The sequence below is a fragment of the Temnothorax curvispinosus genome, unplaced genomic scaffold (assembly GCF_003070985.1).
Source record: "Temnothorax curvispinosus isolate PA1 unplaced genomic scaffold, ASM307098v1 QBEX01013816.1, whole genome shotgun sequence".
In the NCBI taxonomy this organism is placed as follows: domain Eukaryota; kingdom Metazoa; phylum Arthropoda; class Insecta; order Hymenoptera; family Formicidae; genus Temnothorax; species Temnothorax curvispinosus.
The window spans coordinates 291,366-363,454 of record NW_020223596.1 but is presented as its reverse complement, the minus strand read 5'-3'; the positions used below and the strand labels follow the sequence as shown (position 1 = coordinate 363,454).

At 41.4% G+C, this 72,089-nt stretch overlaps 3 protein-coding genes across 7 annotated transcripts in view; 2 read left to right on the top strand and 1 right to left on the bottom strand.

Annotated features, from left to right (window-relative positions):
• The window catches only part of LOC112463973 (telomere-associated protein RIF1-like), a 13,043-nt gene extending 1,029 nt beyond the window's left edge, over positions 1–12,014 (top strand). The window contains exons 1-17 of one of the 3 annotated variants that reach the window (XM_025030705.1): positions 1–142; positions 864–1,067; positions 1,150–1,444; positions 1,523–1,869; positions 1,953–2,538; positions 2,630–2,838; positions 2,924–3,061; positions 3,125–3,284; positions 3,372–3,576; positions 3,668–3,891; positions 3,973–4,302; positions 4,386–5,373; positions 5,446–6,929; positions 7,196–8,763; positions 8,872–9,121; positions 9,200–9,980; positions 10,804–12,014. The exon at positions 1–142 is cut by the window's left edge and continues 1,029 nt beyond it. In XM_025030705.1, the coding sequence (XP_024886473.1) occupies positions 48–142; positions 864–1,067; positions 1,150–1,444; positions 1,523–1,869; positions 1,953–2,538; positions 2,630–2,838; positions 2,924–3,061; positions 3,125–3,284; positions 3,372–3,576; positions 3,668–3,891; positions 3,973–4,302; positions 4,386–5,373; positions 5,446–6,929; positions 7,196–8,763; positions 8,872–9,121; positions 9,200–9,946 (7,830 nt within the window). In that variant the 5' untranslated portion in view covers positions 1–47 and the 3' untranslated portion in view covers positions 9,947–9,980; positions 10,804–12,014. Of the gene's footprint in view, positions 143–863; positions 1,068–1,149; positions 1,445–1,522; positions 1,870–1,952; positions 2,539–2,629; positions 2,839–2,923; positions 3,062–3,124; positions 3,285–3,371; positions 3,577–3,667; positions 3,892–3,972; positions 4,303–4,385; positions 6,930–7,195; positions 8,764–8,871; positions 9,122–9,199; positions 9,981–10,803 lie in introns of all 3 variants that reach the window. The other 2 variants (XM_025030704.1, XM_025030703.1) reach the window with 2 other exon arrangements.
• Positions 12,015–15,426: 3,412 nt separating this feature from the next.
• LOC112463974 (neuropeptide-like 1) lies at positions 15,427–37,258 on the top strand. 3 transcript variants are annotated; one of them, XR_003041860.1, is made up of 5 exons: positions 15,427–15,556; positions 30,206–30,660; positions 31,226–32,094; positions 32,559–33,076; positions 34,317–34,401. XR_003041860.1 is itself a non-coding variant. In XM_025030706.1 (5 exons), the coding sequence occupies exons 1-5, from the start codon at positions 15,479–15,481 to the stop codon at positions 34,516–34,518; spliced, it is 1,752 nt and encodes a 583-aa protein (XP_024886474.1). In that variant the 5' UTR covers positions 15,427–15,478; the 3' UTR covers positions 34,519–37,258. The 3 variants fall into 3 exon arrangements, 2 of the variants coding, with proteins under 2 accessions (XP_024886474.1, XP_024886475.1); XM_025030706.1 differs by having other exon boundaries at positions 32,559–32,706; positions 34,317–37,258; XM_025030707.1 differs by lacking the exon at positions 32,559–33,076 and having other exon boundaries at positions 34,317–34,465.
• Positions 37,259–37,694: 436 nt separating this feature from the next.
• Positions 37,695–61,011, bottom strand: LOC112463988 (protein gooseberry-neuro-like). Its single transcript, XM_025030725.1, has 6 exons — positions 60,960–61,011; positions 58,123–58,436; positions 53,533–53,644; positions 39,244–39,440; positions 38,255–38,687; positions 37,695–37,968 (listed from the first exon to the last, which is right to left on the bottom strand). Exons 1-6 carry the CDS (start codon positions 61,009–61,011, stop codon positions 37,742–37,744), a joined length of 1,335 nt encoding a protein of 444 aa, XP_024886493.1. The 3' UTR covers positions 37,695–37,741.
• Between the last annotated feature and the right edge of the window lie 11,078 nt (positions 61,012–72,089).

The following is a 72,089-nucleotide window of genomic DNA, read 5'->3' as shown; positions in this document are numbered from 1 at the left end:
AGGAAAGGAGAGCACTAGAGCAGCGGACGGGAGGTAGACGCGACGAGATGGCCGCGATCACGAGCGCGACCTTCCAGAAGATGCTCAAGGCGTTGAACGGCAATGTCAAGGAGAAGCGCGAGGCTTTAACCTATATCGCCAGGTAAAGTAATCGCGGGGACCCTTCCCCTCGAGCGACGTGGGGCTGCTGCGATCAGGATTGATCAGGATCGGGATTGACCAGGAGCGGTCCCTCGTGACGCGACAGACGCTCGACGTCTGTTAATTGTAGAGATTAATTGTGGACATTAGGTATTAGGTCCTTTGCTACGTTGTTCCTTTTGCGTCTTGTTTAGTCTCGTGATGCTTGGGGATTTGAGAAAGGAGAGAAAAATTGAGAGGATACTGAGAAAAATACTGAGGGGATCTATTAATTTCCTTCTCGAGTTGTGAGCTTGATTGTCTCAGCTTGAATTACATAGAATGATTGTAGAATAAACATAAACTTAAAATGGTAAAATTTAGGCTTTTAACACCACTGGCGTTGTCAAAAATTTACTTGGAAAGTTTACCCGATTTGTGTTCATTTTATCAATGTAAATTAACTTTAATCAATCTTAATTGTTATCTATAATATCTTTTTCTATGATTCTTAGAATTAGAAAGACATAAACCAAGATTAAAGTTAATCTGCATTGATAGAAAGACATTTAGTGATAGAATCACGAATAAGATGTTGCATTTTTTAGAAATACTAATATACATTGTTCGATATGTATACATCTGTACTGTTGAATAAAGACCATTGAATGCATTTGCATGTATGTGTGGTGAAAGATTTTCCCTAACATTTTACAATAAAGACTCCAACGTTTGCCTTGTAGTCAAGCTAAGAAGTTAGAGACGAGCGGTACCATTAACGAAGAACGATACAAGGATTTATGTAGGCTGGTGATAGAAGCGTTCTGGAAGCACGAGGGAACGTTGCAAAATGAAGCAGTAGGAGCGTTCAATGCCATTGTGCGAGAATTCCAATTACATCCCTTACATCTTTTTGAATCGATGATAGTGACAGACAAGAAGACGAGGTTTGTCCGGTTAAATTTGTCGTAAAAAAAATTTGTGTGCTCTGTATGCGTAACAAGGTACTATCCTCTTCCTTGATTTTAGATTAAAGATATTTAAACTGTTGGAGGTACTGGATGACCATGCTATCTCTGCAGCTGCCAATGACGGACAGGTTCTAAATTTCTTCAAGCACTGCTTGGTTAACGTGCAGCCTAGTTTAATGGAATGGTTAACGCCAACGGCGTGTGTGGATAATTTGCAAATGTTGACGAAGATTGAACAGCAACCTTTGTCAGAGGAAGAAAAGCTAGAGGAGGATATAAACAGTCATGCGCTTGCTCTTTTGAGAAGATTGTACAGACTGGCTTCCAAAACGTTTGATCAAAGTGTTCAAAAGGTATAAACATGCACAATTGTGTCATAAACCATTTTTTGAAGTTACGCTCAGGACTGGGAATCATTGTTTTTTTTTTAGTATAATGAGTTACTGATGGATAAGATCATAACGTTGGCCTATATGGGACACAAGCGCCAGCGTGGTCCTGCTTTGAAACTTATGCAACAAGCTATTACGACTAATTTAGCAGCTCATATTCGTAAAGACTATCCTGACGTATGGGCACAATATAAAACCAATTTACAATCTACGTATTATAAGCGCATGTTACTATTGGTAGCGGCATGCGAGCTGGATTGGACTACACAATGGAATATTACTATCCAGTTCCTCGGCACAGATCTTCATCGCGGTGCTAGTCTTATAAATAATTTGCTGAGTGTTGAGGAGAAAGCCTTCAAGTCTGTCGATCCTATTATACGCAGGTGAAACTCGCAGCTCTGCAATTAAATCCTAATTTCGATTTTCTACGATTAACTAATCGATTTTTTTTTTTATTGTGTTGCAGACAAGCTTTCCTTTCGTGGAAATTGTTGATTGACAATTTTGCTTTAGATCATCAAGAACTTGCTACTGCTAGGAGAATAAAATTACTCTGTATTCCATTAAACGCAAAGAACAGTAAAACTGAATTAATTGCATTGACGAAGCTAGAAGTTTGGTGGCACTTAATTATTAAGTTGTATAAAGATATCGTGAAATTTGTTACTCCCGTTATCACGCAATTTTTGAACTATTGTTTTGGACCACTTGGGGACACGCCATTGCTTTCTTCAAAATTTGACGTTGTTGCCTCTCCAGGCAAAAGATTTTTCAAGACAAAAGTGATTGCTGTGGATGCCTTGTGTCAATTACTTGTCACAAAGGAAGATCTCTTTGTAGTTTGTCCTCCAATGTTAGAAGAAAGACTTCCTCATGCTATATCTTATGAGGTGTTTCAAGAATGTTCCAAAAACATTATTCATAGTATAGCAGAGGCCCTGCTCATTCTTGGTCAACTTACAGATAAAGAAATGAAAAATCGTTTTCAGCTTGGTAAAACATTATGGACAAGCTTGATGATATACATACGGAACGTTAAACTCGAAACAAAGGTTATTAATACGTACTTAACTTTCTTGTTTTTGTAATATAAAATAAATGTATATACCAAAGGAATTTTGACAATTGCTTTGAATTTTATAGGACCATCTGTATAGGGATGTGATACTAGTTGTAACTGAATTGGCAAACCATATAGATAAGCTCATGGTGAGGGATATGATATTTAAAGTAATTTTGCCAGATGTTAATTCCGCTATTGAGAAAACTGAATTTCATGACAATTCATTGCCAGAAATGGTATTAAAACTTTTAACGTCTCCAATACTCGACGAAATGCTGAAGTACATCTTGTACGTGTATTTTAAACTAATTGCCGATACGTTTATGTGTTGCTTTCTGCATTATGTGAGCATTTATTATATCTTCATATTATAGGGATTATGACAGTAATACAATTAAGTGCCTTCTGGAGCGATGTGTTAGTCCAGAATTCACATATTCCTCAGGTGTGCTTGGATTTCTGGAAACAATAATGGAAAATCTGAAATCAGTGTATAATGCACGTAAAAATAAGTAAGTTCAACAAATTTTAATAATAATGCACAATTCAATTGATTAATAAATAATGTTTTACAGTGATAGCAATGAATTAGCTTACATAGAGATATGGTCTATGATAGCGGAAATATTGACAAAATACATAAGAAACACTGAAATCAGTGGAAACGATAACTTTAAAGTTATGGTATTAATTTTGTCATTTCCATTTTGCACACATATAGAAGATCTTGAGCTGGTTTGTATAATTTTTCAAATATTTTCTTTTACGACTATATATTTACTCGCTCTGCAACAGTTTTTTTATATATTAATAATTTTACAGATAAAAAGTCAAGCAATAGTGTGGGAAACTGTATATAAAGAAGTCGAATTACATTCGGTGATGACTACAACGAAATCAAATGAAATCTTAATGGATACTGCAAGCATGATGCGGAATTGTTTAAGTACAAATAGAAGTTGCTGCACCTTTATTGTAAACTGCTTAGACGCCTTATTGAGCACCCTTGATTATGAGTCTTTGTTGAGTATGTAGAATTAATTGTTATAATTTTATGTAAAAATATATATTAATGCCCAGAATATGGTAATACATATCTTGCATAATTCATGTTTCAGCTCAAGATGAAATTCCATCCATTCTGCAACTAATAATAGACGTAATAATAATTTCTTTTAATGACGTACAAAATCTTAACACTGAAATAGCTCTGAAAAAATTGTCAGCTATCCTCATCACCACATATGGACATAATCTGCAAAGAGTAGTGTCATATTTGCGTAACTGTAAATCAGTCGTCAAACTTATGCTTTCGTCGCAAACAAAGGCGCTTTTTAAAGAAGTATGATATCAATATTCTTTATAGAGCATTCGATTTTTATGTTAGCTTTTCATGTTTTTTTTATGGCAATTTTGCTTGCAGGTTGCAAACACATGGGAATGCATAATCAGTATTTTTAAAGGACTTAATAAACAATTGGATCACGAACTCTTATCGTTGTACAAAGAAGCAATTACACTAGCCATGAATCATGCTAATCCAGAAATAAGATCTTTGACACAATCTATTTTTGAGATTAGAGACAACTTGAATAGTACCGCTAAGTGCATTTTAGATGAAATAAAAAAGCCTAGCGTTACGGCGTTAGTAAGTTTCTTGAATAGAAAGTCAACTACTACAAAATCAGTATCTAGTAAATCGTCTGAGAAAAACGATAAAAATACGCTTACACTACCTGAACCTGATTCACAAGTAAATAATGTTCATTATTTTATGTTTTATATATTTTTATATTTATCTGGCTGATGTTTTCTACATTTTCAAATTTGTTACAGGATTATGTGTACATAAAAACAGATCTGAAATTTGATGTTAATCGTTTGACTGAGCATCAGAAAGAAAATTTGAAAAGGAAAAGAGAAGACATACCGGCATTATATAATGATCTTTCTCAATCGTCCTCGCAAAACACTCAAAACCTGCAACAATGGTTTGATATTAATATTATCAAACATATTAACGAGATTGATAAAGTCAGCAATAAGAAGAGCGACTCTACAATGCAGAAATCTATTGATAATGATGCCAACAAGGAAAACAAGGTTACGATTAAACGAACAGAAGTTTTTAACGCGACAGACAAGATATCCGTAGTTGATGATATCCATAGTAATGAATTGGATGGAAATACTGGAGAAAATACTGTTAATACTAAGCAAAACGAAAGTTCAACGAAAATATCTAAGAAAGACGAGTCTAATGAAGGGCAGGACGCGTCAAAACAAACAAATTTGTCTCCACAAGCATCTTTCAGTGGGAAAAATACTACATCAAAAGCAGACGAGGAAGCAGATGCTGCAGAGACAATAGGATCTGTTGCGAAAAAGTTAGATTTTGAATCGCGGGATGAATTTCCCGAAGATAAAATGTACGAACAACAATCATCTCCGTCGATGTTGGACGGTATTAAACGACGACATCGTAATAGCATGACAAAATTGACGTCGTCGTTGAAAGATGACGAAACTGTTGAGGTTCAAAAAGATTCAAGTACAACAAGTGTACAAACCACATTGAGAGTGAAGACTAGTCAGGGAAAACTTGACACAAATAGTAAACAGAAGTCAGATGATGATACTGATATTAAAGAAAATTCTAACGAAAATAAGAAAGGCATTAAACGTAAGTACGTGTTGGACACCGAATCGGACGGAAGCATTCAACGTCGAAAACGGAAGTTGGTTACATCTACTAAAAGCCATAATGATGACGGTGGTGAAACATCGCGGAGTAGTAACAACGTTTTCCCAGACATAGACATGGGTAATGTGAGTCAACGTGTGAAAAATGAAATATCTCGTTTGAAAATTAATATGGTATTTGACTGTCCTGTAGTGAATCGCCGTCGAGTTAAACATCCGGATGAAGGTGAAAGAGAAACAGTGGTGCACGGATTAAGGAAATACGGGACACCTGATAATAGGAGCCTTAAATTGAAATCCGTGGATGCAAAATCTCAGGAAGAACCAAAGCGATCTCCAAGAACGCAGGAAAAAAATGTGAAAGATGTAGACGATACACAGCAAGTAACACTTAGGAGACGAGGTAGACCAAGTAAACAAGAGTCCAATAAAAATAATTTGGTCGTTAATAAAGATGTTAATAAAGACGATAATAAAGATAGAGATAAAGATGTTAAAAAATCCAATGAGGCTATTGATAAGGCTGAATTGAAAAATGCTGACACAGGTGTGACACATGTAATTTCGATGTCCAATCAAGCAGCACAGGAAATTGGGTTTAAAGCCCAAGATGAAGAGCCCGATAAAGATAATTTGAAATCTAACTCAGATGTAGAACCTGCGAAACTTACTGAGTCATTAAGCGAACAGAGTCAGGATGAGGTCGAGGATGTCGTTGAAAGTTCGCAAATTCCTAATGTTGGTTCAAAATTAGATAAAATATGCAACGAGAAACAGTGCTTCATTATGATTAATAAAATGACTAATGTTCAGGCTGTTAAAACTTCTGATACGACTGTTGACAAAAAACATGTACCTGATGTACCTGAATCTATCCCCATGGATTGTGGTGATAATAATGTACCTGATCCATGTGAAGAATTAGACGAAGCTAATCCTGACAGTAGTACAGAGACAAAGAACGAAGAAAACATAGATAGTATAGATAAAGACTCGGTTCAGAAAACTGATAATTCTAACGTGAGGAGTTTAATGTCGGAAGAACAGAGGACAATCGACAATTCATCAACGATTAAATCTACGAGTGTAATTACCTTTTCTTCGCCAAGAAGCAGTAGCAAGATATTTTCTAAGCCGAAACCGTTCGGCACAGGACGTGCCGCTCATATGCTAGGTTTAGTCACGAATCAAGCGCGACTGAGCGTGGACAATCCGCCTATTGTACTGGAGGAAGAATCGTTCAAGATATTTGACGACTTAAAGAAATCGAAAAAGGACGCGGAAAATGAAATGTCAACGAGTAAAAAGACATTAATGGTTAAAGAAATGGATAAAATAGGTGGGCCTTCTGGCAGTCGGCAAGAAAAGATTTTCAGCAACATGAGATCGACCGATTATTCCGCATCTTCATCGTCAAACACGTTTACTACTTTGAAAAACGATGGCGAGAAGCTTTCGTTTAAATTGAACAAGGGTGCATCGGACTGTTTATTAACGGAGAGTTCAGTTGACAAGGAAAATGAAAGGAGTGTATCACCGCCGCGTGAAAAGGACGATCTACCAATATTGGAATGGTCAAGCGCTAATCCACCTTCATTAACCGCGTCACCGAGTGCTAGTATTCTTAAACGTCATCGGTCGAGCTTCTCAGAACCAGATCTAGATTTAACTCCTAAGGTATTTTCTGTACAATTTATATTATCATAAATTTTTTTTTTTTAGTTTATGTTTATTAACTTTAGCAATATATTTATCATAAATTTATACGTAGTGTTAAAGAAAAACAGGCTAAATTAAAGATTATTTTTGATAGTGCAATTTGATAATTGTCATTTTAAAAAATTCTATATTATATCTTTATTTAGCATGTTATTTTATTTTAATGTATTTTTTTTACTTAAATCACAGATTTATAAAATATGTTGGGATGTTGTTTGTTACAGCGAAAGCGAGTGAGTTTTGCAGATCCACCGGTGTCAAAAGAGATGAGCTATGAAATCTCCACTGAATCCCCGCAAAAAGTGATTAAATATTCGGGGTCACGCAGTCTCACACCTAGGAAGGATTCGCCGAGGTTCAAGCAAACCAAACTTAAACTTATACCATTTGATACGGAGAAATTAATAAATGAGGACAGTACTCAAAATGAAAGCGGCACTGAAGTTGCCACGGAGATCGAGAAAAAGAATGAATCATTGACAAAAATATTTGAGGCATACGCAGAAGATATTGATGAGCAAATGCCTAGCGATTCTCTAGAAAATAGTAATAATGAAAACATTGAAACGAATTCCTGTACGAGGATGGATGTTATCGACGAGTTAGAATTAGCGCAGGAAATTGAGATAGCTACGGAACCAGTTGTCTCAGAAGACCAACAGATTTTATCCCGTGAAGATTCTAACGACCATTCTTTGCCAGACGTCGAAACGGAAGACGTTTCCGAAACGCAGCAAGACATCTTCGACGGAATGGATGGAAAGACTAATGTCACGGTTATTCAGACGAGACAAAACGATAACACGATCCAGAATAATTCGATAGATTCTATTAAACTGAACGTGACCGATGATTCTGTGATAGCGGGTTTACCTACCAAAGACGACAATTTGAGTATGGAGGACACTGTAGACATCCAGAATGTTACCGGATTAAGTTCCATGAATGCGGACGAGATATTCTGTGAAAGGCCAGTACGCAGCAGTACGCGTACGACAGAAAACATCGCTGAACAAGACACCTTGCCGGTAACGGACTCCGTATTTGCCAGTTTATCCACGACACAAAACACTCAAAATCAGGAAGCTCGAAATAACGCGGAACTCGATCCTGCATTTCTGGATTCCACGGAACCTATCTATCCAACACTGTCATCGTGCGTGGAACCTATTAATAGTATCGTTGAACGATTGACTTATCCCCTTTGGAAGCATAGTCTAAGTATGTACTTCGCGAATAGAAATATGCAGACAATCGGCGATCTTGCCCAGCTGTCGGAACGCGAAATTGACAGAATGCCTGTGAAAGGTAAACCAAAGACTGAATTTGTGAAAAAGGTATTGGAGTCTTTTGAAGGCACACACATGCCACAAACGGAGCTCTCCGACAAGAAGTCAAATGAAGTGGAACAATTGCCTACTAAGACGGCGGACGAAACGCCGACTGTATCAATCGCCACTATATCCGACATCGAAACGGGATCTGCGAGGATCGACAGTGAATCCTTAACTTGTAGCACGCCAGTTATCCGGTTCACCGGAAATACCTCTGATCTACCGAGAAGAAACTCACCTATAGAAGACTCGGATAAAACGCAATCGATCACCAGTGACATGGACATTTCACTGGAACCCACGATTTCAGGTAATCCTGATTTGTCAGTCTCAGACACTACTAAAAGAGATGGACAGACAAGCGCGAAGATACCGATTGCGGCTGAAATGTCAAAACCTGGAACGTCTACAGATAATTCTGAACCTGTGCCAATCCCTTCATCGTCCTCTGAAAGCATGTACGTAATCTTTCACATTCTTATTTTATAAATAAGATATTTGCATTTTATTACAGTAAATAATTTTAAATATCAAATATAAACAAAATAACTGTTTTCATCTTTAAGTGGCAGCCTGGACGCAGCAAAAAATCCTGCCAGATCTTCAAGTGCGTATGACGAACTTCTAATCACACACTCCTCCATTGGTACGAATACCAACGAAATCAGTTCCACGATCCCGACTGTTGAAACGTCAACGAAATCTGTTGCGTCTCAAATGTCGCTTGCAGAATTACTGGATGAAATTGACGTAAATCAGGTTATGGAAAGCGCAGTTAGAAGATGCAATCCCGAGGCAATCCTTCTGCAATATAAGGTAAAAATTTTGTTTATTACATACCGATTATATATACTGATTGTTTATTAGATAAATGAGCGAAAGATTAACTTTCAGGTAAAGATGGCACATTTGAAGGAGGGAGAATTGCTGAAGGAAACGATCAAAATGCTCGGCTTGCAGGACAAACAACAAGTCAACGATGCATCGTTGAAAGCAGCCTGCCGCGCGTGCGGTCTCAACAAAGTCCTCCTTAGATTGCCTGACATTTTTAGCCACGATAAACAATTCTTTGATAAGGTGCTCAAGTTATATTGCAAGAAGCTTAACATAGCCGACGGTTTGAACAGCTTAGACTTTAGTCAATTGAAAAGTGCGATCTGTAAAAAATGCACATCGTCAGAAATCATTGAAATACTGTCGGAGAAGCTGAAACAGGAAGAACAAGAAGGTATCAAGCAATCTATGCCGGAACTGTCAACAAGCTTGAACGCTATGTTACAAAGGTTGCCGATGGACGTGATCATTAGTCATACTGTTGCGAACGAAGAGCTTATTCCGGCGTCGGTAGTCCTGAACATTGCTTTGCAGAATAACAGTTCGGGAGATATAGCGCAAGCTTTAAAACAGTCCCCCGTTATGGCTAGGCGTGTGTTAAAGAAACTATGGACGCCCCAATTCATGGTCGCGCATATCGAAAAAAATGATGTACCCAAAGAGAGCTTGCTCAATATTTTTAAGGGCGTATCCTCTAAACTGGACGCACGAGAACTGCTAAACGCGTACCACGAGGCTATGATGAGCAAGCTTAACGACGTGAAGGACTCTGAGGACTTTAAGAAACTTTTTCAAAAACGAGAATAAATAAATCGGAATTGACAGATATTTTAGTTTCAGTGTCAGTATCAAATAATATGACTGATGTTTGTAGTATTGATGCGTCTTATCTAGTAACTGCTTTTTATATGTCTCTGCCTATTTCATTTCTTTAACACTCGTCATTTGAGTTTAACTATTTTCATTTGCATTGCGTAAACCATCTAATAGCTTTTTCATTATTTCTTTTTTGTATTTTGTTACCATTGGTAGTTTAATTGAATTTACCTGCAAGTATTCTCTCTCTCTCTCTCTCTCTCTCTCTCTCTCTCCCCCCCCCTCCCCCTCTCTCTCTCTCTCTCTCTCTCTCTCTCTCTCTCTCTCTCTCTACACGCACACACCACACACACACACACACACACACACACACACACACATCGATTTTATTATTCATGTTCAACACGACATATCTGTGTCGTAATTGTAACATATGTGCATTAGAGGTTCCATTAATTCCTTGCACTACCAAGTTCTTTCTTATTACATGTAATTCTCATGAGGGAGGAGAAGGGAAAACACTTTATGCCCATTAAGCAAAACTGATTTTCTTCTATAGAATAGTAAAAATGATACAAAAATTATGTAAATTTCATAAGCCAGGGGAACTTTACTTTCCTTGAATACAAAATGCTTACTTAATATTAATTCATTATTAATATATTATTAATATTCAATAAAATTATATTTTGTACACTCTTAAAAATATTGAACAATCTTATGATTGTTTACTTATTTCTTTTATTTAGTGCAAATTATTATCTTGTGCCTTTTTGGATATATACCTCTTATATATCTTTATATTGTTTATATTGACCGTTGTTTGATTTTATTTTTTACTCTTTCAGATTGCATCTCTCATGCATAAGTGACACCCTTTAAAAAAGAAACGGCTGATTCAAGTGGCATGTCTTTGAAATATATTGAATTAGATACATCATTTCAAAGATATATCTTTTCAGAATTTTAAATCATGCATTAGTAATGTTATATATACGAAACAAGCTGGCGGTGAGCACAAGATCTCTCCCCATTAGTAATGCGAGTTATTTTTTTAATAGATTGCGCCATACCGCAGTACAACTTGTATATATATTTGCAAATTAAAGAAAGATTTTTCTTCGTGTTATTTTTTAGTTAGATAAGGAAAGCAAAAGGTAGATCTGTTTAAAGTATACAGAAGTGGATGTAAAAAGAAACAGGATTTCGGAACTTCTGCATTTTTTAAGTTTTTGTTCCATAGTTCTACAGTCACATCAGTATAATAATAGCGTTACATTTTTTCAACTAGTGAAAATTGATAAATCCGTTTTTCTGAACATTTTTATCGATTAATTCACTACAATCGAAGCCATTATTTTAAACGACGTATGGTACCGCATTGTTCCTAAATAAATGTAATGATTGCCATTCTTACGAGTATTCTATAAGATCAAATGCGCAATTATCAATAATTATTTATTTTTTAGACAATAAATTTGCGTCTGAGTTATGAAATGCGTGTGACATAAAATTTATACAGGGTATCCTTTTTCTAATTAGTTTACCCAATATCCTTTGTTTTTTTTTTTATGACATGTCGAGGAGAAAAATTATTTGTTTCAAAGGAGTAAATTTCGTGATTAATAAAAAATTTTTTTTATTAGTTTTTATTATGAAAGGGACACCCTCTACATAATATCTTCTACAGGAACTTATTTAATGTATCTCGTCGTTGCTACATTAATTAAGGTAATTTATATTAGATTATACTTGATTGATGTGATTTATGCCTTCAGCATGCAATTATCAACAAGATGAACAAATTTAATCGCAAAGAAAAAGATCTTCACAACGTAATAATTCCATGAGATAATATCTTTCCGGGAGGCCAAGTTCAACACGCTTACTCAGATTCAGATACTTTAATGGCTAGGCGACGACCAGTTAATCAATTTTTAAGTGTAAGTATATGTTTATTAACTTTAGCAAAACTTAAGTGTAAGTATATAACATTGTAAATAAACATGTATGTATATCATTCACATTGATGAACGATCAATATATTCAATGATTAATACGCCTTTTTGTGCATCGTTCTTATTATACCTGATTACATCTGTACGCATACGTCTACTTGTACGATACAATCCAAAAACCTAGTAAATCTAAGTAAAAAAAAACTGGCAGACATCGAAGAAGTTTATCGGTGATCATGCAGGAACATTAAAGTGAAATATGTTGATTAATTATCTCGAGGTATATCTTGTAGTATCTTGTAGTTGTAGCTACGTCTGTGATTGAAATACAGCGCAGCTCTAATTATTCTAATAGTTATATAATCGTACAGACAAATTGATATAATGAACGATAATGAATGTATCCTGTAACATTTCGATCTTCTTGACTATGACGATTACAGAAAATTTATGCGTATAGAGTGTAAATGATCTATAATAATAATAATGATAATAAAATGATATTTTATACAAATTAAATCGGAAAAGGTTTTCCTCGATTGTTTATTTTACGCGTAAGTCTTTATATTTTGGATAAAAATGCAAGAAAAAGTTTTACAAAATATGATAAATAACACAATTTACGATTTTTAAAGTGTTCTATAACAGTTATATATATGAATTTTCTGATTCTAATTACATGACCGCAGCAATTTTATGTAAAACATAAAACGTAATTCTCTGCCATGCACAACAAAATTGGGACACATATATATCAACGATAATTACTGTAATCTTTTAAATTGTGCGATTTTCTCGCACTTCAACATTGGAGAGGACGATCGAGTTTATTTGCTTCTTGTTTATTTCGCATTCGGAGTATCGATCTCGCGGTATTCGCGGTGACAAATATACGGTCAATTACAGCGGAAATTCTAGATTCCCGAAAGGCTTCGTATCAAAATACGATCCCACGGACGTCATAAGACTATATGTGATATCTCGGTTCTTATTGCAAGTCCCTTGGCCCACCACGAACGACAGCTTGTAATGAGAATTTCCATTCGTATTTTATTTTTTATACCGTTTTTCCCCTCGAGCGAATTCTTAAAAGCAATATATTTTCGCTTAAAGGTCGTACATCGATGAATATTCTAATTATATACAAGTACAGAAATAGTTCGTCCAAATTTTTATATGTAGATTGGCTAATTAGTTTCCGCCCGATATCGCGGGATAATATCGGAAAAAAAGTGTTACCATTATTCGTATTATTATATATAAAATATTAAACATATAATGAATTATCCGGAGAAGGAGAGAGAAAGAGAATAAGTAATATGTAAAAAAAAGTTTATTAAAAGTTGACTTGTGACTATAATAGCTCTGACGTCATCCCTAGGAAACCGAATATTTCTTTTCTCTCTAATATTGCGATCTGTTTTTTCCTTCTGTAATTACGTGACACTAACGAGACGTTAATTAATGTCACATGATTGAACACTATTTTTATTCCGAGTCACATAAACTTCTAGGAAACGATCAAATGAAAATGGACGATTTTAAACGGAATTTATTGAATTAGCGATCTTTTTGGAATATCTACCTTCTTCCGTTATTTATAGAATTAGCGTTCTAAAAAGATACGAAAGAAAAATAGAATTAGCGACCTTTTTAGATCGCTAATTCTATAAATAACGGGAAAAGGTAGGTATTCTTATTGCGTCTTTCAAGCTGAGCCGGTATACGTTATGGAGACAGGAGGGATGAATCAAATCCGACGAGAAAAGTCGAGAGTACCAATAAATGGTGATGCTATTTCAGAAAAGGCCAGTCGCCCCGAAATTACGTGGCCCCCGATTCGCTGAAATTATTGCAATATTTTCTAATATCTTCTTACGCTCTATTAATAATAATTGACTTTACTTAACAGTCGCGAGCTTGATATGAGAAAAGACATAATCAAATTACGTCAAATCAAGTAGCGTTTGAGAGCCGCAAAAACCAGTATAATTCTGACGCTGCCGACGTTACGTCAATAATATAATTATACATGTGATTCTATTTGAGATTATTTCGTCGCGGCTGTCGAGGGTTGAATTTGAGATCGCTTTCAGTCCTTGATCTCGACTTAATCGCACTATTATCCTTACAGTAATGGCAAGTATACTGTTTTTTTTTTTTTATTTTATTTCTTTCTTACAGTACATTTTTAGAAGAATTTAAAGTATATCGTGACTTTTCCAATAAAAAGCGCGATGCTACTCTGAATACATTGAACAACGCCGTGGTTAAACACTCATTCTCGATGCGCAATAAAAACGCGGATATAGGCCCGGTATTCATAATCAGAATTTATTTCAAGACTGTCTTAAATAATATCTTAAGATGCTAATACGGCTCTGTGATTGGTTAATGATATCTTAAGATTGTATTTAAGATGGTCTTAAATATAAGAACCGACTATGAATACCAGCCATAAGCCGTGTTATAAACCGCAAAAAACTTGCGACCTTTTCGCTCTGCCGTGTCTCTCTTTTTTTCCCCTCCCTCTTTATGAAGAATCCATGAAATGTTTCGCCTCTGGGATCTGTGCGCGTTCCGTTGTTACGCATAATAAGTAGCTTATGGTTCTATATTCTTCAGTCTCTATATTTTTTCTATACAGCTTCAGTTTGGAGTATATTCTTAGAATATACGCGATATACCGCAACGATATCGCGTAGGGATAAGTATATTTTTGGAATATACAAGAAATCTTATTCTACAGAGATGTTTGTTCTCATAAATAATTTTTACCAAGTGACACACGCCGATTTTTCTCATCTTTTGGGATCTGATTCAGGAACTCAAAAGATAATAATTTATTCTAAAAAAAATAGCTCAATATTATTTATACCACTTACACAGGTGTCCCATTTTTAACGTTGTAAGATGTGAAGAAGATATGATAAAATATCGTGCAAACAATGCAGTTTAAAATTTTTTTTTTGTAAATGCGTTATTTGCGAGATATTTTATTATCATATTTTTATGTTATTAATAATAATGGAACACCTTGTATAATATGTGGTCTAAACAACATCTAGCTATTTCTTTTTTAGAGTAAATTATCATCTCTTGAGTTTATGAATCAAATTAACCCCCCCCCCTAAAAAAAAAATCGACGTATATTATTTGGTAAAGATCACTTATTAGTATATTATAGATATATTCCGTACGATGATGAGTACAGAATATCCGTTTCATTGATGTCACGTTTTGTTAGGGGCCACGAGGGAAAAGAAGAAAAAAAAGGTAGAAAAGGGTCAACTATACGGCGTACGTCGCGGATGCGTTCCTTGTTTTACATATCTGATGAGCGATAAAGATAGAATGATGCGCTAATAGCGCTCCGCCAAACCGCACCCCCGCGTACGTCGTATGTGGGGGCGCGTTATGGGGCGAGGAGAACGCTCGGGGATGGTGAACGCCTGCGCCGGCTGGAGTTGCACCCTATATAAGAGGCAACACGTTCTGAAGAGCGATACTCACATTTGGAAGCCCGCGTCGCGAAGGACAAGCTGATCGTCACACCAACGAGAAGATGATGGGATTCACCAGAAATTACCTCGTCAGCCTGTTCCTCTACATCTCCATTGTCAACGAGATTCGCCAGCCCGCGGTGAGTGGTCCCTCGCGAAATTGTCAGTCTTCCCCCGCGACGCGAATACGTTCGCTTTTGTAATGCCGGACTTGAAAATCCGGAACTGTTCTTTATTTTATTTAAATAAACGGTCAAATAGGCGATATAAAATAATTTTTATACATTAGAGAGTTCTGTCGAAGTATCGATTGAGAATATTTGAAATTGCCGTGCAATCTGACGATAAGGATAAGCTTAGATTCGTCGTTTTTTCCTTTAGCTACGCGCTTCTTGATATTGAGTGAATTTTCTTCAGAAGAAAGTTTAACTAAGATAGTTTTTGACGTTTGACACGAAGAATAACTTAAAGAATGTTCATTATCTCTCTATCCTTAAATTAAATTTTAGTTAAAACGGAATTCACATAAAAATGCAATCTAACGATAAGGATAAGCTTGTTTTTTCCTTCAGCTACGCGCTTTTTGATATTGAGTGAATTTTCTTCAGAAGAATGTTTAACTAAGATAGTTTTTGACATTTGACACGAAGAATAACTTAAAGAATGTTCATTATCTCGCTATCCTTAAATTAAATTTCAGTTAAAACGGAATTCACATAAAAAAATTTTTATAACAGCTTTCTTTAGTATAGCTCCTTAGAACTTATGTCGAAATCTTGTTCCCTCAAAAATAAAATTAATTATAAACATTATTTTATTTATTTCGACTTTTAGTGAGTAAAACATTTTAGATTCATGTTCGATAATACATAGGTGCAAACATGAATCTAAAATAAAAATTAATTATAAACATTATTTTATCTATTTCGATTTTTAGTAAATAAAACATTTTAGATTCATGTTTGATAAAGGATATTTTGAGTTTCTATATGTTACGTATATTTTATTCGTGTTAATTTTTTGGAGGAACGTGCATGGTATACAATGTGTTTGGTTTTTTTTTTTCAATTAAATCGGAAAAAAAATAATTTAGTCAATGCGCATTTCATTCATCTTCTATCGTTGAACTGACCTTTCGGCCGACTTTGATGAGATGATCCAGCGATTGCTTCAAGCGAATAACGTGTTTACTACGTACTTGCGGATAAAGGAATGTTCGGCAGGCACTTGGAGTATGCACTTGCAAAATTGCAAACTCACGTCGCTTTATTGCGGTTTGTATCCAAGTTGTTGTGAGAAATTCCGTAACGATTAATTACATCCTCGCGACGAAAATTCGCGCGAGCGACGAAAGACATTCGCGATATGACGCAAGATTTGAAATACGTCGAGATTGTGTCTTTCTCGGTAAGAAAAAATTATCACGGAAAGAATGTTAAGATATGTTACAAGAAAAATATTGAACGTTCGATTTGCATACGTGCTCGTTTGACTGGAACGCAGATAAAATCCTCTGTCGCTTAATATTATGAGATTACGGAGCTCGTATAAAAAAATGTCAATGTTACCCCATGTTACTTACATGATTCCGGAATGCAGATAAAATTTCTTACCCCTCAGTTTCACAGGACGTGAGCTGTAGAGCCCGTTAAGATAAAAAAAGACGTAATGGATAGCGGTCCTTTTGCATAAGGAGCGTACGGCGGTTTTAGAAAACATTTTCCATCTCCTTTGCCTTTCGCGTTTTAACGTTACCTCATATCTTGTCAGATTTTTACGCAATCAGCTGTATAGTTATACCCGTCGTTTTTCGCGTGCAAAGTTTAGGAACCTACCCGGTGCGGTGGCGAGAGACAAGCGCGTACATCATCTACAGCGGACGATAGTCGAAAGGAAGATGCACAAGGGAGAGCGTACACGCCCATTTCTCTTTGTGCATTCAAAATATCGGGTAGAAATCGTACACGAATCTCGAATAATGCGAAATTCCAGTTTTTCGGGCTAGTGCTTGCACTTTTAGACAATTCGTGAGACACGACTTGTCGGGAATGTTCCCGTTCGAGTATAGAAAATTCAAGGATCCATCCTCGGGATGTAATAAGCTGGCATTCAGCACGACTATCCTGCCGTTGATGCTTTTAAAGAGCTTGACAAATCCGACAAAGAGAATCGGTTGTTCGAACGGATTATACCTTCGAACATACGTCGGCGTATAATTAAAAACTCTAAAAATTAACGGATCCATCGATCGCGGTTACGAAACGGACCTCGCTTATTACGATCCCTCGTAATTGGTTTTAAAGCGCTAAAGCCATTTCGAAAACAAAGACGCTTTTTCGCAGAGAGCTTTTTTTTCAATACATTCAATTCGTGTTGCATTAGTTTGCGGTTTTAAAATTGTCCGTGTGTGCAGTAGTATTTTTAGTAATACTTAAAAGGTCAAGTAAATTACGTTTTTTTAATTAACAAAGAATTTTATATTGATATAAAATATCTCTGTTAATTACACAAGCTATTTAAGAAACACCTTGAAATACAAAGTATCCTTTGTCTCTTCCTTTTACGATATTTTACTTTTTTTGATAATAATGGAAATATACAATTTAATGTAATATGCGAACAACTTTGCGACAGATTGTATCTTGTCAGAATATCTGATAAATCTTTTTATTAGTTCCTCGATCCTTTGTTAGCTATACTTGGCTACTACTTGTATTCTAATTACGGCAGATTATGCGCGAGCAAACAGACTCTAGCAGTTTTACGCATACAGAGAGAAAAAATGGGTGTGCTTGTAATTCTTCTTCAATCACGCACTTTTAACGATGCGTAGACCGAGGGAGAACCGAAAGCCCCTTGGAATTGAAAAATGTCCTCCCGACCAGAAGTGGGTCAACGATCAAAGGAAATATTTACTGTCGATTTCAATAAATGTCTAAGTCTTGATATCAGAATTTAGTTCCGACTTAACGAAGAAATTACGGTTCGATTCCTCGATAAAATTGGAATTAAGCGATTTTAAAGGCATCCTCGCTGCGTTTTACATTAAATCTTTTTTGTAATTAACTATTGTGATTTTAAGATCTCGAAATTAAATTCATTGATTTTTAGAGTATTCTGTAAGCTGAGCGAAGAATTCCGTGGATTAATAATTTGGCCGAATGTACAGAGTAGGGACACATTATTTTGTTTACCTCCGCGACAGACTGTTCGCATAATATACTTTGCCAAACAGAACGGCGAGCCGCAAGACCGAGATTCGGCTGTCGAGCCAGTCTTGTATGACTGAACTTTCTTAATATCACACTGTAAATTTGTCTAGGGAGCGGAATCTCTGCTCAGCAGAAACTAGAAACCATCGTAGAGAACAACTTCGTAAGCCGCTCGCCAAATTACTCCTTTTCATTTTCATTTCTAAAAGTGGTATCTTGCCTCTATTTATCCTCCTTAGCAGATATGTTTTTCATCACGGTTTCCTTTGGTATCCTTTAGAAATCTATGTTTCGTTTATCTGGCATCAAAGTCTATCTTAAATGACATATACTTCCAGATATCAGGGAGTATATGTTATCTTAAAGACGTCTTAATGACATATTATTGACGTTAGAAACGTCCTTAAGACATTATTAATACATCATTTGACGTCACTTTGCTGTTTGGGTTTTTATTCGAGTGGTATAAAACTCAAAAGTAAATGCACATAGTAAGTGTATTCTGCCGCTTATATGCTGTCATTATAATGTCGTCGAAACAGATTGCGCTCGTTTAATCATGCATATTAATTTTTAGGAATTTAAATCTATATTTTTTTATTTAGCCTGTGTATAATTATATATAGCTTTGTCGTGGCTCGGTATTCATAATTATAAATTAAATTGCCGTCATTAAAAAAGCTGGTGCAAATTGTTTTTTTGACAAGCATTCATCGCAAAATTAAATTGCGTTCTTGCGCGCATTCTAAGAAGACTTTACTTCTACCGTTCTGCGATCGACAATGGACGTTACGTCGCGAAAATGTCACGTCAAGAAAGGGTCCGAAGGTTGGCATCAATGGTAAAGATGTGGAGAGTCAAACCTGTTGCCTTCTTTATTCAGCGAGAGGAATGGGAAACGTCTTTAACGGCTCGTTTACACAAAGCGCGTTTTATTGATCAAAGTACGGGGCGCCGTGCTCTTCAAAGAGATCATTTCTCGAACATTTCCGACGTGGAATTCAATTAATTCCCTAAGAATGGCTACTTTTTTTCCCGGCATCACACAGGTTTATCATAAACGCAAAATACTCGCAGAACGAAATTTCATTGTACTCCTCGCGAGATATAATAATATACCTTATATCATACAATATCCGCTTTGCAATCATGTCTTCCATCGTATTTAAAATAAAATTGGCGCGAGGTGTATGGGATTTAAAAATACATCTCGTTTGAAATACGGTTTATTAGAATTAAATTTGCTTTTACGAAAGCGGGGGAAGTCTGTCACGTTTCGTCAGAGACCGACTGACACGACGAGTATATAAATTTATGAGATATTACAAGATATCGCGAACGTTCAGACTGGCGGCGAAACATATATGATGTAGCTGCGCACATTGTGGTGGTTTAAATAGCAGTGGGCGTTCTTAATCGACGAAAACAAAAGGCCAGCGGCTTTCACTGTGGTGTTATATGCACTATAGAAATTGGTCCGAGTGAAGGTGTTTCGTACGTGCACGGTGACGCGCGGTTGTGTGCAAATTACATTGTGAGGAGACGGCGCGATCTTCTTGAAAGGGCTCTTTTGGAAAAGCGCGAATTATTACTCACAATAACTCGTGCATCGTATATATATATGTATATATATACGCAAAGAATAGTCTTTCTTACATGCAAACTTTAAAATTAAACACTTGCCTAAAATAGAACACAGAGAACCGATATTGCGGGGACATTTTTATCGTGTGATACATCAAGTAGCTCAAAATGCAAATTTTCAACTTTATATTTTATTTTTTCTTTATTCTCTTATCGATCAGAAATTATTCGCAAGTTAAACGACGCGAGAAATTAGATCGATATCGACAAGAGTCTCAATAGTACGTCTCCCTTACCACTCAATGCGCACGCTAGATTAAGCATATGAAGTTAATCTTGGTCTATCTCTCTCGGAGAAGTTGAGAGCACTCGCGCTTTGTCTGGTATACGTCGTCGCCGTAATAGAATTAAAGTCAATTCGATTTGAAGTTCCCAAAACAGTTCTGGGAACTTCGAGAGCTCTTCGTCTTGTGTGTTACGTCCTCATCCTCGCGAACGAGAATCCGCGGCGCGGGCGCATTCCGTGTCGTTCCACTCGAAGTAGTCGAAGACGGCTGTGGTCAGACCGAGCGTAACATGCTTACTGCTGCTCCAGAAGCTCTCGCGTAATTAATATTTCTCTATTGTTCTCCGAGCTCTATATTATTCCCGAAAATCTCACTTTAAATTTTATTGTCATTCCCAAAAATCTCACTTTAAATTGTAGAATAAATTCTATTCGTCAAAAGTTCTCGGAATGTGAATCTTCTTAGAGATTATTTAAGACGTACTTGTATAAGATACATGTAGATTCTTTTCTTTAATGTACAATGTATATTAAAATATTAAATATTAAATATTTAAATATTTCGTACGTTGGCTAGAAAGAATAAAATGGGTCAGTCAAGTTTTTACAAATTCAGCGAGATCGAAAGATCACTTTATCAATTCTCTAAATTACGCATTTTTTTCCGATGCGCGTCTTAAATATTTATGAGCGAGGAATTCGAGGAACGAAGAGCATCCTGTTTGCAGGACGTGTCTGATCATTTCGTCGTCGAATTCAGCCGTAATCAGTGCGAAGGTCTTCTTCGATTCCGGGGTATCTGCGAGTCCTGTGTATATCTTCGATCAGTAATTTCCCTTCTACGCGGTCGTGACGAAAGCAAACGAGAGCAAAACGCGGTTCTATGCAAATCGAATTCAGAATTGTTCGCATCGCGCGCGCGCGCGGCTCGGCGCTTTCTAAATTTATTGGACTTTGCGCGCTCTCTCGACACCTTGAGTCTGCCTTTCGCAGTATAAACGGCGGCTTCGAGTAAAAAAATTTTCAATAAATGTCCGTCGTGCGACAAAACGGATCGCGCTCGCACGCGAAATGCGAAGAAGCGACGAACGAATGTCACTGCGCGAAAAATTACGTTCGAGCTTGCGGATTAATTAGAAAGTTTGATTCGCGCGCGACGCGAAACATTAATCATGTATACACATATGCATAAACGCGGCACTTGTTATCAACTAAACGCGCCCGTCCCGCGGCTCGCGGTGCGTCGCGTGATTTATCGTCGTCATTCGCAGCATCACCGTTCGCATGACGAATGACAAAACTATATTGATAAATAACAGAGATGCACAGCCTTCCCGAAACATGTGTATTTAATTGTACCATGCAGTTTGCGCGCGAGCGAATTCGTTTCGACATGATTATCAATATTCCGCGGATGCGCCGACAATATACGGTGACGCTCGAGTCGCTCCGGCTGCTCCGATTACGTCGATCTTTAAATTACGAATATCCCGTACTAATTGCGCGGATGTCGAGTTCACGCGCGTGATATACGACTATCCGCGAATTCGTCATTTGCCCGACGAATTCGACGTTGCCGCCGTCACACGGGGGTCGGACACAAGTGTCTCTATCGCGCGGCGGTAAACTTTAAATGGATGATTAAAGTTGCCGAGCGTAATAAATGACTTAAGTGATTAAAGGAGGCCTGTGCGCGCGTGATTAAGTTTACCGCGCGATACCGGGTGGCTCGTCGATCATAATACACCGCGTATCGATCGCGCGTTTCGCCGCGAGATCGTAATTCTCTCGTTGTCGTTCGAAAGAGGTGCAACTTTCGTGGAAGATTAATGTCGTTTGCCGAGCAGATGTACTCTAAGTTCTCAGAAGCTCCCGCGTTACGAAAAATCTCGGTGATATAACGGTTCTTTTATACGGCTTTTTTATACGGTGATATAACGGTTCTTTTATATTTGTCGCATGTGCTGTTTGAGTTTTGACTTGCCGTTCTGCTGCCCGCCCCGATTTTATGGAAAAAACGATAGTGAACTTGTTAGAGATGATCGATGCATTTTATGTCTTATTGTTAGTAGCGCGATAAAAATTGAAGCCAATATTCAACGATAATTTAATACTACCAGCGATAAATTTGCTCTTAAAGAATATAACATTTCATAAAATTTCTTCTTCTCTATAAAAAAAATAATATTTTTCAAACGCTGATATTTTTCAGACAATTTTGTCACGCTTCTATTGGATCTCGCAAACACACGCTCGCTAGGATTCGTCGTTCAAATTGTTCCATCTGGATAGATTTCAAATTTAATTCGCGAATCTTACGCCGCAAATCGTTCCCCTTAATTAACTGCAAGCTTGCACCGTCCCGTGCCGCTAAAAGGAAGCTTATCCGCGACGCCTCGTACGAGCGAACGAGGCTCGAATGGCACGTATAAATGGAGATCTCCTAATTTAGAAATCTCGTAATCCAGACCGAAAGGGCTTTCAATTGATATATAGTTAATTAACGCTTGGTCGAAAATTCCTGAAATAGTATCTGGATCGACAATTTCGGTAATACGTATTTTTGCGTTTCATCACGCGAGTTTTGTTTCTGCCACTCTATTTCCATCTAATTTGCGAAGGGATATTAATGCCTGCACGGATTCGTTTTGTTTCTGCCACTCTATTTCCATCTAATTTGCGAAAGATATTAATGCCACGGATTCGTTTTACCCGAGAGTCACTTTTATTTTAGCTTCTCTCGGTACATTTTTGGCGATACCATTAAAAGTCGACCACCACCCCGACGCGACGCGTGGCGTTGATGGATATAACTGTCTCTTCGGAATGGAAATGACCAGTCACGATCGTCGATACATCAATCGCGCGATATAAAGCATAAAGGGGACTCGGGGGCCTTCCTTCTTCCGGCTGGCCGTTTAGGTGCAAAAGTCGTGGACGAAGAATAGAAACGCAAAATCGATGAAGGACACGATTAGATCATGTGGGCGACCCACATCGTTACCGTCCCTTTTCGTCAAGCTCGGTCAATCGCGCCAAAAATATTTTTCGAGCGATCTGTCATTGAGAGGACCCTTCGCCGTACAATTTGTGCCATTTCCGAGAAAATGATGCCTACACGCCGCCGGCCGCCTCGTTAATCACCCCTGTTCACGGAAAACGAGCCGGCTCCGAACTTCGTACGTCCACACGCGTGGGACGATACGGAGGAGTCATTGATATAGCGACGTGATCTCTTTTATAATCTCGGTTACGTCACGAGAAAGTGACGTGACATACATATATCGTGGCGCATTCTTCGGAATAAAAAGCTCGGGTAAAGGTTGCATTATGGAAATAAATTGGATTACACATTTGCGGAGACTTTTGCCGTGTCGGATGAAAATAGAGCAAAACGCAACATAGAATCGAGACGAATTATGGTTTCTGATAACGAGATGCGGTGCTGCACGTGGCGCACGTGTCGCAAAAAGTATTAAGTGATACAAAAATAGCTCGCGTTGTCAGTTTGGACTGGAAGTGCCGGCATGTGAATACATCGCGGCGCGCGATTAGAGCTGACTGGTCCGATGCAAATTTGAATACGCACGCAAGTTTTGATAATGCGATTAGCTCAACTAACGGTAGTTAATACGTCGATCGAGTGACTCACCATCCAATGCAGCGGTATATATTATCGAGAATGTTATTAAAGTTATATAGCTCCGCGTTGATTTTCCAGCTCGGTGTTCTAAACTCTCAGACAAACAGCTGTAATTCGACTTAAATATGCCAAAGTTACCATAATATATTCTCTTATACACATTTTCCGGGGATAATTTGTGAAAATTGTCTTGTGCGGACAGCTTAGTGTCCTAGTAACAAGGTGCTCCAAAGCGATTTTGTTACAAAAGATGTTTGCTGCACCGACTCGTAGAAGACGAAGTTAAAAAGATCTCTGGTGAAACATTTCCCGAGTTAATTGCATTTTTAATTTAACACTTCTTGAGCATCCATTATATAAAAATTAATTAGCATTTTTTATAATTGAAGGATAACTTGATTAAGTAAAATATTAATAAATGACTGCTTTATTAATAAATTTATTAAATATTAATAAATGACACTTTCTTATGAAACATGGCATTTTTTAATTCTTTTTACGGGGTTTTCATTTCGTTAAACAAATTATATTTATAACAGCGAGTAGAATGCTCGATAACATTTTGCGAGACATGCGCATGCGTTGGAAGAAAAAAAACACGCCTGGCTTTTTGAAGAATCGAGGAAAGAGGTTTCGCTTTCTCTTCAAATACGATTTGCAGGGCAAGTGCGAATGCATGTAACATCGGTCAACAACGATAAAAACTTTCTCGAGAGTCCCAGCGCGCTCGAGTATCAAAAGTCTTCTCGTATCTGCTTATCAACCGTGTATGGCGATCCTCAGATTCGTCGTTCTTGCAAAACTACGAGGTTTTCATTTGTCAATATAGGCGCACGTAACTGCTCGTTCGAAGTTCCATATAGACTTACTAGTAAAACTTACAGAACGCAGCTGTAAATCGCCCGTAAAAAAAGGGCTATATCGAAAGAATACAAATGCGTTCTTCATGCCGCATAAAAGAACGTATCTGCAACGTGACGCACGTTGGATGTGGCATCGACAAATCGGAAAACACTTTGTCACTCGCCATTGCGTCCCGTTTAAGTGCGCTTCGCATGTGTGTTTACAATTCTTTCGCGGATAAATTTTGTGCAGTTTGCAATTTCCTGGTCGGCAAAGTTTCCCTATTAAAGACAATTTTGAGTAGAAAATATAGCATGCGTGCAAAATGATATGGCTACGCAATCTCCGGATAAATATTTATTATGTGTAATTGTATAACAAATTTATAATTTATTTTTCTGTTTTAAATCTCAATTCATATCGTGTAATATTACACATGTATGCATATCTCATGGCCACTTATCCTAAACATCATTTTAAATCGCAAATTTTAATTTTAATTTTATTTCTCTGGAAAGAGCTATTAAAAATATTAAATATTAAATTAAAAATATTTACACCGAAATAATCTATTGTTATTATCTCAATACCCACAATACGCACTTCAAGATTATTAAATAACGTTACCTAATTTTTCCTAAGGCTCATTTTTTAGTATTCAAAGAAGGAAGATTGCTAATAATTTCATACAACGACGTTTCGTATTATATGGCCATCGATAATATTTCGTGCGTCATTTGAGACAAGCGAGAGATTTTTATTAGCCGGGGATCAAGCAAATCCACATATTTCCGTTGAAGAAAATACCTTTTAGAATGTATGAGTCCGCCAGATCCCTGATATTTCCCTGCGGAATTCATGCGGCGCGGTCACATCGAGAACTAAATTTTCTAAAAACGTTTACTTTGCCAATAAACTAACTTAAATGCAAAGACGTGGCACAGAAGGTGGAACAGAGGGAAAGGAGGAACGGGAGCATCTGTTCAGGAGACACCCGAACGGGAAGATGGGCGATTGAATACTTTTGCTAACCAAATTTATACAAGACAGCAAGAATTTACATTGCCACATTCCGTAAGGGGTCCTTGCAAGCTGCGAAAGTATTCGAATATTGTGCTCGATGATCTCATAGATGCCAGGAGAAAATTCTATCTCCCGAAGAGCTATAGAGAGTTTGCCGATAGCGTGGGTCTTGATGAAGGTACATCGGAAGGACAATTCAACAGAAATATCTGTATCACTAAATTGCTTCGCTCGAAAAGATCGGTAAATTGAGTTTCTCGTTATAACATGATAAAGTCGCTTTTAAAGATAAATCCGTACAATATCTGTACAATAATCTTTATTATCTTAATTATTTAATCGATTTTTTCGGTAAATTTTCAATTATTTTTAATCACGAATAACTCTCTTTCCAGTGAGAAATAAAATTAAAATACAAATTTGCGATTTAAAATGATGTTTCGCATAAGTGGCCGTGAGTTTTGCGTACATGTAATATCATATGAAACGAAATTGTCACGTATTCCGTCGACTGTGTATGATTTTTTGAGGATTTATGTCATATGTATTTGTACGCAAGTAAATAATAAGGTATACATTTCGCATGCAGTCATAAAAATTGCGCACCAACTTCCAATTCAGCTGCTAATTCGGATCCATGCTATTTCCTGTCACGCGTTTCGCAAGAGCGAGAGCAGAATTTTGTCTAGATTATCGAGGAAGTTAATACCTAGTATTCAGCATGATGTAATTGGCGGAACGTGGGTTTTCATTACGGGATAAGCCACGGTGTAGTTTCCCTAGGAATTCAATTTGGTCGCACTGGCCAAGGACTACACGATTTAACATGCATCAAAGAGGCGGAAGGGTTTAATGAAACACGGCCCGGCCGTGATCTGCCGTAACATTTTCCTGCGTACGAACGAAAATTATCCCATGACCTTTCGCGGAGCGGAACAACCCCCGGAAGTGAGCTAATAATTAAACAATTTACTTCATTAACCGCGCGAGGTAGAATTTTCGTGTTGCATGTTTATGCAAATTCATTCGTGAGTGTTTTGCAAATAATCTAGTATCAACTTCAATAGTAATAAATAAAGCTTATTTGATTAAATAGGCGTAAATTGTGGTATTTTTATGTATTTTATTATCGGAAATATAATTATAATAAAGGTCAATATTATTGAAGGAGATTTTGTTAAAGAGGAATGTAAATAACGGACGATAAACGAGATAAAAATTGCTGCAGCTGGACAGTGAAATTTCCACAAATGTACGTACGTTTCTGCTACGTAAATCCGTTTCTCATATGCAGAAGCAAAATTTTACGATATGAAACGCAGAACGCAGCAGGTGCCGTATGGGTGTTCCGTCCTACATAGAAAATATTGAATTATTATATCTTCTTAAAACTGAGCTGTGAAGAATGGATTTTTCTATATCATGTTTTTCTACAACAAACTTCATAGATCCTTTCTCGAGTATAAATTTTCTTTATCTCTGACAGGTTTATATGCGAACTTCTTTATAGCGGCGTACTAAACTATTGCCCGAAACTCAACTAAATTAAACATTTCAAACATTCTGACAAAGTTTATCTGACATTTACATCTAGTGTTGCGGAGAAGTTTCTTTTGAAATTTGTTTCGCCTGGTAATTCGATATTTTACGTTTCAAAAGTCTCGAATATACCACACGGCATGGAAAAACTATCTCAATTTCCGTGAATATCGAAGTTTGTTTAAAAATTTAGTATTCGCGCTGTAAAATGTACTACAGATGTCACATGGCCTTCTGGTCGCAGACGTGCGTTATAATTGTAGCGATCATATGCAAGGCTTGACGTCATGCGCATCACCGAAATTGGGCTTGAAGCGTCACCAATCTAGCGCCGTAATAATGTTAATTACGTTATATGGGCCGGTGACAGATATTTCAAAATTACATTGTACCAAAATAATTGTTTACCCTCGTATCTTATTTGTATATATATATATCAATCTCAATATCAATCAGCTTCAATTATCAACGATCTTCCTTGACTCGTGACAGTTTTACTGATTCTGTCGTATAAACTGTTTTCATTGAGAAATGTTTGATTTCTCTGATATTATTATTATTATTATTATTCTATTTCTATTTAATTAGGAGCGCGCTCTAAAATATGATAATTTCTTTATTACAGTGTCAAATATTTTGACGACAAATAGAATCATATATTCGATGTGCAACGCGTACGCATTCATGTTCAAAGGATATTATCAAACGCCCACAAAGGCAGTTAATGTCAACGACATCTGACCGAAATTTGCAAACCGTTTCAGAGTTTACGTGAAGCTATTGCGAGGGGTACTTTGAGTCAGTTCCATTGGAACTAACGTAATATTTGGAGGTGGTGTAAATTAAATCAGAATGTCATACAATACCTGTGACGTATAAATCTCAAATAAAATCACTATAATTAATGAGTAAAATAAATCATCGTTATTAAGCATATTAATTGTGCATTATAATTTTCTATATTTTTTTTGTCGTAGAATAATATAAAAGTTCGTTGAAATATTCAGTAAAATTTTAATTCTTCCATAAAAGACACAAGTATATATATCGTCACCTATACTGAAAGATACGGATTTTATAGAACGCAATAAAAAATTTATTACCATTGCAAAACCTATACAAAAATGCTGATAACGCACATCACGGTGTTCTAACGACAGACGTCAAACGCCACGCATTTCCAGCACTTCGCGATATTCCGTTCATTATCATTCTCGCTCCGCGTATTCCCCGTAAACTACAGTGTAATATATCCGCGATCATAAACGCGGCGTGTAGCGGCATTTAATTCATCCCTGACACCGGTACGATCGTATAATTATAACACAGCTGGCACGTATTTCGCATATTATGTACCAGATTAATACGATTCATATCTCGTCGAATTTTCATAAATCCACGCGGACGCAAATCATAGTCGCCGATATCGCGCCGCGCAGCGCCGGTGCCGTCACGTTCTCCCTGAAAAATTAATGTCAAAACGTGACGGCCGCCTTGCGCGAGCCACGTGCACGTGACTCGGATTCACGACGATCGATTAAAACAGGATTTAACAGGGATTGTATAAACGTCCTGGCTACCTTGAGCGTTGTGGAAATAATGGGGATTGAAATGAAGTGGAATGCCGGAAACATCGTGCGGATCGCGTGCCGGTATTTTATTTCTCATAATAAATTCTACGAGCTTTGTTATCGAGCTGCTTTCATAAGCTTTATCCATCATTTGCTCCACTAATTTGGCGATTAACTTTTCCGTAGTACAAATATGTTTTTTTACGATTTTTAACATTAAATGCTGATGAGTGTTGTACGCAATTGAAATTCACGTCAAATTAAATTCAGCATGAAATTTATAACACACAAATATAATGTTAGTACTTCAAGATTTTTATATTTATTTTAATCAAGGAAGGCGGAGATAAAATGATTTTTAAGCTATTGATTTTAATAAAGTCGCAAACTGTCAATTTATTGTCAGTTTGTGAAAATGCGCGGCAGTTGAAGAATAATGCGAAAACGATATCGTGCTGTCAGCGAGAGAGCAAATCACCCGGAAATCTACCGCTTTCGAGATGTCCAATAAAATACAAAAAGGCATCGATCCTTCCTGCATTTTATTGTGCGCATTTTTTGGGCGCTCCAGTTCGTGAGCTCCAACTGGAGTGTAACGTGTATTTACGCGATATTCTCTAGGGCATACTCATGCGTGATATTAGGCTTCGTCGTTCTTTAGAAACGTATCTGTATTATAGAAAATCTAATGAAATTGTGTAACGGGAATCGACAAATTCGACGATGCCGCAGACAAATGTCCTGATTTATCAGATATTTCTATTTCCGTACTTTTCTTACGTTATTTCTATTATCGGAATTTATTGCGACGTGATTAACAGTTATGTAAGCGCCGATAATATTTTATATCATGCATATAATATAATATATCATTATCACGTACGTTAATATCATCACATATAACGAAATATCGACGATGTAATTATATATATCGATGTGTATACCAGGTAAAAAAGAAAAGATAGGAAAGAACATTAAGGATATGAATGAAAAAAAAAAAAAAAAAATTTTTCTGGGTTCTTTTTACCTCAAAAAGTAACACGCAAAGAAAACTCATTGATCCGTGAACGATCCATAACTCGCTCCAGGTGACGTGCGAGGACGAGGAAGGCAGCCAATGCATACCAAAGAAGATCTTCCTAGCGTTGATGCGTTTGCCGGAAGTCAACTCGAATCTGGCGGCGTACTCGAGGACGGCGAGGATTATTCAGGAGGCGAAGAACCATGACGACATGGCTCATCTGAAGGCTCTCAGTTCCGAGGAGAACGACGACGAGATCTGTATACCCGGCGGCGTTTACCTGGAGCTCTTCAGGGATCCGGCGTTACGCGGACATCTCAGCGTCATGGCGCGTACTCATAAGCCGCCCGCATTTCCCGGACGTTTTCTCGACGACAGCGAGGAGGTCGATTCGCGGGACCTGATACCCGAATCGGAAAAACGCGGTCTCGCTATCCTGGCGAAGAACGGCGATCTGCCGGCCACCACAAACGAGCGCGAGGACGACAGCGATGACGAGGAGAAGAGAAGCGTCTCTTCAAGGTATACAATATTTTCTGACTTTTCCGACTTTTGAACGCCTAACTTAACAATTCTGAACAGGAAATAATTGATCTCCGCACGAAGGGATGCCGCGATTTCTAAATGAGAAAGTTAGAAATCATTATATTTTAATAATTTGTTGACCATTGTTATAAATAAATAATTATTTTGTAATAATTTCACGTTAATTTTATATTAAAAATTTCATTAGCAGAGGAGATAAAAGGAGCTAACGAACCAAGCAAGGTGTACGTGCTAGTAATGTATTTACAAATTTAAATAATAATTTGACAAATGGATTTCGACTTGTAATAAGGTCTTTAATGCGTTATAACAAAATCCATCACTTACAAACTAATCTGATTTCGTGTAATTTCTTATAGGCGTCGCTTAATTCAAGTCTTAGAATATTATTTGCGCATTTAAAATTAATATTATTCAATTTAACGTTAGATGAACGATAAAACAGATTGTGATTTAAACATGCTTGAAAATTTTATTACTATAAGAAAATTACGTGTCCATGCCATTCAGTCACCCGAATTAATCGATTTGTCGAATTAAGCGGCAATGTGGACGAGCTGGTGCGCGAGTTGCTGGACGACGAGTACCGTCGACGAGCGCCCAGGATTTACGACTACCTGGCCGAGCTGGACCCGGAAGTGGCCGAGTATCCGTTAGACAAACGTAACGTCGGCTCCCTGGCGCGGGACTTCGCATTACCTACGGGCAGACGTCACATCGCCTCGGTGGCCCGCGAATACGGTTTACCGAGCGGCAAGAGGAACATCGGCTCCCTGGCTAGGCAGAGCATTCTGCCTCAGGGCGGCAAGAGGAACGTCGCTTCTCTGGCGAGAGACTCCATGCTGCCGCAGACCGGTAAGAGGAACCTTGCCGCGCTGGCCAGGGACTCCGCTCTGCCCTACGGCAAACGATATCTCGGCTCGCTGGCGCGAAACGGTGGCTATCCGGTCCGCGGATACGACGAGGGTAAGCGCAGCATCGCTTCGTTGGCCAGAAACGCCGACTGGCCCGGTTACGCGAAGCGGGGCGGCAGCGCGGCAGGCAGATTGATCGTCCGGGTGCTCAACCGTCACGGGAGATCCCTGAGCGACGACCGCGAGACGCACAACGAGCCCTTGGACCTCCAGCAGCTCATCAGGCAAGGCAACGGGAACGACGCCAAGGCGAATGTTGCCGGCAACTGGCTCACCCCCTTCAGCGTCTCGGAGGATCTCGACGAGAGCAGGGCGAAGAACAGATCGAACAGGAGGATCGACGCCGCCGCGACCTCGCAAACGAGGCACAAACGACAGATCGACTTTTCCGACGAGTACCCGCTGCCCGTCGTGCAGAACACCAACATGTTCGATTACGAGGACATGCTCGAGGAATTAGCCGATCGTTATCCGAACGCGGAGAAAAGGTTCATGGGTGAGTAAATTCGCGACGTTACGGTTCATATTTATCCACGGGAGAGATCCCGCGGGAATTTATTTTACATCTCTGATACGTGTGAAACGTGACATTTTGGTCGGTATTAATTTATGGAAATCTCGTAAATCTTATTTTAACATTTGTAACGCAAGAGAAAGGCTATCGATTTCAAATGTCATAGCGTCACCGCGGATGATTTATTGCGCAAGGATGCTTTACGTGGGTAAAATTCAATTTTGGTATTTTCCTTCCTTTTGCCGATCAATATTTAAATTGGCTGATCGATTCGCCAGCCAGGATTCGCGTTAATCACAATTTTTTCCCTTCGCACCCGCGACGCATCCATGACGCGCCGTCGCGCGTTTAGCAAAACTCCACATGATGAGCGTAGGGATGAAGTAAGCTTTGCGCTGCGACGAGTCGACACCGTCTGTTGTCAACCATAACTCTGTCGAGAACAGGTTCCGCGCCGGAGGTGCCGGCCGATTCGAGCTACCCTGAAGTATTGCAACCGAGTAAGAGACATATCGGGGCCCTCGCACGCCTCGGCTGGCTCCCGTCGTTCCGTGCGCCACGATTCTCTCGGTCGCCGCGATATCTGGTCGAAAGGTCAGGCCGTTAAGGCAGCCGCTCTCTCTCTCTCTGTCTCACACTCTTTCTCCGTTGTCCCTCTCGCCGTTGTTCCTCTTCTCCTATACCTCGGTGTGATGTCAACCACGTTTTCGCCAGTACCTGTGTAAACTCAAGTAGAGCTCTACCTGCAGACTGAGAAAATATGTCATATCTATGTGTGTGTTGTGCCAGTAACGACAGATCTATCAGCCACGTCACGTCACGTCAATGATAACCCACCAAATACCAACAACCACCTATCACCATCTACAAAATCACCACGTACAAAACAAAAATGTTCTCCAATTGTGTCTTCTTCTTCTACTACTACTACCACCACCACGATACAACCCCGGGACTCATCACGGTAGTTGGGTGTAACAATGTCTCGATGTATAGTGTCTCGCTGTTAGAGACTAGCGGCTATATATATTAGATCGTTAGAGCGTTGACAGTAGATCGATGTTAGACGATTAGACGGCGTAGAATCGGTGTATATTAGTTTGCCACGTTGATTCGGTGTTTTAATTAGTAATTCTCAATGTCTTATCGAATGGTTCTCAACGTTAATTAATTTTTACCCTTCCAAAAATACTAATTTAATCGTTGAAAAATCACGAACGAAGGGTGTGATTTATATTCGGAGAATTTTTACCTCTCCCTATATATTTTTACAGCTTTCGAACTATCACTTGACTCAACTGTTGGGAACCATGAGTGCCGCGTGATGCGGCATTTTTCTAGATACATTCAAAAGTGCAGTGTTACATCGGAATGGTTTTTATGTCGTTTCATTTTTATTTTAGTGATCCGCGCGACGTGATTTTTCAGCGAAGAGGTAACTCGTGTAATCGACAGACGGGATTAAAAACCATTGCTGAAGGACACTGTGTAATGCATTGGTATTAGCTGTTCAATACGTTGAAAGTTCCTGCGCTATCGGAATCTTTCTGGAATAATCAAATATTAGACTTATCTTAAAAAAAAGGGAAAAATGTCGGATAATCGTATTAATTAATGCAAATTATGTTGTTTTATACAAGGTTCTTCAAAAAAGTGTTAACACTGACTTGTGTTATCGATAACAGAATCGATAACACAAGATCTCTTCATTGTTCACCGTCATTAAAATGTGTAAGATCTTTGACAGAAAATTACAAATGTGATCATCTAGAGAAGATTTCAAGAGTATATTAACAATAATGGTGAACAAGTGGAGACTCTTTAAAGACAAAATATATTTGTTACTTGTGTTATCAGTTCTATATATATTTTTTTAAATTACATCCATACAAGTTAACATTTCTTTGAAGCACCCTGGATATTTATCTTCTTCGTAATTTTTTTCTACAAAGAAAAGCATCTTTATAGAAAAAAAATTGAAATCTTATATAAACAATTAACAGCTGGTGTGCATGAATGAACATTTGTTTTTATCAACTTTTCTCTGTCATTGTTATCCGTAAGATAAGTGCCCGTGCTGACGCTATATCAGCACCGCGCGCTATCGATTAGTTGCGTGTTGTTTAGAATTGATCCTATTGTGTGTGTGGCTGTCGTACGCGCGGCATTCTGCGAGACGTAACGAGGGCGCAAATGAATTTCAGGGAGGATTCCGCAGATGGGTCCTCGTCCAACTACACCCCCAACGCGTCGGCTCGGTCGCTAAGACCGATCATCACCCCGAAAGCCCGCTACCTGCAGTCCCTCCACGGAGATTGTCGACATGGCTTCCAGAGGTACCTGTTACCGGACATCGATAACTTCCTGCGGACGTCGAACTCCCGCGTCGCGTCCCACTCCATGTAAAAACCCTCGCTTCGCTGCTCGTCCCGGGGCGACGACGCGACGCCGTACAAATTCCATTACATCGGACTCACGCGTTTTTACTCACCTTAACCGTAAGGGGATTGAGGGGGAAAAACGGATGTAAATATTTGGATCTTGAGTCTGACGTCCTTCCTTACTGGCCACTGATCATCCCTTGTCAACGGTAGATATCTACGAATATATATATAATATATTATATATCTCAATCATCAATGATTAAATAATGATTTGTCAGGTAATAATCTATCAGCTAATAATACTCAATCATCAATGATTAAATAATGATCTCTCAATTAATAATCTATTCAGCGAATAATAATAATATGAAAAAAAATTGTTGAAAAAAGAAATTGAGATCAGAAAATCGAAATTAGGAACGATGGAACGGAAGTGAGGAAGTCCGTCACGCAATGTAATCAGTCTACAGACTTATTGAGAAGAATTGATCTTGGTCGCAAACAGGGCCGTGCGAAGGGGAAGGAGGGAGCGAAAGAGGCCCAGACCCCTGACAATTTGGCGCCAAAAACTATTCTAACAATTAAACTTTTGTTTGACCGCAAAAGGAGGACCGCCAAGTTTATCCTACGCCCCGAGCGCAGTTTTCTCTTCGCACGATCCCTGATCGAAAGATCCGTCGATGGACAATAAGCTTACTGCTCGCCGACAATAATTCACGTAATCCTAATGTGACGCCTTAAATGTGCCGTCTGTGTCGAACAGATATTTTAAACCCATTATACAAAAAAAGTAAAAAAAAAATTGTACGTCTAAAAAGGTGATAACTGCAATTCGCAGAAACAGATTTCTCTCTTAAAAATAATCCTAATGTGACGCCTTAAATGTGCCGTCTCTACTGAATATATTTTAAACCGTTATATGGAAAGCGTGCGTCTAATAAAAAGAGATATCAATTCGCAGACAGATTTCTCTTGCTTAAAACAAATAAGAAATAAAAAAAATCTTTCCTCCGCAGTTATACAAGTTTTTGGATGTTCTGGATGTTATGTAAAAGGGCTTTTGTCAACGATAGTCTCTAAATTTACAAATTTCTGTGAGCATTCACGTTTCTCTTGATATTTGTACATCTCGATATTCCTCCTAATGTCGATGTATAGCAAACGTATCTGCCGTGACTTTTGTAATTCGTATCTTCCGCAGCAAGGCGAGAAATATCCTTGATCTCGACGGAATAACAATAATATGTAACAACGATCGGTCGGCTCACGGTTCGGGATTTGGCATTGGTCTGCGCGATCATTAGCGATCGCTTAATATCGATATCATTGATAAATTACTTTCGGGCGGTTCATCGAGCAATATACCTCGTGATCCTTTCGTTTCTCGTCGTTCGCGACGATATGAACAAACGAGGAGGGAACGAGAGAACCAACTTGACCGTTAATTTAACGATAAATCATCGGGAGATCGAAATATTTTATTCCGCCGACGCTTTCCATTTAAACGAGCGCAGTTGCGGCTGTACGTTGCTTTGATGATTGTTATTTAGCTCGGGCTTCACCGATAAATCATTGCGAGATCGAAATATTTTGCACGCCGACGCTCTCGGCGAACCGTAAGATCGTAAAAAAAAAGAGGATAAAAATTCGCGTGAGTTAATTCGGCGACTGTTACTTAGCGAAAGCGTAAATCGCCGTCGAAGTGTTCAAAAAGTGGTGCGTTGCTCGCAAATAGAGTAGCTCGTAGTTGCGAAACACGATACGACGTCGATCACATTAGATAATCGAGAAGACTTGTCGTTATTCTCCAGATATTTCTCACCATGTTACGATCAATACTTTCCTTGTCGTGTGATTTTTAGGTACTTGTGATGTTAAAAGCCATATGCAACGAATATATATTCATAACATTTGTTTGTTGCTTAAAAAACCATATTTGCTTGAAGCTAAGTATGACTATTATTACGTTGGAAGAATAACTTGTAATTTTTTTTACAATTTTTGAATTTACGTGAAAAAGGATTTATTAAAGGAAAGGGAAATATCAAATGTATCTATTAATTTACATACTTCTCTCTTTTATCTCTTGTCTCTTTTAGAACCGGATCATAAAACTTAAAATATATACTTAACTTGACGATTTCCATTTTTACAAATAGCATTATTACACGAATGTCCTTTTTATGATGAATCCGATTAAAAACGTTGCAAAACAAGAAACAAAGAAGGTGACAGACATTTGTCATGTAACTTAAATGTAGAGCACCATTTCGCGGTGCCATCCTTGTTCCTCGTCTACGAATGTTGTCTCATTGTCATTTTCGCTATTTTCTTTTCAAAATCCTATAACCACGGCCGTGAGAATCACGATCGTTCGTACACACGCGTGCTAAATCGACGAAGCCAAGGAAATAATCTCCGTGAGCGTAGTAACATATGTACGGTGTAAATGCCAGATTAGTGCTCAGAGCTTTTGCGAGCTCGATGGCGATAACGCGAATTCAGTTTCATCCTAGTCTCCATTGTATCTCATTTAAATATTGTTAGAAACGTCGTTGTGTAACATGTATGGTATTGCACGTATACAATCGAAATACGCTCGATGTCATGGCATCTCATCGGTCTATCATTACTGTGGATGACATATAAGTCTTTGTCGACTTCTCTTTAACTTTACGACTTAAAGTACTATGTGTTTGTCTAGACAATAATGGTGGATAACCGAAGTGACAATAAAACGATAATAATATTGAAATAATAAACTTGATTTTTATTCCGCAAGCGAAAATACTTTTGCCCTGTTTTCAATCTTTGTTAAACAATATCGTTAAATATCACCTGATGTTTACTGACAAAATAAAACATATGATTTGTAACGTTGCTAAGCAAGGAGGAAGAAAGGAAATATCAATACGGATATACATAACAGATAAACATTTTATTACGTATTTTTATGATTTGTTGAATTATAAGTATCCTATTTTGTTTTAATGTTATATGTCAAGTATTTATAATAAAATAAAGAAATGCAACTATTTAAGTATTTATACAATTATGTTAACATTTCAGGGAAGGGAATAAAAAATACTATATTAATATAAATTCTTTATCAATTTACAATCTTATATATACAGAATATAATAATTATATACAATAATATAATACAATAATAATTGTATACAATAAAAGTATGCACAACCTTCGGCGCATCATTTGTAATTAATCTCTGTACAACAGCCGATCGGCTAAAATATTCCACCCACGCTACGGTGATAATTAAGCTGAGCGTGCTGAGCGTAATCGTAACCTTGGTCGTACCAGTCCGGCGTTGTACCCGCATTTGGAGTACTCGGCTGAGTACTCTGAGAGCTCGCGTGCTGATGACTGCCGGTGTGTCCCGGGCCATACTCGCCGCTCTGGAAATGATTGAACTGTCCCCAACCGAGCTGCGCCCTGGACCAATCGGCATTACCTGGAAGATCAATGACGAAATATAGATCATATGCTTTCTCTGATGTATCTTCGAGCTTGGTGGAATGTCGGACACGTAAGATTTTGAGTCAAGCATTCGTTATGTATTGGCATTTCAAATTCAAAATTCGCAACTCTACACTTTTATTTGTTATTAGAGATCCATGGTAATAAAAGGGTCTCAAAAAAATATTGAAAACATGAAGGCATCTTCAGCTACACTATATGGTCTTTCGATTTCTTCCAAGAACCCGGAAACTCGCAGATGTCACGAGGTAGGTACTCACCGGCGTTGTGCGAGAGCGACGTCGGCGCGCCGTGCGCGGCGGGTGGCTGCATCGTCGATACCTGTGCGAGTTGCACGGAGGCCGCGTGCGCCGGAAGCGAGCCGATATGACCGGAAATGGTGACGGCGTGCCCCTGAAGGGCGCCGCTCATCGTGGTGGGCACCTGGGCCATCGTGCTCGCCATTTGGGCGACCGTGGTGCCGCCGGGGATCTGGTGGACGCCGCTAGGCGCCTGGTGCAGCGTCGTCGGGCTGTGATGCAACGTCGTGGGTACCTGCGGTATTCCGCCCGGCATCTGCGGCACCTGCGGTATCTGAACGAGCTCGTGGCCAGCCGCGGCGTATTGGCAGGGTGTCAACGGCAGATTCGCCACCGAGTGCGTTATGCTACTGGTGTGTTTGCGGAGTCGCGCCCTGCGATTGCTGAACCACACCTGAAACGGTGCGCATGACACTTGGCGGTTGCACCCTCGCGATGGGATCGATTTGATGGGAAATCGCGTTTTTTACTCCGATATTCGCGCTGTATGTAATGTATGTACAGCGCGTGCAAAATATCCCGGCTTTTATTGCTTCCTCGAATCTCTTATACGGCCGTTCTTTGCTCTTTCTTGGGTTCACACTTGAATTATAATCAACGTTACTCAAATAACTTATAGAATATTGGTCAGCAAAATAATTTTTATCTACAAGACATCCTTTATAGAAATTTAATACTGTAAGTGATTATATTTGGTTAGTAATTAATTACTTATTTTGAGTATTAAAATCATTAAAAACAGTACTTTTAATACTCGAAATAAGTAATTAATCACTAGTCAAATAATCACTTACAGTATTAAATTTCTGTAAGGGATAGATATTTTTTAAAATTGCTTTTAACAAGGATTGGTAAAAGAATACCGGAAATTCTCTATTTGAATTGTCATATTCAATGTGATGTACTTTACGTTAATGTCGACTACTAATGTTATGCTAACCGATGCTCACCTGAATCCTCGCCTCCGTCAGTCCGGTTCTCTGAGCTAATTCCTCTCTGGCGTAAACGTCTGGATATTGAGCTCGGTGGAACGCAGCTTCCAGCTGTTCGAGCTGTTCGCCGGTAAACGTCGTTCTGCTTCTGCGTTGCTTTCGCTTCAGTGGAATGCCCGGCTCGCTTTCCGTGTCAGAGTCGTCACCGCAGCGACCTAAAGACCATAAAAGTGACGATCATTGTCTCACATTCAAGAAATTCAGAGAAAAGTATTCGAGAAATTTAGAATGACGTCTGAATATCCACGAACGACTTGTCGGAAAGTCTTTTATAGTTAAATCTAATTAATGGAGTTCAGAAATCGCGGTACGAGTATATCTCTTAAACGTAATTAACGTTGTCTTAATTCTGCAGTTATTAATAAACAAGGACATTTAAGAAATTAAATCCAAAATATGTATAATATAATACATATGTTCTCAACACGTCGGTATTACTACGTATTCCACGAACGCTTCTATTTTAGATGCAAATTATTAAAGTTCGTAGAATCGTATACCGCTTCGGTATTTTATCGTTAAAATGAGAAACTTCCTAGTTTTCTCATATCGCGAATTTTCCAATCTTTTCCTGCTCTACGGAAACTATTAATTGATGAAAAATAAAAATCTGCGACAAAGTCAAATATAGAAATACCATTTACGAATCGATTCGCAAATTATGAGCGTATTTGCAACCGGGAAGATTTTCGCGATGTCGAAAACGATGGCGATCCTTTAAATTCCGCGGCGATTATTAATTGGTGTTAAAACGGCCGTCACTGCTAATCGATAAATCGTCGAAAAAGCCGCTCTGTCACTGAGCCCGCCGTTGCATCGCCGATGAACTCGCCTCTTTCTCTGAATGGTATATTGATGAGACGAGATGATCATCATTTGTATAATACGCGTATCCGACGACGGCCATTCCGCACAGTCATCGTATTTCCTACGGCTTAATTGTTTCCTACGATTGAATTCAACAGGTTTCACCTAATATTTCAGAAAGAGTCCCAGCGTATCGTCACAGGTTTATTCTCATAATTCGTCGTGCAGCGAATAATGATTTATAAAAATATTTTATTTCGTACATATCTTACGTGCCAATTGAGTCGTTTATCAAAATGAATTGAAAAATCTGTATTCATCTTTTTATGTAAATATAACAAGAATTCTGACATATTCTAATTTAAAGTCTTTCCAATCTATCTCTGCTTGCACGAAACAACTTTATGCGTTCTGCATACGTTCGCATGTATACTACATATATACCGCAGTCATTAAAGCATCCATAAAGTGCTCGTAAAAGGCGAGCAATGGTTACCACCGTGTTCACCGCCATCTTGCCTCGTTTTCATAGTTTTGATATGTTTTATGATCGACCACTTTTTTCAGTGGAGGCCGGTTGTTTCTTGAAGAGTTTATCGTCGATGATATAATGATAGTCTCTTCGTCTCTTTCTGTCTATAAAAATTTTTCCGCTTATTATTACGGAAATTATACAATTTATATGAGACAGCGTCTAGAATAACTAACAACTTAACAAAGACGCACTCCGCTAATGTATATATCTTATGAATCAATTTTTTATTTCAAGAGATTTTTTTCTACTATTATAATATATATGTTGTCTAAAGATATTGAGAATCTCTTCTTGAAAATTCCTTTATTCTTCTCAGAATTTGAGCACACATTTTCCGCCGTGTACGGCCACTTATCTTAAATTGAAGTTAATCTTCGCGTCTCGAAACTTATTTCCCATAGAAAGCCCAGTCTTTCTACCCGAGAACGTACAATAACGTCATGCCTCAATTTGCTCAATCATTCGATAGTTAGAATTAAATCCTCCTCGAAGAATCCTGCGAACCTCGTAATATCCTCGCATTCAGCACTTCGTTCCGTAAACATTTTCTATGCGATACGCTTCTACCTCCGTGTCATTGATAACTATTTGGCTGAAAGAACCGGCAGCTCGTGCGTCCGTTTTTCTAGCAAACGAGAGAAAAAGAACATGTACACACAAACACGTATATGCAAAGAGGGACCATCGGTAGAAACTGACCGGGCTCTACCTTCGCCAAAATATTTACTCCTAAGTCGACTCCCTCCCTTTATTGTCCCACAATCGTCCCATTGTCGCTCAATCGAGCGTTCCCGTGAAAGCATTGTCCCGATCGAAGCCGGACAACGTCGTGCTTTCCTTGCCATTCTCGTCTCCGTTTCATCTGTTACGAAATAACATTTAATCTCGATGCGCACGATTTTATTCGCTCGGTCGAACGCACGCGGGAGCGCAACGGTGAGCAACGAGTGGCTTGTTGTGACGTCCGACAATCCACCCCGGCACAACGAACGGGGATTAGCTCGCTCTTTTATTTGCCCACTTACGCCAGCGCGCTATCGTCGATTCCGCGATGCGGAATTAAACGGCGACGACAGTAATTCTATTTCTTACGCCGTCCGGCCGGCCGTTCAGCCGATTTTTCGTTCGCGATCCGCGTTTTACGAGCTAACGTTCAATTGAGATCGCCTGAGGTCTCTTCCTCGAACTATTCGGGGATCCCAACAAGAAAGAGGAGATTGGAGGAGATTCGTATAGGTCCGTAGATTATTACATGTACGATCTCGACGTAAAGCTCAAGATTTATACAATAGCTCGGATTTAAAAAGAAAATTTGAGACAATTATTTTCCCTAAAGGAATTATTAAATCGCCTAATTAGAGAGGGTACATCAATTTAATAAATATGGCGTTGATCCGTGCACGATCAGGTCCCTGTTTCTATTAATTAAGAAGCTAAAGATGAGCGCGAAAAGTGGAATCGAGCTTTTAACCGAGCTACGTCGTCGCCAGGTCGAGAGACGCCTCTGTCTCATATGGCGTTTGTGGAAATGTGATTCGCGCAAAGGAAGATCGACAGATATCTTCCCGAGGAACCTGCCATTTCTCTCGCGTACAGTAGAACCTGCCCCGAATCTTGCCGGCGCACAATGGAGGGATGCTCTTTCCTTGCGGTTTTCACCTCGCCAGGCGGGGAAATGAAAACTAGCGGCGGCGGGTTTCAAGTGTACAAGAAAACCCAGCGGCCGTCCTTTGAGCCTGACTCCATTCTACTTATTGTGCGGCGTTACATTTGTCAAAACGCAATGTGGCCTCTGTGTGCATGGAGGCGGATGCGCCGGCATCTAGTCGAACTTAAATAACGCCCGGAGGCTTTCAGCGGAGGTAGACAAAAGCGGATGCTTTTCGGCGTCCGCAGAGATTTCGCACAACGATAGTGATTAAGGATAGTGTTCTCGTCTAATGACGTTCGATATAAATAAAACGAATTTTCCGATTTCAGGAGATTCCCGTTCCAAGTACAAATCTCAAAACGCTGATCGATTACGGGGTAATTTTCACTTTGCAAGAGCACGCTCGCTTTCTAGAACGGCATCGTCGAGCGGAAATGTAATTTTCGAATAGAAGCGAGTTCGACTTTCGGTGTCGATGCGACAAATGTTACTGGAGAGGAGTCATCGAGCTGACTGCCGCGCACTTGCAGTCATCGCGCGTCTTCAGGTGCGTTATGGAAAAAAGAAAAAGAAAAAACGATGGACATCTTTCGACGTTGACTATCGTCTCCCTCTTCTCGCCACCTGTGCGGTGACGACGAGGCCGGTGACAGGAATTTAAACCTGGGTTCCGTCACCTTTACTGTCTGTAGATGCAACTTGTCTCCGGGCTATTCTCCCATTCTTCCGTTTGTCATACCGAGGAACGTGAACGAGCCGCCAAAGATGCCGCCAAAGGGAGATCCTCCGCCGTTTGACGGTCGCCGGAAAAAGGTCACTTCATCACGTAACCACCTTTATCTTTCCAGAAGATGCGCGCCGCGCGATTAAAATGCACCGAGGACCACGGCCTCGTACTCCTTTCAAGAAACGAAGGTGAGACAGTGTGAATCGCGCGAGTGTATATCGCAAAAGATGCTGGGGACAGAGGAAATCGAAGCACGAACAAATTACTTTACAGTCGTTTACACATGCAGGCATCTAAGAAGTTTTGAGATTTTTCGTAAAATTCTCTGCGTAAATTCTTGACATGCAAAATGGCCTTATCAAAATTATACCTTTGCATTATATAATCAAAATTGTAATGCCTGTTTCCTGTGAAAAGAGTCAACATTACGAAATTAGGTAGCTTTCTGAGAATCTTAAAATGTTTTTAGGTTCCACGTATTTTTATCAAATTAACTTTTCAATTAATGATAATGAGCTTCTTATCTTGGCATGGTAAATTACTAATATGCAATATTCACATTCCTGTGAATCATTCCTGTGGTCGTCGTTTAGGATTACAGACTAAAATCTAAGAAGAAGGAGATATATCAGAGTCTAACACTCCTATATTTATAAACATTAATATTATTTTGCAATCAAAATTGCAATGTCTGTTTCCCGTGAAAGGAGTCAACGTTATGAAATTAGAAAACTTTCTGAGAATCTTAAAATTTCTTTAGGTGCCACGTATTCTTTCAAATTAACTTTTCAATTAATGATAATGAGCTTCTTGTCTCGGCATGTTAAATCACGAATATGCAATAGTCACATTCCTGTGGCCAAGCGTAAGGATTACAGACCAAAATCTAGGAAGAAGGAGATACATCACAGGGTCCTAACACTCCTATATATTTAAGCGCTTCGGCACACCTTCCGCTCTTCTCGCTCAAGCGTCAGTCCCTCGTTGTCGGGACGTCTACCCGGCGCAGATATCAGTGCGACTAATTATCAATTATCATTATTGGCTCGTTCGGTCGGCTTCTTTTCCCGCGGCACCGCGCACCGGCGAGACGGGGGTGGCACGGAGCGCGGACCAGGTGTGCTCCTCGGCCTCCTCGCGCGCCGCGGGGACGTTCGAGAGAGGCAGGGCGGCGGTGTTCGGCGAGTCAGCATTCCTTTGCGCGGCCTCTGACATCGGCGGTCCTCTCAGAGGGCTCTACCCGTCTCCCTTCGATCCACGGGATCCCCGTCCGGTTCTCCTCGTCCCGCTCCTACCGGCGCGGCCGGAAGAAAGAAGAAAAAAAGGTGGCTCTCTCTGCCCGTGAGCGCGAGCAGGAGGCAGGAAAGATCGAGTATTATGCGCGCGTGTGTGTATATGCGTGCGATCGTTTAGGTGCCCATATGTCGGACTTGTAATGAGAGAACGAATGCGCTCCCCGTCGGGACAGGGAGGCGGGCACTCGATGAAACGCTTTATAGATTATCGCCCCGGCCCACGCCATTGTTTTATCGCGCGCGCGGTCGTCCTGTTAGCGCGTCGGCGCCTGGAAATGTCAATTATGCCGCGGTGTGTAATTAAGCCGCGAGTCTCTCCGTGTCCGAGACTCGTTGGATCATCACCGGAGCTTGACCTATCCGTGGCGACCGCGGCCGCCCTCCCGTCGCATATCTCTCATTTCGCGTCGCTCCTTCGTAGAGAGCTGGGAGAGCTCTTTTACATAAGAATCTGCCGCCGCGACGAGCGGGGCGTTTTGAGAATTTTGTGGTTTTATGAATTATTCTGTTCGAGCCCGAAGAGAGCGAGGGTGACACGTGTTTTACTTTTACATTTTCGTTGTCGTTCCTCATTCAGCGATGATGTAAGATCCGGCGGGAGCCGGGGCGCTGTCGACGAACGACAAGCGTTATGCATCGGCGGGTGAATTATACCAGCTTCACTTCCAGGTGATCCCTGTCGCCTGCATTATAGCGCGAGCGCGCGCCTCGGGACCGTCGTTGGTTGGTTCCGTTGATAGGCACAATCAATATCGGCCTCACGAGGATGAAAAGCGGCCGATCGGGCCGTGAATAGATCGCGTGAAAAGACGCGTGTAATCAATTACGGGGTGAGGAGGGGGAGAGGGGGGCGGTCCCGCGGTGTCGAGAGCAAATATCTCATTCGTAGCAACGTCATCCAGAAATGTGCCGGTCAGCATCCCCGCTGCGTGTGCGTTGCACTCGTACACGCGCGTCCTGTCGCGGTCGCCTCGTTCGATCGCACGTACGCGCGGCCCCGTAATGCCATCATCGCCGTACCATCCGTAGCGTACGCGAAGTCATTTTGCGCGATTAACACGTTGATCGCGGAGCGAGATTATCGTAAATACAGCGAAATGACTCATGCCGTTATTGTTAACGGCGAAAGCTAAGGCGTTTGCTCTTGAAACGCTGTACATCGTTACACGGTAACACGATCGTCAGAAAGTACAATAGAAATACAAGATTCGCTAGTTCAGAACGTATAGTATCCAGGCATGGAGAGTTTGTTTCGTCGATCGCCATCGAACACGCGCGAGCGATCTTCCCCTGCCGTCTGCCGTCCGTCGGCGCACGGCGATCGAGATGGGTGGGATCTGAAATCGGATATTTAGCGGGGACACTTGCACCAAGACATTCGAAGATATAACACACGCACAGTTCGGTGGGCTTGACGTTCCTCCAAAGCGGGGTGGAGTCTACGCCGAGGATCACGACACAACGGTCACCCCCGGGGTCGCAAGCAGCAGATCGGTTGTCGCATGTAGATCGCCGCCGCTTTCCTGCGCCTCCCTTTTGCTTTCCGCGTGTCGAATCGGCCGCTGAATGGCGGAAAAGGTGCCGCACCTCCGTAGGTTATAAATCTAGCCCTCCTCTCCCGGCACGGCACCACCTTCCCACTCCCGCCGTTCATGGGGGTCCCCGGGATGCGGTGTGTGAGGTCCCCTAAATGGTAACAAATGTCCTCAAAAACGCCAACAATGAGCCTGCGAAGCGGTTGACATTCGTGAGCCACGGTCTGTCTTCCTGTCAACGCCCGTGTATACGCGCCGTGCGTGTGAGAAACGCGTAAGGGAGGAAGAGGAAGAGGGACGAGAGACCGGTAGTCGGGTACGAGGGTTGTGTGTGTGTGCTGGACCGATCTCGATGACAGTTTTTCACCGGTACAACGACGGGCCGCTAACAATTAGGCCGCGTTAGGTACTTCTCCGAGGCAGCGATCTCTCGGCCGGCGTCGTCGTCGTTGGTGGTCCGTGTAAGGGCAGTTGTGATGACGGTGCACAGTTTTTCTTTTATTTGCCGGAGTCCCGTTCCTTTCTCCACAAACAATCGCCTCTCGATTATGACTCTGAGAATTATTATGTATTCGTCCCCGTACCCCACACGCAAGTGCAATGCGGACGGAAATAAAGAATTCACAGAAGATGTCCTGTGCGTCGATCGACGATCGTGTATACCGAGCTCTCGATACCTATACATTTCTTTTTCTTATTAGTTTGCAGTTTAATGAAGATTTGCTTGAGCAGCATTTTTCCTACGTTCATAACACAGGCCTCAAGTGAACGTTGACAGCGTCGTGGTCAGTTTCGACCTATCCATTGACCTGACCACTAAAATTATGAGGTGGTTAACTATGCCTCCCTCGGGATGAAACGAGCTACCGCGCTCATTATTTCGAAACCGCATTGCTGGTGGCCTTTTTAAAAGAGCACAAAGGTGCCGACTTTTTTTTTGTTTCGATATCGACAGCACAGATGGAATTCAATTTGTGTAAATTTAATGCTGAGCGTATTCTTCGAAAATATGCGGTGGGAGGAGTATTCTTTGAGTTTTCCTGGTGCTGAATTGCCGCGTTCTTGAACACTTTAAATGACACGAATCACACGAAAGATTTTGGTTTATTTCTTGAAAATGTCAAGTTTAATATATACAGAGATTACAGAGAAAAAAAGTGTCAAATCAAAACTTATATGCTCAAATTAACGCGTTCATTCATACACAACAATCTATAGTCTTCTTATAAAAATTTCAACTTTTTTCTTGGTTGAATTACATAAAATTACTTCATTGAAGCAATATAATATTATATCAAGATTAATTAATTTCCACGTTGAAACTAAAGATATTTTCAACTCAAGAATATTCTTTTTTTCTGTGCCACGATTCTTGATCATATGTAAGTCTCAATGATACTCTTATCACGCATTTGCAAAAAGTATATTGCCGTTATCTTCACAAGCATAAATACTTAAACATAAAAGATATTTTTTTGCACGTTTGCGGATGTACAAGTTGCAAGTAGGTGTATACGTTCGCAAAAATACTCGAGTACAAAGTCCCTTTATAGAATGATCGATTGATCGTCCTCGAGCGACGTTGCTGTATAATTAGCATTTTTTCCGTAACATGCGCGCGAGCCTCGACTCTTAAAGTGTGCCCGATTAAATCGCGGCTTAATGAAAGAGAAGAGTACGACGAGTTGCGCCGGGCCGAGAAACGAAAGGGGTGAGGTGGCTCTCAGAGGAAACGACAGAGGCGATGCGGGGAATTAAAGCGACAATGTAGTCGTTAAGTTTGCATCTGCGCGCTTCATACCTTGTTGCAATTATGTCTCAAGTGATTAAGATCAAAAAGCTGATATCTAAACACATCTCCGACATTTGAAATGCTTCTTTGCAGAAGATCGACAAATAAAATCACTTATACGCGAATAATTAATAAGTACAAAAATAGTATAAAGAAATAATACCGTTGCTTTGTGTAAAAACATACATTTAAATTGTAAATCGAGATTATACAATACTAGCTCGCGGGTTTCCTCGAAAAAAGATGTCACGATAAGTTGGGCGTAAAATGTAAGAGTAAGTAATTATCAATCAATCCGAAGGGATTATCCCGCATAAACTCCGGACTCCTTCTTAATTCAATCTGAGGGATAAAGCCGCGTCCGTAAAGACACCCGTCGTACGATACGGGTATGTACATCGCTCTCGGAGGATTATACGCTCGCGTGACAAGGATCGCGTCCACGGATCCTGCGGCCTGCGGCCTGCGGCCCGATTCGTGCGGCGCATTAGATACACGCTTTGATATCTGCAGCCCCCGACGTTCCCGGCCCTCTGCTGCTCCCTTTCTCGCGTCCTTGCGTCCTTTTTCTCCTCGCCCGCGTGTAATCGCTCACTGACTCCTCTCGCATTCCTCATCGCGTCGATGTGTCGACTCTCGAACCGCGATGTTTCGCAACTCTCCCGGAGATAAGGATTACGAACCGTGGAGCGACAAAGTGTCATTGCCCGATACGACGTTGATAAAGCGAGGAAGTCGTGAATAAATTAGAGGGATATGTGGTTGATCTCGTTTCTTTGCAAAAGTTCTCTCTTTTTTTTCTTTACAGACCGACGTAAAAATAACGCGCCGCAGAATCCAAACTTGATCAGGAAATATACAAATGTTTTTTTGATAGTCCAATCAGGTTTTACGTTATTCTACGTGGGCAGTAAATTTAATTTCTACTCGTCGAGATGATCGATTCTACTTCGATACACGGTAAAGCGAAGGTAAAGGAGGGTCCACATTATCGAGCAAAACCGCGAGCCGAACTTCGCCGCGAACCGATCATGCGTCCACATTATCGAGCCGAACCGCGAGCCGAACTTCGTTGCGAGCCGATCATGCGTCCACATTGTCGAGCCGACGGACTCGCGCGAGGCTCGCGAACCTCGAATCGAACATCAGTGCGAACCATCGCGTACTCACCCCACGAATCTGCAAGGATTTTGATGATACGCGGTTTGGCTCGCAGTGTCCCACCAAAAGTCGGTATTCTGACGAAACATCAAAAGATGCTTTTTATGATCAGATTATACGCTTTCTCGGGTGGTAGACTGGTAGTTAAGCTTCGAGCTAGACAAATAATGACAAAAAACAAAAAATGAACGATGAAAGAAAACGTGAGTAATTGCCCAGTCGCTGTATTTGATTCTATCCACGTATGTGCAGTCTACACGACTACTGGTAGACAAAATGGAATGGTCTGATAAAAAATGTTTAAAATTAATTAGTGATTATGAGCAGAAAAGATTATTATATACGGGACGCTAAAAATCCCGAACATTATAACAATTAAAAAAATGCATATTTATATTTACAATCGTATTTTTAACGTTGCAATATATATTATAAATTTATTGCGTATTTATCATAGATTTTTAGAGTATGTTTGTGCAATATTAAATATAGTTGGTACCACTCTAAATATAGTTTTATGGTTTGAAAAGGAATTAAGCTTTGAATACAAGAAAATAATAAAAGCACGCATATGTATACACATATTTAGTCGTCTTTTCCTGTTCTCATACTTTTTTTATAAGAAGAAATAAGTAAAGAACTCGAATGTGATAGTGACATGTGCAAAAAAAAGATGACGACATTATTGGCATCTCTGCAAAAAGAAAAAGCAAAAATAAAAAAAGTATGGAAACAGGAAAAGGTGAGTGAATATATGTATATGTGCTTTTATTATTTTTCTGTATTCAAAACTTAATTCCTTTTCAAACCATAAAACAAAATTTAGAATTAATATTGCATAAACATACTCTAAACCTGTGATAAATACGCAATAAATTTATAATATATATATTGCAATGTTAAAAAATACGATTGTAAATATAAATATGCATTTTGCATACATGTATTAAAAATTTATATAAATTTTATTATAAATTTCAATACGAAATTTGACTTCAAAAAATTTTAACTCATGTTCGCGGTTCGCGATGGAGTTCGATTTGAGGTTCGTCTGCAAGTTCTGCTCGAGGCTCGGTTCGGGACTCGGTTCGCGGTTTGGCTCGATAATGTGGACCCTGCTTAACACTAATATAACATGCAAATCACCGTTTTTAGCGCACTAAGGATCCATCCCGATATTATCGCGGCTTCGAAAGATCTTATTGACTCTTCGCGCGCGGCTTGATAATAGCGCGCTGAGGCAACTCGCGACGGCCGAACAATGTGGACGTCGGAGCCGGCGCGATGTAATCTGCAAATTTGATTGCGAATCATGCGAGCGGGGCGTCGGCAGCGCGTAAGAAAAGGGATCCCGGCGCGGTGTGCGCCGAAGTGTGCTTAAACATCAAAAACAGTATCCCATGAGCGTCGGCGGCCGCGGCGGCGCATTCCCGATGAGAGCGATCGTCGATCGTCGATACAATCAATAAACCTGATTGTGAATCACTTAGCGGCGTTGTTCATCGCGCGGATATTCTCCCGGCCCGATCTCGCGTCGAAGAGAAAAAGATCCGAGAAAGAGAAAGAAAGAAGGAGAGGAGGAGGGGGGGGGGTGAAAGAGGAAGAGAGAAAGAGAGAGAAAGAAAGAGGTGATGCGAGAGAGGGATCAGAACGAATATACATATTATACACGTGTGTCGGTGCAGCGCGAGAGGGGCGGGGAGGAGGGATGGTGCAGGGGGGTGGGCAGGACCCATTAGGCTAATCCCTCGTCGGCGGCCGAGGCCAAAGGAACGGAATAAGAAGGAATAAGAAAGCCACAGGCTACGTGTCATTCCTGCTTGCCTGCCGACACCTATACCCTGACCGACACCTCCGCCATACTACGAGTATATCCGTCCAGAGGTGCTCCCTATCACGATTGCCCCCTCGCTCCCTATTCCGCGCCGCGCGCGCGCGCGCGGCCAGACTCGCCCGTAAGTTATTCAACCGCACGGCAGCGGCGCCGACGAGCGCGATAGTAATTCACCCTTATCTGGAAAGCGGCATGAGGGAAAGCGGAAGCTTGATCGAGCGGCTCGAGTTGGCCTTTCGTCGAAGTCGCCGATATTCACCACGCGCGAAATAAAAGTGGAACCAGTCTCATCCCGCAGACTTAATTATTATTTTACATTTTCGTTAAATTAAGATTGACAAAATGGTATCTTGATAATTCGCTAGCAATTGCGCACAAAAATCCCAATCGCCTTTTACGTATCCTTCTAAATAGATTTACTGAACTCTTTTTACTTAATAAATTTCTGTGAAAACTATTCGTTTTGTAACGGCACTCGCGATATTTTAATAAGTGCCACTTAAGTGCTTCTTTTCGTTTAACACTGATGACAGGAAGTCGTAAAGAGTCACGTCCGTTTCGGAATTTATTTATTTTTCACGGTATACGGTGAGAGACGTCGCTCTTGTCTCTCGAAATTCGCACGAGCGAATTGCGGCGCAACGCGGCGCGGATAAATTGCATCGCCGGCGCGGCGCTTTAATTCGGCCGCGGATCGGCGTTAATCAATTTTACCGACCGCGAAAGCGGTTAATGACGAATAAACGGCGGCGTGAATGAGATCGGCGTGTGAACCCGCTCGTTAAATAATTATTCATTTTTACACCAGGCCCGGCGCGGCACGGCAAGGACGAGGGGCGAGCGGCCGAGATTCCTATCATTGTAATTTTGGGGGTAAAAATTATGGAAGCGCGTATAGGGCAGTTACACATCGCGAGCGGCGCGCATAATTAACCGCGTCGAAACCGATATGCATCCGTAATTGACGGTTTCCGCGCGGTTTACTCGTCACGCGATTAGCGTTTCCACAAAGGCGCCTTCTTATTGGCGAAATTCGCGCCCCGATTTAAGACACGTTAATTATTGTTTTTCGAAATTTATCGACTGCTTCTGGTTATTTATGACCGCGCGATATTTTTTTACCGCCGTTCCGTCTCCACGCTCCGGTCTCGACTCGAATCTCATGTCCAAAATGAATCGTGCTAAAACGATCACTTGCGCGAGATATCTACGTGAAACGATATGTGCGCGCTGCGAAAACCAATTTGCGCGATTAGATTGATTAAAGAATCGTCGCGGGGACGACGGGCAGGGGAGCCGCGAATGAGCACCGCTGTCGACGTGTGGCAGGCGGCCCGTTTGATCTCCGCGGGACCCTCGCGGAGCCCCTGGGCCTTGAGGCCCGCTCTTGCCTCTTGGCTCTCGAGACTCTTTCCTCACATTCTCGACGGTCCGCGATCGAAGGATCTTTTCTCGACCCCGGCAGCATCCTCGCCCGCCTGACTTCTTAAGACTTTGGGACACCTGTAACCGCTAATTCCACCGTGTCTACCTGTATCAATCACGAAAACAGATTCCCGCTTCGCGTTTGGAACATGTAGCTAATCGTGCGCGCCCGCGGCTTAAGAATCGGGATATTCCATCAAAACGAGATCTCGATCGAGAGGCTCAATGGGAGGTATTTATGATTAGAATCATGCGATCTAATAAATTTATTTGTAACTTGCTATATAATTTTTATTATTTGCAAGGAATAGTCATCGTTCGTCGTATCGTTAAATTTTAAAGCCTATGACTTCACATAATCTTTGAAATAATCCTTTATAACTCGTGTGTATGCAACATAATTTATAAATTTTATCATAGATGTAGAATAAAATAAACTTTTCAATAATCAACTTTTTTATCATCAAATTAGATGATAAAAACAATACGTATATGCTTATCAATTATATCATCAATTATATCATCAATACACATTAGAGATTTGTGTTCATTTATTTTGGCAAATTGCAAATTAATAAAATTATTTTTATATTCTGTATCTCTAAAAGAATAAGGAAATACTAAAGAAAACATTGAGATCCGCTTAATCTCCATAAAGATTGAGATTCGCTTCGAATTCGTCAAAGAGTTAACAAATTGCACAATTTTCCGCGTATTCAGAAGCATTGTGGGAAGTTTTATTAATGCCTTCGAGCAACCACGCATCGCGGGATAAAACCGCATCACGGAAATCTCGGAAGGAGGAAGGACGGGACGAGGGACGAAGGATAAAATATCCCCGCGCCCCATAAGATATTGACACTTCTGTAATCCGTTTGTCGGATGTGTGGGCAACCTGGCTAATCCTGCTCACGCCCACCGGAGATTAAATCCTGCCGGTCCGCCGACTCGTTCGAGCTAACTTGGTCCCTAACAGCGAGGCGCTTAAGGCCCCGGTATATATATATATATACGCTCGCGTACGTCAAACTGGGTCCACAGGGACCGGCGGAGGTTAAAAGCTCTTGATGCCCCTCGAGACGATGGATCGCGCGTCTCTCGTTCTTTTTTTTTTTTTCTTTATCTTATCTTCCTCCTGCGTTCCATATTTCTCGCGCGATATCGCGCCGGCACGGCCTTTGCTATATTGGGCCCGCTGCGCGGACTTCTTTCTCGCTGCTGACAGCCTAAAAGGGTAATTAACCCTTCGACTGTCCGATGGGAACTTTACGCGGCTTTCGCGCTATTTCGTGTGCTCGTTTTGCTTCTCGCGAGCGGATAACGATCGCGTAAAGAGATACTCGGATTGGCTGAGAGTTGACGTCGACTCATCGATTTGGAATTTATTGGAAAATTCGTATACGGATCGTAATGCGCGTGTAGAATTTCTTAAGTGAAACTTACAATGAGTAAAGGGAATACAAAGAAACTCACAATCAGACTTACCGCCGCCTAGTATGCCATTGATAGTGTAATCCTTCTTTCCGTCATCTCCTGGTCGTCCACCCCGAAGAAGCCTGCTAATGGAGCTGACGCTCGGTGGATCCGAGAAACCCTCCTGCGTGCAAATCAAGCTACTTATTAACGAACTACATATAATTCAATTTATTGCCTCATTACTAAAACCACTGGTTGTAACTTATGATCAGCCTAATGAATACGACTCGATCTCGATTGCCTTCTAAAAGCAGAAAGCTAGAAATCAAATCGAATTATTTCGCGATTGGAATTATTCAACGTTGACGGAACCGGCAATCGTTTGCAAAGATTCCCCATTATAGGATATATAATTTCCGTAGATATAGACAAACGGCGGTGCTATTATTATGATAATGATAAAACAGTTCTATCGCGTTTTGTTTTCGCATTAAATTCGCGTAATTTCCGCGTAAAAACATTTGCAATATCCCGGATAGAGATTGCTATAGGCTTACGCAAAACCTTGTACGTTTCCGTGTCGATCGAGGGAACAGGGATCGATCGATCGTAGAGTTATATGGCGTCGACGACCCGCGTGTGGCATTTGCAACTGCAGGCTACTGCACTACAATTTGGCGCGATTATTTTCGTGTCGGCATATACACATTTGCGCCGCGCTGAGAGAATCGGCATTATTATACATTGTGCCCCGGCACCGTTATACGGTGTTCACTAGAATTTCAGACTCGCGGGATCCAGGTTGCTCAGTGACGAAACGCATAGATATAATTATGGAAAATAAAAGCAACATTTTCAACGCGATCGGATTTTGTTACGTCATTGGCGCAGGTAAGATGCGAACGATCGTGATGAGGATCCCAGGAATCATCGACAAGAGACTCGTTGGTTATTTGAGGAAACGTATAAATTTATCATCGTATGAATTCCACGCGAAATAAATCAAATTAATACGACGAAGTAAAAAATAAAATTGTTTTAATGTTAAATATCATTTGATTTTTCACTTGGCGAGTAAGCTCTCCTAAAATCATTTCATGGTATTTATGGTGAGTGAGAGATTTGCCTCGAATGGCTTTGATTACTTTGACTGTGATTGCGGTTTAATTATACGTGCGACGTGAGACAAATGAATTATCAAGTGTAAGTGGGATTACTGCTTAGAATTAGGATTGCTGGTTAAATTACTGCGACGAAGTATTTGTCATCTTCAGCATTCTTGATGAGTGGTTGAATGGCGAATCGTTAGCCAGTTTTTAATCATATCTCCGGAATACGGAGAAGAATTCGTGATTCAGCAAACAATCATTCGCGAAATCCGTTATTCTGGTTTGTGCGAAAGACTGGACTCTCTTCCTCTGCAACTGCAGTGATTTTGGCGTTAGTCTTGCAGTGTACTTCTAAGTGACCGTTACGAGAGGCCCGTAACATCACAAACGGGATCTCCGTTGAGCCATCATCTTCATCGTAATAATTGCAGTTTCAACGATTCCAACGCGGTTGCTGATGGATGTCCGCCGCAAAGTGAGCGATCCGTAGAATCACCACACGGAAGTATAATAGCGATCAAGTATAAGGTATCCAATGTCCGATCCAAGCCTTTCATATAAGTACCTTTCGTTCCGTAGAAAATAATATACATTATACACGGCGTTTAGAAGAAACATATGAAGATGACATTTAAATCTAATTTTTAAAAAATATATTAAACGAAAAGAAAAATTGCATTCGTGGTTTATTGAGATTTACGATGTTTCAAAACTCGACCTGTCGTTCTTTGTGATATAAAAAGCAGATTTATATATAATTTCAATATCACGATCAAGATCAAGATTATTCAGATCGAGTCCATTTAACTGAGATTGCATGAGATATATATTGGATGCAGAGTGCGCGGGTCATAAGCTCGTATAAAGTTTCAAAGATTTCTTCATATCTCATGATTCCATATCGGGTATCGAGAAAACTTCGTCGCCACACCTACCCGCGGCGATCGTCCCGCTGCGAAGCCGCGAAAATCTCCGCACGTACGCACGCGCCGATACCGATCGGCGTTATCGGCGCGGCGATCGAGTGCGTGCCGAACGGGCGATTCGCTAAAGAGAACGAGATAAATAAAGAAAGCGCGTGGTAAAGATCGAGTGAGCATTATCCTGCGAGCCAAGGTGAAAGAACTGCCTTTCGCCTTTGCCGAAGATTTAAAAGGGGGAAGAGCGGGTGGAAGAAGGAAGAACGCGAGGGAGAGCGGGCGATTCGAGGAGCGGGAGAGAGAGAGAGAGAGAGAGAGAGAGAGAGAGACACGGGGAAAAAAGAGAAGAGAAAAAAGGAAAAGGGGGTCGTCGGTGTCGATCGCTATCTGCCGGATCGCCGATCTCAGAAACAATAACGATCCTTCTGCCCGGTGGTGGCTGAGGCGTCGGGTCCCGGGCGATGACAGGAAAGAGAGAGAGATAAACGTAGGACCCGGCGAGGCGGCTTGGACCACGGGAGCGACGAGGAGAGAGAGGCGCCTTGCGGGCCTCGGGGCCCCAGGAACGCCCCCTTCCAACATTAAATGCCGTATTAATGCCGGCCACGACCGGCCTGCCTCCACGACTGCAACGGCGTACGTGTTCTCGAAACCGTTTCTCGTTCCTCCTCTACGCGACGGCTCTCTCGTCGTCCTCTCGTCGTCTCGCCCTTCGTAAATCCGCCGTCCGTGCCCGCTCTCCTTTTTCGAACGGTGTTTTCGGCGGCTTCTCTCTCTCTCTCTCTCTCTCTCTCTCTCTCTCTCTCTCTCTCTCTCTCTCGCTCGCTTTTCCTCGCTCTCGCGAGCTCTCTTTTCTCGCTCTCTCGCCTTCACGTCTTCTTCTTTATCATCGCTTTCTTTCTCTCTTTCGTTCTCTTTCGCAGACGCTCCTCCACTCTCTCTCTCGCGCCACTACTCTCGTTTTGCTCATGCCTTGCTTTCTTCCGCACTCGCGCTTTCGCTCTCGTTCTCTTTCTGACTGGCTCTTTTACAATCTTTCTTTCCCTTTTCCTCTCTCGCGTGTATTTTTGCACGCACACTCGTCCTCCGAAGATTGATACATTTTCTCCTTATTGTCGCTCTCTTGCGGTTGATATGCACGATGCGTCTTTTCGGACAAGATTTATCTCTCTATCGAGTAGGTCGCCCTCGGCAAGGGAGAGGCGTTTCGGCATTGAAAGGGGGACAAGATATCCCATCTTATCGGAATTTCGCACGGTTTCGGTTTGAGAACCGTCGTCGATCTTATCGCGGAGACACGTAGATATATATTCGTGGCCCCCCTCCCCCGAGATCCGATACCTAATAACTTTTGTTGCTTCGAGAGAAGAGTGCTACCGAGCTAGACGATCGACATGATCGCAAATAAAAGCAGGACGAGCTCGGGGGTCAATAAGGATTCACGTCGAACGTGACGAAGCCGTATTAAATAATCAATTAATTTCCTAATAGTTCTTGGTGACACCATCTTCTGCTTTCATCCTCCTCACGTGGTATAAAGTATTTTTACTGAAAAAGTAGTTAACATATTTAGATCGAGGACAGCAGGACAAGAAATCATTCTCACGTAATATAATTTTTGCCGGTCAGAAACTTTCAATTTCTTGTATATTTATATTCTCCTTACATTTTATAATTTACCAACGCCTACTTCGATAGCAACTCATAATTAAATACGTCCTCAAAGTCGACGTTGATGTCGCGTGAGTAATTAATCTTCTCTCTCATCGCGGTAATATCTTCCTCGAGCATCGCGTACGAACGGCGTTTCTTTCCTCTTTTTTTTTTCTTATTCTTTCTATCGGAAAATCGTCAGGGGACGTTATACGCCGGGATTGGACGGTGCAACGCGGAAGAGATAATTTACGGAAAAGCACATTTGCATACTCGAAAATCGAGACGCGGAGCGGAGGTGTTACGCCAATGAGGCGTGGGTGTAGACGGCGGTCAGTAAAGTATTAAAGGACACGCGAGTCGCCTCGGGCTGCTCACGTACCCCGCCGCTCTCGCCTCTCGTGCACAAGATTAAAAAGCCCCATTGAGCATGATCTCCGAGAGAGATAGAGACACACACGAGTAAGCGCGCAGAAAACGTCCACCACGTTCGATCGAAGGGGTCGAGCGATGGCTCGCGGGGGTTTTCGCGGACCGGAAAAATGCCCGCGTGACCGGAATAATGAAGCAGCAGTTTGAGAGAAATCGCTATTTTACCTTCGTATTCATACAATCGTGGCTTCGTGTCTCCCTCTCTTTTTTTTATTATACATAGCGTCTCCTCTTCATTTATTTAAGATTCTGTTTTCCGGAGGGCTTTTATAACGGGGATCTTATTACCGTTCTCTCCCGAATCTCCCGATATGTTATTCGAATAATTACAAAATAATAAAGAATTTTTATTCGACTTAAATGGCTATCTTTCTTGATTATAATCGACGATATTAATTATTTCAATCGTAGGTTTTGGTCCTTCTCCATCGACTTTTGATGCTAATATGTAAGCATCAAAAGTCCTCTTTAAAATCACTGTAAAGAATTTATTGCAAAAAAATATAAATTACAGAATAATTACGTAAACGATTTCTTCCGCTCACCTTCATGAGTTTATCCCTGATCTCCCAAGAAAATATTCCCGGATTGTCCCTCTTTAACTCCTCGATCCTCGCCTCGACTTCCGGCGTGGCCACTCGCGGCTTGCTGCCGCCGATCACGCCCGGGCGAATAGATCCGGTTTCCTGATACCGATTCAGGATCTTCGAGACGCAGCCGTGCGAGACTCGAAGCTGCCTGGAGATCACGCAAGGACGGACTCCTGCGGCGGCCATTTCTACGATTTTCAGACGGATGTGATTAGGGAGAGGTCGCCCGTTGATGAAGACCCCACCTAGCTGATTCATCCGTCCTTGTCCTGCAAAAAGAAACCGAAAAATTAATAAAATTCAAAAATTGGACCCACAATTATTAACAATTGCAAAATGTAAAAATTAGAGATGTTTAAATTTAAATTAATGAACATACATTGCAATCTTAAATTCCAAAGAAAATTTTTAAAAAGCACACATATCGGTCATAGTATTATGAATATCAAATAGACGGATGTTTATTTCTCCCGGAAAAAATTGCGGAAACGCTCGGCGAATAATCGCACGTGGTTCTCGTTGGAAAAACGAAGGGAACGGGCGTGGAGGGAAACGCGGTTTCGCGAGCGGCCGCCCCGCGGCCGCGCAATTGCGGTGATTGAGCTTGAAATTAACGGCGGAATCGGACCGGGGCGCAAACATGAAATCAGATAACAGGAGCGGCGTGCACACTCCCATACCGGTGCGCCGGGGATACCAAAAACACGGCTAACAGCCGTAAAATTGAAGAAGTTATGCGCGCGAGGAGGCGTGCACCGGGCCGTTTCCAGCACTAACGAGTATAAAGCCGGATCGTTAGTCGAATTAGCCACCCTACTGTACGTGACATTAGCTCCCGTATCATCAGGCCATCCCGGGGTAAGAGCTCGCGCGCGGTGCCGCGCGCGTAATTACTATGTTTACGCATTACGGACGCTCCGTGTACACAGAGAGCGAAGAGACGGGTAATTATAATAATCGTCTGACCGCGCGCGCGCGCGTACGGCCGGAACGACGACGGAATCTCATTGTCGACGGAAACGCTCGTGTCGGGCCATTCTCGGATCGACCGAGGATCGGCTGAGAATCCCTTTCGAGGGATTCCCAGTTAGCTTTCGGCCGATATTAACAACGGTAATCGGCGCCTTTGTCACGCCGACCTGAGGATGGCCTGCTCTTGCGTCGGGACGCCTTCTGAGTCTTCCGTCTCGGGCGTCCCGCGGTGCGCCTAGCAAAAATTGTCACGTCTTGCTGTAACTGCGACTTTTGCGTCGCAGATACTTTAACAGATATTTTATGAACCTACACGTTTTGCCTATTTAAGGCCGGTTGTTCCAACCTGCTGGTAAACTAACTAATAGTTAAATCATGTATATGTCTTCATTTTTCCTTTAAATTAGACAAAGATAGACGTGTGATTTAATTAGTTGGTTTACCAACAGGTTGGAACAACCGGCCCTTAATAAAATTAATGAGATAATTTGAAGAATTTGATGATTAATGCATTCTTAATAATCCCAGTACTGAAATTACAATATTTTTGTAATGTATATCATAGGTTTTGACATTTACCTTCTTATTATTTTAAATAACAATTTTCTCAAATTATACAAGCGGTTATTTTTTCATTCATTTGTCGAACTGTAATCGACTGACACGGATCTTGGATTCAGATAAAAGCAGCGATCACGACATGTGATCACATTACCTATCATTGCTAACGATCTGATCGCTAATTATCTACTTAGCCAACAGGATATATCGTTTCGACAATTTGCGGTTCGCGTTACCGCGATGCGTTTCACACAATGCGCCTAAGGGAAAATTCTGTCACGCCTAATAAATATCCATGTCCAATAGCGGGGCGCGATTAATATCAAATGTAGATTTGTCTTATTCAATTTCGTAGCGCGAGCTCGTATTAAAGATGAATATCAATTAAATGGCGGCGAAGGGGAGAAATGTTTAATGTATGGCCAGGCGCGGCGCGAACGCGCGTTACCATTTAATTTACGACGGGGATCGCTCGCTTTGGACAGGATTGATTTATCAAAATCACACGGCGGTACGATCGATCGAATGTGTGTTAATGGCGATCGTGACTGAATTTAATTATCGTCTTAATAACCGAGCACGAACGTGACGATTAAGCGGCTGCATTGTTATCGAATGTGGCGTTGCGTAAATTATTTAATCGCAGTAATAGAATTTTCAAATGCGACGATTAACGTCAGCAGTTAATTCGACGCAAATGCACCCTTTTAACGCATGCTGTTATTATACGTACGAACACGCGGCGTCAGAGACGCGCGCGCGCGCGCGGCCAGATAAGATCTGAGAATCGCAATTAAGAAATGCAAATCGCGAAACTATTTCCCATTAAAACATTTATGCATTATAATCATCGGGAATTGTATTTGAGCAGCACGATTCTAACGATTATAACTGCCACAGTGTCTAATTAATTTATTTTTAAAAAATTGATAATCTATGCAGCTGAGCTTTGACCGTCTAAAGATTGTGTGTTTTCTTTTTCATTTATGCGGTAATTTATTTAACATTCTCGTGAGAATTTCTAGCCTTGTCACGAGGTCTAACCTTTCGTAAAATCGACTCCCGAAAAAGTTCTTATTATTTTTCCAGCTACTGTATTATGAAATCTTTTTGATAAACTTTTCTATAGAAACGTGAAAGAGGGAGAGGACACCTCAAGTTTTACTAACAATAAGCGCCTGTCGCCGTTCATCATTTCGCTAATATGATTCTGATTCAATTCGACGATCGTTTTTTCGTTTTTTTCGCCGTAAACCAACCTTGGAACGGATATCCGCCAAAGATGGGCCTCATCCCGCTGGTAACGTCCATGCCGGTGGTCCTGGTTCTCGTTACGTTATCCGAGTGACACAATTATTCTCACACACACTAACAAGGGAAACTCTACTCTCGCCGCTCTTGAGCGGCGTCCAGAGAGCGCTCGTCCTTCGCGCTCGCCGCTCGCCCCAAAAGGAAAAGACTCTTAGCCGAGCCAGATCCAGAGGGAGGAGTGGTCGCACGTTTTGGTCCCAGGTCCCAAGCAGACACGGATGGTCGAGTGGGAACTCGCAGGAGAGAAAGAGAGACGAAGAGAGGGGAAAAAAAAAGAAAAATGCAGAACGGACTCTGCCGCGCGCGCACGGAAGGAACAAATAAAACGCAGCTCTCTTTCTTTCTCCGCGCGGTCTCTCCGCGCGTATAAGGGGGTGAAAACGGTGTTTAGCGCGAAGAGGGCACGGTCGCCCTCGAACACGGGGGAGGGCAACGTCGCGATCGGGCACGTTCCTGAGGCCGGGAAAACAAGAAAACGAATCGGCAAAGCACACGTTGCTTTCGTTACGAGGGGTACTACGGCAATAACGTGTCAGCTGTGGGGTACCGTGTGTCCCGTGTGTCTCTCCCTCGAAAGAGAGAGCACCGAGGGGGGCTCACGTCCGTACGTAGGAGCGGAGGGGCGGAAGGGAGGGAGGCCTCCGTGATCTCTCTCGCTGGGACTCATGATACCAGTGGGGTCCCACTGCTGGCTACGCCCTGCCACGTGGTTGGCAAACGAATGCCGCACAATGGGCGGCTCTGCCCACGGGGCCGCCCACGGAACGTGTCGTCTCGCGGAGGATTGCATCTCGCGCTGTGTGTATCGCTGCTACTGATACGCGTACGGTACACCGGGGAGACGATAGCGCGATCGGCAAGCGAAGTGATTGGCGGTCGTTGAGTGAATTTCGGATAAAACGCGTCGTTTACGATGCAAATTTTGAATCTTTTAGGTACAGTGGGATAATTCGTCGTCCATTAGACGGATGAGATACAATAATACGCTCTTTTTGCGATAATAAATTTAAGGAACAAAGTAACGAATCCCAAACTCTTAACGCCGTCTTCGTTTTTTCTCTCTGCGACATTTTTCTGACGTGACTTTTCTTCAATAAGCTACGCTTTTTAAGTTACCTGCCATAAATATCAACGCGCAACGGTATTATCCGACAATTATTCTTTGAGAGTTTTTTTTCCCGTCGATCTGAGAATTCTCGGTTACGAGGTGCTTCCTGTTGGGCTTCGGAAGTGTCGCCGCCACGCTCGTCCAAAATGAAGAGATATTTATGAGCCCCGCCACTGGGGGTAAAATAATGATGAACGCATAATGGGCCTGGCATAAATTTTTACGAAGGATTCACTCCATAAAACCGTTCGTATACCTGCTTGTTTGTCTTCGTACGGTAGCGAAGTTCTGGCAACTCGTAAGCTTGTAAGAGCGCCAGGGGGTCCCGTGGGATTCACCGGAGCCATATGAATTTTCCTTTTGGAGGACTCTCGAAAATTCTTGTCGCTGCAACGAGCGAGGATGAACGGAGCCCCACCGTAGGTGGCTGCAAATATTGTGCGTTTCGTTTCATCGATCCAAGGATCGGCTAAGATTTACAGCTGATCAGAGAGATACTTTGGAGAAATCATTCCGAATGAGCCCTGCCGAATGACTAGGCCGAGAAGTCAATTCACACGTGACTGACGTTAGATTAAGATTATTTATTAATTAAGATTATAAATAAAGAGTAGTTTGAAGGTAGGTATACGTCGAAGGTATATAGTCGTAATACGACATTCATAAGCTGATTAGACTGTAAAACGAACAAAAGTTTAAGAAATCATGCATCCGCTGTTGATTGCAAGTTTTACAAATATGCGGTTGAAGATTTTAAATCTATTTAATCAGGGGTTCGATTCTTGATTTCATTCGCGAGAGAAACGCATGCAAAAATTCTGCTTTTACAGAAACGTTGGAAGTTGATTGGTTAAAAGCTATGCGACAGCCAATCGACTTGCAACTTTTCTGTAAGAACAACATTTGCGCATACGCTTCTCTTGCGAATGATTTCAAGAATCAAGCCCCAGGTGTTTTAAATCATTATTATAATAAATTCGTGAAACAATATATACTCATGATTTACATTATAATCTGTAGACTGAAGAAATATACCAGTTCGTTAAATGAAGATTGCAGGAGAATATACCTGAGCTAATTGCATTTTTGATTAATTGTAGAAAATTTTTTCTTAATTCTCAACACAACATTTTGTGTTAGGAATTAAAAATGCTGTATATGTGCTCTTTGGGTTAAAAACTGTGATATTGATGTCTTGTGAAATGATTACATGTTGGAACGTTGCGAATTATTACCGCTACGTTCTGCCCACTTTGGTCATTAGTAAGACATCTTTGAAGAAAACTCGATAGCTTTTCGATTATATCAGCGCAATTTCACGACAGGGAGCTAAGAAATATTGCCTCTCCACTTTTGCTCTAATCTACCGTCTTCTCCATCGTTACCCTTAGCCGTTAGCACCAAAGTTTGACAAATCCGATTGGACATGTGCTACCGATACCGGCAGCTCGGAAGAAAAAATCTTTTTCACAATTAGCCGACGGAACGGGGCGTGACATCGAAGGAGAAAGAAGTGTTGCGAAGGATATTCGTTCCGTGCGTTTTCCGGGCGAAGGTAGACAATGGCACCGGATCGATAGTTCTGTGTGACAGTTTTTACTTTTCGGACATTGTCATACAGGAATCAGTGTACCTAAGTTTAGGAGTCACTCGGACTACGGTCGAGTGCCGCTGGTGAGTTAGGCGTCACCATTGGTCTTCACAAAAAAAAGTCCCGGCTCGATTGGTCCCTCGCGACAAGGTCGCACGAACGAAGAAGAGAGGATGTCAGGTAGCACACTGTAACGTGGAAAAAATTGATTAGCCGATTTTGAAGTCTCATGAGGACTTCGGAATCGATTGAACTTGCCCTTTGTCGAACACCAGACGGTTTTGTCACGATCGTCGTCTCTGAAATCGAATTTGCTGCAGTAACACTCTCGGTTTTTTCCTCTTTTTTCTTTATTTTCTCCAGAAAAGGCTAATCCATACGATAATCTGGTGCGTTTTAAGTCGCTTTAGGTCATTTTGCAGTCAAACGCCAAAACATTGAAATTCTTTAAGTCTAAAGCAGATCCACGGAATGCAGATTTCCTAACGTCTCTCTTTCTCCTGCTTTCTCTTAAGAGAATCTTGGAGTTCAATTTTTTATATTTCTAATTTCAACAACTACGAAAAATCTGCAATGCTAAGTTTAATAAAAATCGCAAAGGTTTTATTTCTATACGACAGATATGTGAAACGTTTTAACAACATTACGTTATTGAAAACCTACTCAGGTACCGGAGAAGCATGCGTTTTTCAAACACACATTATACGATCGGTCTAGCTTCCAGAGTCGATATTACAACAGATGTTGCACGTTAAAACTTTTATCTTCTACACTATAATTCGTTTCTGCGCGCGAGGAGAAAGCGCGGAGTTATACCGCGCGGATAAGGAACGGTTTTGTGAGCTGCACATCAGCCGGTCAAATCGATCGGGATGTTTAGACCACTTGGAGGAGTTAAACCGTGAAATAAAACGATTCCGCTTCCGCCGGCGATTAGACATCGATCCTCGCGAGAAACACCTGTGCAGCCGCGTAATCACGGAATACATATACAAGCCAAGACACTTCTTGGCCGTGCTCCAGAGACGCAGCTCCGAGGCGGCCGAGGGAAAGGCCCGGGCATTTAAGGCTCGACCGAAATAACGAAGAAAAGAAGAGAAAAGAAATAAAAGAGAGAGGAAGGGGGGACGAAAGAAAGAGAAAAGAAGAGAAGACAGGAAGATGAAGAGGAAGCGGCCCAACGGGAGAGGAAAGAGGTCGGAGCATTTAGGAGTTCCTCGCGGCGGCGTTCCCCGCTGCAGTTCTCGATTTCTGAGGGCAGCGCCCACTAAACGGCCACATTAAAAATTCTAATGGAGAAAGGGGGGCAGGAGGGGAGAGGGTCCGCTGCGAGGAGAGTCCCGTATCCCGGCTTTCTCACCTAGTTTAACATAACAACGGGCCCCGCGGTCTGGCGTAGAAAAGTCCGAAGAAATTCGTCCGTCGCGCTCACGCGTGTCCCCCGTATACGTACACGTTCACTGCGCGTATGCGTGAGCCCAGGGTACGTGCGCTCCAGCTTTTGTGTATTGGTAATCGGTGCGGGCCGCGCCGCGGGCGTCTTTGACAACGAGACTGATGTCGGCGTATCACTCATCAAGATTTATCGGGACTTAGACTAATTGCCGCTTTTAATAGAAATTCGTGCGCGCCGGGATCGACGGGACGCTCTGTCGAGTCGAAACCGGGGGAAAAAGGAGGGCCCCGGGACCCCATCAAAGAAACGCCCCGAAATTGTTTTGCGTTTCTACGCTCGAATTCGAGTGAGTGGACGACGAGAAGACGACGATCGATGACCTTCGAGTCATTTCTTTCTGGTAATTGAATTGGAATCTTATTAGGCGCCTGAAGTGTCTATGAGAGGTGTCGGAGCGGACACAATGAAGATGAACATTCATTTCCTTGAATGAGATTCGACCGGACTCACATGAGAGATCTTAGCGTAAACTATACAGAAGAGATCTGGATACATTGTAACAAGTATTGCAATATCGTCAAACTAAGGCAAAACGCCGTTGAATGATCTTGGACTGGATCTTGGTTGCTAATAATATTATTCGAGTGAATTTTACGTACAATTCTCCGCATTACCGAAGATTCAGTCCTGATCGTTTATCAACGTTTTTCCTTAATTTGATTACATATCATGTACGGTCATACTTTCACTTATTATTATAGTTATTATTAAAATAACAGTTTGTAGAAATGTTTAAACAACAAGTTTCTATAACTGACTTTTTCCAATTTATTACAAGTTGAAAGTTTGTATGTACATTTTTTGCTCATACATATATCTTACTTTTATCTTCAATTTCGAACAATCTTTAAAACGGCCGTAGAGAAAGCGGCGACTCTCGCGTTTTTTAGAGGCTGTGTAAATAAAATACGGCTCCTGCGATACGGCAGAGGGAGGGGGAAGAAAAACGTATTAATTATTCACGTTGTATGGCGTTTAACTTCGGGGGAAAGTGCGAGTCTCGTGTCTCCCTCCCGTGGAGTTGACACAAGCTGAATAGACGTTCACGAAAAACTGTGGTTTTAGTCCGGTCCCCGGTGTCTTTCTTTAACCGCCTCGTTAGACTACCAAATGCTCCAAATATCTTCCTGATCACCTTATTGAGCGGATGAATGCGTCCTTTGCATAACTTTAGAACTGGGCCATTGCCGTCGGACGACCACCCGGCGTTTAACACCGCGGAAGAAAGGGACGCCTTTTTAAATGCCTTCCGCGAGCGCGGCCAGAATTTATGCAGAATCCACTGTTTGCCGTGGTTGACGCATTCTCCGCGACGGGCTAAATTATTGGAGATGGCCCGCGAGGTTCTCCAACACGCGGCTCTTCAAGGGCGCGCATCCACGAGCTTCGACATGCTCGATAGATGTTCGATACGGAAATTATTCACTGCAGAGCCGCCGAAATTATTTGAAAGGTGCAGATCTTAGATTTTTTGGAAGCAATACGTTAATAATTATCTCTCTAAAGATTGTGATCTCAAACATATAACTTGCACTTATTGTTAGAATATTATTTGATATTTCCAAAATATAGATTAATATAGAAAATTTTAATTACTAAATAGATATTATTAGAGCTAAATTAACTTCTTGCGTTGCATTCAATTATTTTTAATATTGCTGATTCATAGGCTTTGAGCCAACCCATTTGAGAGCGCAAAATCATTAGTGTCAACGTAGCGGCATAATAATAAATAAATTCGCAGACACATTTGCCAAAACGCTATAATTGACCCGGGGCCTAGTCTGGATCCCTTTAGTGACCGTCAGATGACGACGGGCGTCTCGGAAACGTGGTTTTTTCTGCAGAAACTGCTTGCACGGTGTAATGCCCGACGTCACATAATTTACGTAAAATTTGGCGATAAGTTCTCGCCGCAGAGGTGGCCGGATTCGAGGCGCGGCACCTTTGAGGGAATTAGTCTTATTGGGCACAAAATTGGAACAGAGGGCCCCCTGACCTCGCCTCGCATAGGATACGCGGACCCATGCGGCCGTATGGGGGCCCATAAGGCTCACGGCTCGTGGGGGCCAGCCGAGAGAGAGAGGTCCGTTCGCGTATAACGAGCTGAATTATGTTCATACGGGCGTGCTCGCTGCCCTGACATTTTTGAGACGCATAGTTCGCAAGCAGGCCTACGAACGGACCCACCACACACATAGAACGCGCTTCTTTCGCCTCTCGTCTACGCCTCCCCCTTTCTCACACTTCTTTTACTTTTCCTTCGACCTTCCAACGCGAGCGAGGAACACCCACAATATTGGCCACGGCGAGACGTATGATCGATAGATCCCTCGACTCCGAGACCATCTGCGAGAATTCTCTCTCTTTCCGTGAGAGATTATAGACGCGGAGTGTCCCGTAGTTTCCGAGGTGTCCCCTGAGACTTTGCACCAAGAGCCACGTCATTTGTCAACGCTATAATTTAGATATCGAGCTTCCGAACTTTAATATTTTAATTTCGATTTATAGCGGAAAGAATACTTTCCGTTATAAATCCGAGTTTCACAATAATTATAAATTTAACATTACTCACATAAATTCCTTAACAGATAAAATGTTTATTTATTTATTCTAAGGCAATGTAATGTCGGATGGTATTACACAAAAGAAAAATTCGGTTTTATTTAGCTCTAGTTTGTAAAGCGGTCGGCGAGATTTAAGGTCTAAGCAACGAAGGAATGGAATTTCGCGCGCCTTGTATTACGGGGGCCCTATCTCGAAGAATATTTACAGCACGAAGTGCGGCAAAAACGAGAGTGCTTTATGAAGCTTTCGCAATCACGCCGGTAGACTGATGTGGCGCCAGTCCAAGAGGTCGGGCTTGGACTCCACCGGCAGCGGTAGTAACGTTTCCTCGCAACGTAAATCCGTAATACGCAATGGGTATTCGGTTTCGCGCGTAACTTACGCACGGTGAAATACGCGACGACCCCTGACATCCCGTACATTTTGTGATTGCGCGAGGAACGATCCCCATCTTATTCCGCAAACCACCCGTGTGATTCCTCGGCATTCTCCATAGCGTTTATTGTCGTTGAAGATGCTGCTCGAACAATCCGTTAATCATCTAAATGGGGAAGTCTCTCTCTCTCTCCTTCTCCTTCCGCATTTCGTATAATTGTATAATTTTATTTGATGCCTGATGTTTTTATATTTTGTAGCGCGTCAACGTTTCCTTGTAACTACGATTGTAACTACGATATATATTTCCGAGAGAGAGCGTCCGAAATATAACTCGGTGCTAAGTTTCGCGCGCTTGCACGCGTCCGCTCGGTCGCTCGGCCAGAGAGAAGGGAGGCGAGAGCCCTTATGAGTAAAAGAAACAAGAAAGGGAAACGGTAATATGGCATATCGGCGTACACGCGTGGCTATAAAGGTACTTCGGTAATGGGCTCGACCCGGCCCGACAAAGGGCTTTATTTAAATAACTCGCGGCAAGCGCGACGGACCATTCTCAAATCCGGGGACGTGCGAGCGTTCGCGTCTCGCTGTTACTTGAGCGCGTTTATTCCCCTGAGCACCCCGTGCGATAATAAAGCGGCCCCCCCCCCCCCCCCTCCCTCTCTCCCCCGGCAGTGTTCCCTCGCGCCTTCGCGGGAGCCCATCAGTCTCGGAGTTCCGCGCCCGTAAAGCGTCGATCAGGAGTTAATTGACGGATTTCAATCTTTTCGGCAGCGCGAGATAAGTCGAGATGGATCTGGACTTCGAAAACAGCGGTGTGCAGAATGAAAGTTAAGGCGATATCACGTCTTCCTCTCGGATGAAATGCATCTCTCACATTTGAAACACTTATTTAGTTTTTTTTCTCGATTAGAAAACAATTAAGTTGCAGTATTTAGCCTGCCCAGCGGATAAAAATTGTCGTTACCATACTCATCTGTCATCATGCAGTGTAAGACATAATAATGTATGGTGAAGATAATTTTCACACATGTTTTACACATCATAGATTTTCCCGCATAGATATGTATATTTTTTTTCTCTCAAATATTAACAGCATCAATTGCACCGTAGTTAATAGGTAACAAAAAACTTTTAGAAATATAAATTGAGATAATTTTCTCCAATATAATGTCTACATATGATGAGATTGGCATTGTTATATTTTATCCGAAAACCGTAACCGCAGAATGAGCACTCATCTAGGTACCGGTATTCGGAGCGGACGGTGTTTGTCGCGCGCGTACCGAGACGAAGTAATCCACTAAACGATCGGTGCCCCGAGGGTGCGGTGGGACGGGGACGGAGGCAGTCTAATGAAGGGCACGCGCAGTCTGACGGGCCCGGCGTGAGAATAAAATAATTAGCTGAGCTGTGCCCTCTCCTCGCGTCGAGACGAGACGGGACGAGACGGAACGAGACGAGAGGAGATGAGACGAGACGAGACGAGCGAGCGAGCGAGCGCTCGTCTCTCCCGCGCAATCCTTTCTCGCGTTCTCGTCGAGCCCGGAGCCCGAACGAGCAGAGTGTCGAGTGGGACGGAACGAGGTGGAAGTGCCAGGGCGAAGGGAGATGACTGGCTCGGCCAGGTGGTCGTAAAGCCTTAGAATGATGCTCTAATAAATCCCACTGAAAAATTGCGAGGGCCTCGAGGGCCCTCGCCGAGAAGTTTCTTCTTCTCTTCCTCGACCACGTCTTCCTTCTGCTTCTCTTTCTCCTTCTCCTGTTCTGGTTCCTCCTCCACCTCCGCCACCGCCTCCTCTTTCACCTTCGTGGTGGCTTCGAGATTCGAGGGGAACCCGAGAGGACGACGACGCGGTGCAGTCTGTTTAGCCGTTCCGCGCATCCGTTCGTGACTTTAATGTCTCGACGAGGAACACGTTAGGGATGAGTTGTGCGAAAGCGGCCGCGATCGGGGATCGCTTTAGCTGTCGGCGGAAACGAGGAGCCGTCGCTTCGTCTGGGTCCCTCGATGGCTCTCGGAAGCGATGAACATGTCGGGGAATCCGAGGGGAATTGATGGGGGTTGCGCCGCAAAGCTGTTGGCAAACTGGATGGCGATGAGAAAAATAAGTTCGTCTCTTCGCGATCGTTGGCAAAGGAGTCCCTGAGCATATTTTATTAGAATGGTCCTGCATTATTACGACAATATCTCACAAAAATGGACCGTCGGCTAGAGATTATGAGACTTCAAAATTGCCGTTCTTTAATTTGATACTTTGTAAAGATTTCGAGCTGCAGAAACGTCTTAAGTTTCTTTTTATTCTTCTACCTTAATTAAAGGAGGACCAATGATTTCTCGGGATTAAACGGGAACAACGTTATTGCTACGCAAGTTATTAATAAGATATCTAACCGAAATAGAATAAATCTCAATTATACCGAATTATTAAGAGAGAGAGAGAGTGAGAGAGAGACAGTTAGCAACAGTTATTATTTCTCCGTTCCGTGATGAATATTTGCTCGAGCGATTGCGACAGCGTAATCACGAAATTCTAACGGTGAAAAAGAATAGTTGCGAAGAAAGGCGGCTAATTGCAAAAGTGACGAGGCGCAACGGAGCATAAGAGAGTGCGACCTAAATATTACGATAAAAATCCCAGGATTAAAGTCGCCCAAGTGACTTCTAGAAAATCGACATTTCCCGCGCTATACGCACTTTCTTTTGTTTTCACTTTGTGCAAAAATACTTAATCAAGATATAAAATCGTCCGATATAAAAAAAAAAGAACGTCGAAAGTTAGTCTTTCCACGAATAAATAACAACTTTGCGAACTGCTCAGGATCGAAATAAACATTGAGTGACGTGTAATTTTCTGTCGCTTTGTAGAAATCAATGCGGCAAGAAATTTGGCGAAACAGTGATCGTAACCAGTGTTTTTTATATTCTCCAAGTCTTTGAAGAAGTTGATGACTTCTCATCGCTTTTATGTCTCTCTCTCTCTATTTCTCCGCGGTCTTCCAGAACTATGCGGATACCACCATTTACGAGCGGACGTGTGCATTTGCGAGGGAGGCATCGCGAACTGTTCCTCCGTGTAATACCGCGTTGTGCGGCTTTACGCGCTTGCCTTTTCCAGCGGCGATGGCGAGCGGCGCCTTTGTGCTCGGCCGCACGTTTCGGCCGATATCCATCCGATATATTGCCGCCGCGGCATGGCAGCGCGCGCCCGGACGATGTAATCGATCGTTTCTCGCTTTACTCGAATCACGCCGATTAAATCTCGCCGCTTACGCGGCGCTCGGCAGCGTCTGGAGACCGTTTCGCAAGGCGGCGTTGCGAATGCATTCTCATTAAAGTCGGACGCGAATTACATATTCGATCGACTAGACAGGACGGGATTCGGCTCGGATCTGGGACGGCTGTTGGCGGAGAATCTGTAATTTTCTAATTACATGGCACGTATGATGATACTGGCAATTAAAATTGAGATTTATTTAAGGGGAGGTTACCGTTCAGAGGCCCAAAAAATGCCTCAATTTCAGGAATTTTTTTTTTGATATAAAATAAATACATTTGGAAAAAAATTTTCGCGGCTTTTATTTGTACACATATGAAGATTAATTTAGAATTTTTTCGGAAGAAAATAATTAAAAATGGCGGCTCCAGCTCTCAGTCCACACGGCGTGGTTCTATGTGCGCGGCACATTCCACAGCCTTGCCAGCTGAAAGAAAAAAAAAAAAAAAAAAAACAAAAAAAATATTAAAATAGATTAAATTTGGGGGGCCTTATCGTTTTCCGATTTTTAAAAAACCTCCTTATAACAAAATGGTGGCCGTTTGAAAAAAAAAACCTCTTTTTTCCCTGTTTTCTTTTGCTTTAACGTTTGAAAAAAATTATTTGCAACCAATTTTTTGAAAAAAAAACTCTTCCTGAAGGCCTAAATTAAATTTCCTTTCTTTTGCACCGTCATTTATTAAAATCGGTTCATCCGTTGAA

What these genes read in the sequence shown, in the direction of transcription:
- LOC112463974 (XM_025030706.1), top strand. Translation starts at nt 15,479, where the DNA reads ATGATGGGATTCACCAGAAATTACCTCGTCAGCCTGTTCCTCTACATC. An exon ending in ACGAGATTCGCCAGCCCGCG is followed by an intron (nt 15,557 to 30,205) that starts GTGAGTGGTCCC and finishes AACTCGCTCCAG; the next exon opens with GTGACGTGCGAGGACGAGGA. An exon ending in AAGAGAAGCGTCTCTTCAAG is followed by an intron (nt 30,661 to 31,225) that starts GTATACAATATT and finishes TGTCGAATTAAG; the next exon opens with CGGCAATGTGGACGAGCTGG.
- LOC112463988 (XM_025030725.1), bottom strand. Translation starts at nt 61,011, where the DNA reads ATGGACGTTACCAGCGGGATGAGGCCCATCTTTGGCGGATATCCGTTC. An exon ending in TCAGGGATAAACTCATGAAG is followed by an intron (nt 53,645 to 58,122) that starts GTGAGCGGAAGA and finishes ATTTGCACGCAG; the next exon opens with GAGGGTTTCTCGGATCCACC. An exon ending in GTCGCTCTCGCACAACGCCG is followed by an intron (nt 37,969 to 38,254) that starts GTGAGTACCTAC and finishes TTGATCTTCCAG; the next exon opens with GTAATGCCGATTGGTCCAGG.